The following is a 71,842-nucleotide window of genomic DNA, read 5'->3' as shown; positions in this document are numbered from 1 at the left end:
TTCCTCCAGCTTTCTCCCTTGTACAGTCAAATCAGCCAGGGAGCATTGTATTACTGAACCCATAATTAAGTCACTAGGTTTGATTACCTGTGATTATGAATACTGAAAATGTGATACCCAAATTAACTGAAAAGAGGTGAGCAGTAAAATTAACTACTTCCTACACTCACTGGCTGCACAGAAGATCCCACATGACTGAAAAATCAGCAGCAGGAAGAAAAGTCTGAAGGTCTGTTATAATTAAAGTTCTTTTCTCTCTTTCAAGTGCCTAATGTGAGATAAACCAGAGTCTTTCCCCCCCCGGAAATAGACTTACTGTGTAATCCTCCCAGCAGTGAAACATGTACTAGGGCAGCTACCCAATTCTCCAGTCTGAGCCAGCCTCAAAGGTCTATCCAGTTTAAAATAAAGCAAATTACAGGTCTCAAGCATGGCTTGACAGAATGCCAGCAAGCCCATTTCTGCTCAACAGAGGTCATCTCTGCAAGTACAATATTGCTACAGTAAACACTGGGATGATTTGAGGTGGAGGAGGCAACCCCAAACAAACCATTCAGATGGGCAGGAAAGAGCAAGGGAGGGAACTCGCTAAGAAACATTGGAAAAGACAGTCTGAAAATGCAAATGCCACTGGGTCTTAGCAGAGCACAGCAAGCCATTCAAGAAGCTACTGAAACTCAGTCACCAAGCTTAATTCCATGCTATTTGAACAACAGGGTGTGCTCAACTTGCCTCCATGAAGAGATGAGAGATTCCCTACTGTACAGTCATTTCTGCGCTACAATGGGAAACCACTGCTTTTCTCACCATGATCCTGGATTTCAATTCTGGTCTCTAAACCAGAAGTAAGAAAACCTGGCTTTTTATCCTGTTTCTCCTATGACTTATATTTGGACAGTTGGCATATCATCACCTTTCTCTGCCTCAATTTCTAACACTGACTGGACCAAAAGTGACATATGACCAACTACAAAATATTTGGAAACTTAATATCTATATTGCTACAAGCATTTAAAGCCACTGAAATGGGCTAGGAATTAAGTTCCCTCTGGCCAAATTTGTGTTTGCAGCACTATCTAGTTTGTTCCCAGTTTTTGGGGGAGCTTTTCATATAGCAACAAGGATGGGTCTCCCCCCATGAGAAGTTATCTTTGCAAGAAAGCACTCTCTGAAAGCAGAATACACAGAAGCATGTGAAACTTGGGAAATTTTACATCATTGTCCAGACTCTTCTGAGAATTGTCCAAAGCTTCCTATGCAGAAAAAAAGGGAGGAAAAGGGCACTCACACTACCAGGCTTTAGGACCACACATTGAGGTACTTGTGGAGATCAGAGTCAGCAGAGAGGGACATTTTCCAGGGGTGCCAAGGTGACCTCTTCAATAACGTAGAGACTTTGCTGACTGCAGAAAGATCAGCCTCCATGTTTAGAGGTTAAAGCTCAGTCCATACAAATACCCTTTTGGTCCCCTCACTCAGACCTGGAATTTTCTTCAAATTAATAGATCAACATCAGGGCTAGGGTTTCCAGATCAGGAGTTTGGCACTGGTGACACTAAGCGCCTAAATACTTGTTTCAGCAGAATTAGAGGACACTCAGACTCAAATGTCTAGTTTCTTTAGAGGAGAGGAAAACCAAAAAGGCACCTCAAATCAAGCCCAACAAAACAACTAACCAGAAACAACTAACCTGTGATAAGAATGATCTTACACAGTAGCTGGAGGAGTAATCCTAGAAATACACATCCTGCCATACTTCACCAAGATTTGTTTTCCTCTGTATACTTCCACTTTTCAAAGCCCCTAAAATAACCAAAGCAGTATGCTGCCATCACAGAACAACACAGGCACCATTACATCTTTAAAAAACAATGAACAACTCTACATAAAATTTGAGAGCTCCTTTGCTACACCATAGTTTATAATTTCACCATGAACTGACCAACCAACCCACAAGGGAAGTAGAATTATGAAACAGCAAGAAGATCTGTTTGTGAGGTACCCATGTCAGTACTCAGTGTGAGTAAATTATACTTCTGAGACAGGTGCACATCTGGGAGACCTCTTATCTTACCAGGATTTTCACCTGGATGGGAGAGAACTGCATTCCTTGCAGGATTTTCATCCAAGTGTCCACTACCTACTGGAAATTAAGCCCAAGTCTCACTGCTTGGCATTACTGATGAAGATAGAGAGTACAGAGACAAGAGGGACCACAAAGACGCATGCAGACTAGCTCTAGGCAATTTGGCAGGAACTGCATATGGGACTAGAACTACTCTACAGCGGTGGCTGTGATCTCCAGCAGACACAGGAGAACAGAGCATGTCCCAGCCTTGTCTTTCTTCTCAGCTTCAGCCAACTGCCCATTTGGCACCAAAACAGTGGGATATAGACACACTCTGCTCCACTGGTGACAAGGGCAGGGGAAAGGCATTCATCTCAGCAGAGGACAGAGGTGTCAATAACAAGCCAAGTTTGGTGCCTGCTAAAAGGCTAGGAGGAGCACCCTTGAGTCCTGCATTTTAGTGAGTATTAGGTAAGACCATCACCCTGGAATGCACATGCTTCATGGCTGGACCTGAAGAGCATTGGACCTATTCTCCCCACCTAGTCCCATGTGAAGTTTGAGGGAGTTTGAATGTAGAAGGTAGCAGGGGATTCGGGAAAAGCCTGAGCCTCTCCTACAGCAATCAAGATGACAACAGATGCTAGCTCAATGTGAGCTAACAACAAGTTATCTTGCTACATGGAAAGCTTCTAGCTTGCATTAGACAAGTCCAAGATGCACTCTTTAACCACAAAAAAAACCCCCACAACGTTTTATTTATTCCATTGGCTTATTAGAGGAGATGGCCAACCAGAACAGCTAAAATGGGAAAAGTTTCCACAACCTGAGACATAAAGAGGTGCTGGGTTTTAGGTAGTTTATGAAGAACCCATGAGCTACCGCAGCAGCATACTAAGGAACCTTGACTCATCTGGAAAATTGATAGATTTAGTTCATTTTGAAGAACAAGAACACTCATGTCCCTAGCCTCCATTTCCTCTCAGCACCTCTGCAGGCCCTCAATGTAATGTCATCCTGCAATAGCCACACTGCAGAACAGCCTATACAAACTCCTGTTGTGCAAGCCGATACCTGGGAGAAGCAGAAAAGGAAGAGTGGATCAATTTTTGCTCTTGGAACTGCTGAAAACTACAATTCAAATTCAAACACATTTTTGAGAACTCCTGCACTTTGGGTTTGATGGGCAATATCCCTGGGGAATCTGTCCCTGGGCTCCAATTAGTACAGCTTAAAATTACCGTATTCCTCTATGTATAAACAGTGTCATTAGACTTGTACTTTTAAAAAATAAGATTAACCCAGGCTAGGGCCAGGCACTACAGATAAATTAGTAGTTTATCTCTTATAAATATTTTTAATATTTTTTAATTACAAGTACTCCTCACTCCAGGTAATGGAACTGACACAAAATACCTGCAGACACACAGTCCCTAGACTTTCACAGAAAGCCCAGGAGCAACCACTCTATAAGAAAGGAATCCTACCTCACAGCAAAGAAGAGGAGGGGACACATGGCCAAGAGAGCCTAAATGTGGGGGAAGAGTCATTTGGAGTAAATACAATAAAAAAAGGATTTAAAAACCCCTTCATATAAAATGTCAAAGAGGTTAAAGCAAAAATAATGGTTCAAAAAGATGTACAAGACTGTTAGAGACCAACAGAAAACTCTGCCAAAAAGTAACTTGCATTTAAACCAGAAATCAATGGCATCACACAATTTGGTTGTTAAAACAGGAAAGAAAAGTGGAAATCTGTGTAAAGATCAGCATTTATGAAGAGTTATCATTAGCTCCAGAGACCAGCGTAATTCCCATGAAGTCCTGATGGAAGGGGGCCTCCTGCCACAAAGAGTTTTGTTCCAGATGAGTCGTAACAGTGGGTGTAAACAGCATTTGGGAAGAAATGTATGTCAGAAAAATAATTCCTCCAGGTTTCATCATGATTCTGCAAAAGGAAAGTTTAGATTAGTACTGTTGTCAAACAAACACAAAACCTTGTTTCACAAAAGCAGAAGGTAGCTTCCAGAGCCTTAAAAGGGATCTTCTCTGTTAATACTCCTAAAGTTTCAGGTAGATCAATGAGAAGATAACAAAGTTCTCCTGAATCTTTTTCTGAGGACATTTGGGCCAAACATTGTAGAGAGGAGGTGAGGGGTAGGGAAGATATCAGGTTTCATTAAAGTTACATCACAATGATACAAAAGATAATGGAGAGAAGTTAGACAAAGCCATTAACTGCTTTATGATAACATACGGGAAACTGAACGGGAAAGTGCCTGCCATGTCATTACCTCAGAAGGCTAGTTTCTAATATTGCACACAACTAAATTAAATCTCTCTTGCTTTGAGTACCACATTAGAGTGGCACATTTTTAAAGGAAGACAATGTAATTTGTGTTTGAGGTTCTGAAAACTAGAAGTTAGATTACATTAGAAAATATAAAGATATAAAATCTAGTTCGTTTATGAATCAGTGCATAAGAACAGTAGTCAGTATGCCTTACACTCAAGTAACCAACCATTCAATACCCTTTCATAAAGCTTTTGTAGAAAGCAATTCTGTAGCACTTCTTGTTTCTCAAGATTACAGTTATTGGTTACATGATCACTGTTTGACTGGGACACATTTCATACAATAACTTCCATTACTACAAAAAGAACCGGTGTAAACTCCTGTATAAAGGGTTTCATACAACTACAAGCTACTCACCAGCCAGCCTTTCCCAGTAGTCAACTTCAAAATTTCACTTCCTCCTAATTTCTGCTTCTGTCCATAGCAGGCACGTGGGGGCTTTTCATCCAGGAATCTCTGGGCTCGGATATCGTAAAACAATAAGGAACCTTGCCCCGTTCCCACTGTGATGATGTGCTCATAGAAGCTCACCGATCGAATACCTGTCAAATAGAGAAGGGACACACAATGCAGTAAGGAAAATGGATGCTTTGGCCCTGCAGTGCTGCTGCTTGATGTTTAATATTTTCTTTAAGAGGAACTACCTACTAGTATTCTCAACAACACACAAGTTTGAAGCACACACTGCCATGGAGCAATAAAGACAAATGCCATTGATGCTACTGAAACAGCAGCTTCAATTACATATACTACTTCCTTTCTCCTCTGATGTCATCAGCTACACTGATGGTGCATAGTAAGAAGCTTAATTCTCAGCAGGCCCCAGCTCTAACAGATAAACAAAGATCACAAGCCATTTAGGATCAAGAATAGCTTTGTTCTGTTTTTCACAAGCCTCTAGGTGAACACACCATGAGTACATGGCAGCAGACAGAGGAAAGAATGGCACATTGGTTTCCTCCACGAGTTCACACCCTCTCTAGCTACCTGCCAAGCTGTGATGTGACTATGTAAGAAAAATTACTGTCCCAGCTGCTACCAAGTGCATTTTGCTGGTCAACAGGTATAAGCATAATAATCACTAGTCACTTTTAAATAATTTTGAGGCTATCCCTGCTTAAATATTCTCACACCAGCACACCTTACTTGGTAGTTAGTACTTTTAGCACTTCACCCAGCATGAAAACAATACTACAAGCAAAGCACCACCATGTTACACCAGCATATGGGAAGCTACAAGTTTCCAGTCCAAACAAAACATTCTAACACAATTCACTTATGACATTAGATTGAGCAAAAGAGTACATTTTGTTTTCCCAAAATCTTAGTCTGAAGCCTCAGCTTCAGATTAAACTTCCTTCCCTTGGAAATAGTCTTGTGGAGATTCTATACATAGGAATTTGCAATTTGCAAAGTGTCCTGTCATCTCATCTCTATTTATTGTGCAAAAGGTTTGCTCTGTCTAAGTACTCTAACCCAAACAACACTTCTATGCAGATTAATCCCCACCACATCTATGCTTCCCCTTTCTGCACAACATGAAGGCAGGTTATAAACCCTAGAGTTTTTTAAGCTGTCTTTAAAGTACCACTGAATTACAGGAGGGGAAAAGAGTGAGTTATGCCAGTTACATTCACATGCCAAGCGCTGTCACTGTACCAAGTGAGGCTGAACATCACAAAACTTGTGACATACTGGAATACACCCAGCAGTACACATGACAGCAGACATCCAAGAAGTGTAGATGCAGAGACTTTCCCCTTCCCCTCTGTACAGAGTCCTAACTAGAAACGTATCCTCATTCTTCCACCTCCACAACCTGATGTTACGCCCACAGCCACCAGCATCTGTTACACACACTTAGAACAGGCAAGGCCACATTGTTGTGTTCCAGATATGAGGTGAAGTCTTGGTTGCAGGTTTAATAGGTGGGAAACCACTGTGCAAGTCTCACACCTGCTGAAGTAGATTTACCAGATTTGTATAAGAATCTCTAATTCAGAGAACTACAAGTGCATCTGAGCAATGGGAGACATCCCTCCCCCCTCATTGTTGTCCTGAACCGGGTTCTTTCACCCAGTGTGCAAGAGTCCGATCACCATAGAGTCGAGGTATTTGATTTATTTACAGTTCTGAGCAGAAAGGTGGGGTTGGGTGGCAAATCCACAAAGCCAGCACACCAAGGCAAAGGAAGGCCTACTTATATGGTTACAATCTTAGGCTATTAGTATATCTTACTTAAGTCACTACTTGGCTAAGTTGCTATTGGCTTATCATTTCTTTACTGCAATTTAAAGGCATAGTGTCCTAGTTAGAACAACTGGGCCCAGTTCATCACTGGATGGGTGTAACCCAAAACTGTGTATTCTATAGCCTTCCATGCCATTTCCCAGAAACTGTTGTCAATAGACTATTTGCACCCTCTGCCCAGAGTAGCCTGACTCATCAGGCTACAAACTAGGTGCTAAGAGGCCTGCAAGATAGAAGGGTGTTTTTGTCCTCACACCCATTGAGGAACCCCCTGCCCTGAGGGAAGTACTGAGCATTCCTGCCTGAACTGGAGAATATATAATCTTGGAGTCTTGGGACTTTTTTAACCACTCGTGGGATCCAGAGGAAGACTGCAGACCACCACTCCCAACCAGACTGCAGACCACCACTCTCGACTGGACTGCAACCACCACCCTCGACCGGACTGCAATCACCACTTTTGACCAGACTGCAACAGCACTCTCACCAACAGGTTTTCCCCCTCTCCCTTTACTTTGGACTCAGGGGGCCCAAAGAACACCACTCTGTTCATGCCCCAGGGTGCTGGGTTATACATTTGGGTTTTGTGGGTTAAAACCAATTGTTTGTCTGTATAATCATACTTATTGTATTATTTTATTAAATTGTTATTCTGATTTATAATCTCTCTTTTGAGTTGAGTTCATTTCCCCCTGCTGGTTTACCTTTAAACCAGTACACATAGTGTCCCAAGAAATCATGGCACATGCTCAATGAATAGTGGTCTTTTTGTGAGTAGAGGGTCCCTGAGCTAGGGGTGTGATTTTTACTATTATAATGAGCAAAGTTCATCCCTAGGGAAAGTTCTTATCACAGAACCAGTCAAAACTGGGGGTTTGTTGGCTCATCATTAGACATCCTGGATAAGAAAGGTGTTTTCTTTTTTGTTTTCCCCTCTGTTCAAGGACTTAGGCCATCAATTTTCTGTTTTCTACATTCCCATGGTTATTGCTTCCATTGCTTAACCACTGTTATTCATCTTGTTATTTGGAACTTTGCTCCTGTTATTCATCACCATTACAAGGGCCTGGCTCTGGCAAATACATGCAGAAAGCTTTAAGCCCTCTGTAGTCAGCAAGAGCAGTCACTTGGATAAGAGGAGAAAGGCACAAGAGCAGACCTCCTCTTATTTTTGCTTCAAAAGTGCTTATTGACAAGCAACCCAATAGAACACTTACTTAACAGAGACAGGTGATGGAGTATGAAAGCAGATGGCATATACTTTTCAATGCAATTTATTAATAAAAAGCTATAAAATAGAGAAGAACTGTGAATCTTTCTCTAACCAAAAATTTTAAGAAAACTGAAGGAATTCATGATGTACCTGCTACTAAGTAGATGTTTAGAACATGCTTTCAAGAACAGCATTTCAAGTTGGCTCCTAAGGGGTTGAAATACCTCAGATTAATCATTCCCATTAAACTAAAAGCACCGCTTGTGCCTAGAATTGATCACAGTAAGCTCTCCTACATTCCCATCACTCTACCACCTGTGGGCCTGGACTATTTGGGTGAGCAAATTGAGTCTTACTCCTGAGAAGCAGGGAGCTCTACAAATCCCGGAAGGAAATGAAGATGCAGTAGCATGTCCTATGCAAAGAATAGACACAAAGTCTGTGTTGCACAAGCTCTGTCCACTGTATTAACATTGCTGCCTTCAGGATTATAAAGTCAAGGGCACACAACATTGCTCTGCAGGTCAGTCAAGCAGAAAGCAGTTGCTCTAACAGATTGAGAACTACAGTCCAGGGCCTGCACTTTCCCATACAGCTGCTAAGAAAAGCAACAGTCACAAGATGCACTAAAAAGCATTAGCTACCTTCTCACGTAGAACAGACAGGGTTATACTAGGTAAAAACCAGCCCCAGTTTCAGTCTGACAACCTTTCTCTGACCTACTTTTGTATACAACACTAGTGAACTGAAATTAATGTGGACTTACCATGTTCATCAGGTGCATTTAGAAGCTGAAAGCACATTCAAGTAACACTTCGAATCACTTAAAAGCCAACCCAGATTTTAGTTTGCAAATCAATAAACAGCCTACTTTCTAGAGGTGCTGCAACACTCCAAGTCCCAGTGAGACCAACGGAAAGCTGAAACAGTCAGTATCTTGGGAATTAATATGGTGCCTCCACCATCACACACACACACACACACACAAAATTTGCCTACTATGCAGAATAGAAAACAGCATTGAACAAAGGCTTTCTCCAGATATGAACTAGCACCCCAGAGATACTCCTTACACATAGATCATCCCTCCCAGCAGGAGTTTTTAGCCACCAGTCACCACACTCCAGTGTCTTGGTATTTCTTCCCTATGATACTGAAGGGTGACACCTTCACAGAGCCCTCACTGACAGTGGGTCAAGACAAGGGGTGTTGCTGGCAAGATGTTCAAGTGACAAACAAGAGCTGATAAAGCACCTTTTATCATATTATAGAAACTTCTGTATCTGAAAGAAGAAGACCCTAACATTTATCTAGACAGCACTTTTCAAACCCCAGTAACCACATAAATAAAAATTTCCTAATCCTTGTCTACATGCAAATTTTTTTTATAACTTGCCCAATGAAGAGATAAATGCCTAGAGTCAAGTTAAATAAGGACTCCAACTTATTAGTCTGGGATTAATATGGTTTAAAATGGGCATCACAGCACAGTGCCTTCTCATGCTTGAAAATAAAGAATATGGGAAGAAGCTTATGGGACCATGTACTCTACAAACCCTCAGGCTCAGCCCAGGTGTAAAGTTCAACTGGACATACTGCATTCACATCAGAAAAGGAAAACAGCACTCAAATCTGCAAACTTTTTAAAGAGTAAGTTTTTGTATATTTAAAGTAAATAAATACATACTGATGATTAAGTGTCTCACTCATGGCTTTAAAATTACAAAGCAAGCATTCACTCACAGCACTGACACCCAATATGATAGCACAGAGCAGACAGCATGCTTTTTTCCTGTTCCCAGAGAAAAATGTAAAAATAGACAATAGTGGTATGAAGACTGGATTTACTTTGAGATGAAGTAAAACAGAATAAGACACTAAAAAATAAGCAGAAGTAAAATGCACAGTGAAAGTTCAGTAATAAGTAAAATGTATGCTTTCAAAAGTTAACTAATATTTCAATGGTGTGCAATTTAGTTGATCATAAAATCACTGATGTTGTCCTTCATTAGATTTGAGTTGCTTTTATGTTTGGTTTGTTGGTTGCTCAAGGAATAATGTCATAAAAGCAAAACCTATATATGCTTTTAATGATTTAGTCTATCACATGAAAAACCCTTCCTATTTATTAGAAGCTTACCTTACTGCAGTCTTAATAGCTACTTCTGCAAGCAAACAATTTGAAGCACCCTCTGACAAATTTCTTACCACTGCCGCGTTCTTTGGAACAGACGGATTTAACATTGTGAGAAGGCTGCCTCGGATCCAGAAAGGAGACATGTGCCTGTGATCCTACTGCATACACTGACCACTCCTGACCATAAGCCAAACACACATTCTCCCTGCAGTATGGCAACTTTGTGGAAAGTAACTGGAAACAGAGGAAAGACAAATCAATACATTATGAGAAAAGAGAAAAACATTAATAGAACAATTCTGTAAGCTATGTTCAAGGAAGTTGAAGTGAAAAAACCCAAAATGCAGCTAAAAAATAAGTTCATCCCAACAGTAGAACTTTAAGAGAAAAGCAACAACCTGACCCAGAGAGAAAAAAATCTGAAGGAGACTGGATGCCTTGTCTGAACCAAACTGAGATGATAAAGGCTGAAGTCAAGTATTATGCAAAGAAAAACAGACATTTTGGTATATTGTTTTACATTTTTCTAAGCTGTTGTTATTTCTTCAACAGGTATACACAGACATCATCACTCAGTTGAAAAAGCTTACTTCATACAGTAGTATAGATATTTCTGGGTTTGATCTGCAATTACATTTAAATAAGTACAACTTCCTTAATGAACGCTGCTAATTAAGTATCCGATATACTCTATGGAAAAGTTCACTTGAGTTCACCCAGAACTGGCAGAAAGTTAAGAGCATCTCTTACCCTCCAAAATAAGATGAGTGGGAAGTTTCTGTCTCCCAAGTTTTATTATTTAGGACATTGCATTTTACATAAAGATTTTAAGTGTTTGTCACGGATAAGGAATGGTATTCCCCAATTTAGTGTTCCCACTGAATCACCCCAGACCACGTGCCACTCACTCACTTCCTCCCTACCTCCCCGTGTAGCAGGATGGAGAGGAGAATTGGAGGCACAAAAAGGTAAAGATCACAGGCTGAGCTAAGAACAATGTGCTAGAAACATCAATGAAATAAGAAAACGAACAGTAACAACAATACTAAAGACAGGAATAGAGATGGATTCTGCCCCTATATATCTTAATGGCATCAGGGTACACTGTGCACTGGTGTCAACCAAAGCCTTATACTCTTGTGGTTCTTATGTGCCATTGAATCCACACAGTCCAATAGATCCGAATGTCCCTTTCCTCCACCTGGTTGGAGGCAGGGCCCCTCTAGTTCTGGTCATAGTACTCGTTGCTCACTTCTTGTAAACATGAACTGGAGGTCCCTTCAAGAGGATCAGAAGTAACATCATCCCTTCTATTCTGTCTGAGGACTTGCCCACTGGAAACTGGAGGGGCATTTATTTGAAAAATTTCCTGTGGTGGTTGTTCTTCCTTTCAACTCATATCTGTGCTGCTAGGGCAGAGGTGCATTTTCCATCCCACTTCCTCATGTCCTCTCCGTCATCACGCAGGTAAAACCTCGTGGTGTTGTCCCCTCTCTCTTGAGCAGGAGGGCACTTGCTCCAAATAGCAGAGACACTGGTCTGTACTGGAGGGGTATGGGACATTTTCTCTAAATTGCTGGAAGTCCTTGGACAGTCTTTCCACAGCCGAAATGCAGGCCCATAGGGAGAAAGAGAGACTTTCTTCATATTGCTGGAGTTGGACAAGTAAATTATCCAGGTTGTTCTCCTTCTTTCCATGACATCACTGCCAATGAGTTGGGATACAATGATGGCATGCTCCGTAGGAACGTCTGCCACGTGGTTTGTGTACAATGGACTTCATCTGAATCTACAGGGGACTGTTTGTTACTTGAATCCTTATAGGTTACCTCCAGCACAGTTAATTCTCTCAGGTACTGGATACCTTGCTCCATGGTGTTCCACTTGTCTCAGTGCACTAATAGATCACCCTTGAAAAGATACCTTTCTCTCATGTTTGACAGGAGTCACCTCCAGAGGTTGAGGATTTCTGTCCTCTTCCCAATCCCCTTGTCAATGCCTGCATCCCTGGACAGGGATTCCAGCTGCTTGGCTTCACTACCCTCTAATTTCCAACTGTGGGTCACAATTTTCCAGCATCAGAGCAGCAAGGTCACAATGTGCTCACCCAGATGGCAGCTGAAATCTTTTCTCATATCTCGAAGCTCACCCCAGGGACAGGGATTGGGTGATTATCTCTGGTCCTGCCTCTTCCTCCTGTTGTGAGGGCCCTGCTTCCTCTTCATCCCTCACTAAGGGAACTGATTTGGTCTTGCATTTCTTCAACTGTATAGGTACGACTGCTACCAGCACGGGTTGTTCCTCTGGTTCAGCTGCAGTTTGAGTGGCCACAGTGTCTGTTGGTCTGCTTTCCTCCTCCTCCCCCTGAGGGTGCTGTCTAGTACTGAGCAATGTCTGGTAAATAGTAGCCAGGGCCCAGCACATTGAATAACTTTGCGCCTCTCTGGAATTACCACAGTATTTTCCTTTCAAATATTCTGCCACTTTATCAGGGTCCTGTAGTTGTTCAGGGGTGAACTTCCAAACCATTGGAGAAGTCCCCAAAAACTTGCCCATGTCCTCCCCACCTTCCATGCCACTCATGACTATCTACCCTCAAGGTAGATCTCTGAATGACCTTCCTAAAATTCTCTTTTGTAACTCTAAACATGGTGTGGACCACACTGAGGAGACCTGGCAGACTTAGCAACAAGAACATGCTTTCCTTAACATCCAAGGGGAATTCAGAATTGCCAAAAGCTGTTGTACCAGGCCTGAAGGAGGAAAAGGGGGTGAAAAGCTGGAGAAAATCATCCTCTCCTTTTCCCCCCCGCAGACTGGGTACGATTATTAATGAATTCCCAGAGGTAGCACCTGAGGTAAGGGCAGGAGAGCAACACTGAATACACATCCCAAATGACCCTCATTGCCCTTGATGTTATCATGTCATAAACTGAACAACAAAGCAATCCTGATCCCTCTCCCTGCTCTGAAAAAGGGCATTGCCAGGAGCACATAGTGAATATATAAGAATATACACAGGGTAAGGTACCACAACCATGTGAACAGACCAAGCAACATTGTGACCAGTGGCTCCGTATCTAAAACAGCAAATGCTTAGATCAAATTTGTTTCCAACCCACGCTGGTCAGATCTGTTGTTATCTCAACGCTTCATGCCACACATTGGGTGCCAAATTGACTGTCACGGTGTAGGAATGGTACTCCCCAATTTAGTGTTCCCACCGAATCACCCCAGACCAAACACTGCTGCTCTTTCTTCAAGCATTTAAAGGAGATAAAGAATAGTGAACAGCCTTAAATGTTAAGCCATTTTTTAAGTTTTACAGTAACAGAGAAGCACCTTTGATAATGTGTACTCTGCTTTCCAAAGATGAAAATAACCATCCAGGGACACAGCTCCCAGCTCCTATTATTAAAAAAAAAAAAAGTAAGAGCATTATTTTCTGTATTAGAGATGTCCTTACAAACTCACATTCTAGGTTGATTCTCCAGTATATTTGATTAAGATTATTTTTTTCTTTTTCAAATACATATGGACAGTTTTAGGACTACTCAACTGTCTTGCGTATCTTACCTACCTTGTTCTTATTGTTGAAAGCCAATGCTCGGACTTTGCAGTTGTCAGGATTGGTGTTCTCCTTAGGGATATCCTTCAGAGCCCTGTGTGTTATGTGGGCATAGACAGGAACTTGAGAGACATTATGCCTGGCATTGCTTTTGGACAACACATCCTCTGTGACTTCCCATAGACCCATCGAACCATCCCGGGAACCTGAATAAATAGTCCATAACAGCATTTCACATATACATAATTCCCCTTTTTAAAAAACGAACTACAATAAACAGTAAGGTCTGAAAGAAAGAAAGGATACTTTAGATTAATTTAATCTAACCAAACACACTTGGTGTCTATATATTAATTATTGTTAACAAAATCATGATTTTACTGAGCTGTAAAGTTGATAACATTGCAAACTCATTGTCAACTGGTTTGTCTATGTGGTTTCCAAGAAGCTAGATCACCTCATCTGTTTTCAAATTTATTAGGATGCATCAAAAAACCACAATCCTGTACAAAAATCACCATTAGAGACTCACATGTAGAATAAACTCAGAGGCAACTGAATAGCCTATGCATTCAGCCTGAGCCTGGTTTACCAAGGCCAAGATTGACAGTCTGTTAAGTCAATACAAAAACCTCCAAGAAAACTCTGTTGGGTTTACAACAATTTTAGATCGCTTGATTTCTGACAGTATGTTTATGGATATGTACATGCACATTAGTGAGTTGAACAGAAACATCTATTTAAAACAACAATTTGTACCAAATCTATTTTTAATTTCTTTTTTAAACTCATGCAATCTCTTGTTTAAAGAATATAACACAGGAACTGAGTCTGAACAAGCAAGAACTCATTTTATTTTTCTACTGAATTTGAAGATATTAATATAAAATATGAATCAATAAGAGTACCAATACTGAATGAAGGAAGTTAAATGTCTATGGTTCATAAATCAACACAGGTTTAATCCAAGGTCCTATACCCATCCCTTCTGGTGTTTAGGCAACTCACTTCTAAGTCAGCTCTGACAGATTTGACATGTACCTCAATTTCTTCCCTACACAACGTGACAATGTTTTTTTTTAATGCAGATATTTGGATTGGAAAAATTGCAAGGATCAACTCAAGGATTAGCTTTTTTTTTTTTATATTACTGAATTCTCAATTCAAGTATTTCATTTTTATACAAGACTTACAATTTTCTGTCATCTTCAGTTTGACACCTCCTTTTACAGAATACTACAACCCTCTCAGCACAGAAAGACAGTAAACTACTACATTAATTCAACTGCATATTGCTGCCTTTACCTAAGTTAAGTAATATTTTATGAAGTTACACTGATTATCCAACTACACTGACTAAAAAGTCAGTAATTGACCTTTTCTATTACAACCTTCTGTATTAATTACCATAGTATTTGTGCATATATATACACACACACACCACTTTACTGATAGCTTGATAAAACAGAGTTTTTATTAATCAGTCTTTCATAAAATTTCAGGAAACCAATACTGTTCTGCTGTATTCAAAGTTGTTAACTGACAACCAACACCCCTCTTGAAATTATTCTTGTGTAGGATCCTTCCCCCCTGAACTTACTGTGTTTAGGCACCTGCTCATGGCAACACCTACTGTAAAGATAGCAGTATTCCCTCTAATACTAGAAAAAAAAAATTCAATCTAGACCAGGGCCCTACAACAACAACAACAAATAACCAAAACAAACAAACAAAAAAAAAGACAAAGCACTGTACTAAGACCAAGAATGGTTTAAATAGGCAAAGTAGTTCCAAGTGATTTCAAATGCCTTATAAAAGTGCTTCCCTAAGACCTATCAAGTGCTGTAAATCAGTATAAAATTCTGGGAAAAATAATAAAAATTAACTTTACCAGAAACAGCCATAGTATCGCTTATCCATGCAATTGAAAATATCCAGTCCTTATGTCCATCCTAAAAGTAAAGAAAAAGACAGATTTTCTGTGCCATTATATTCTGCAGTAGTCTCAAGGCAGACCAAAAAAAAAATCAAAGTGAAGAATACTTAAGTGCAAACTCAGAAGGAGAGACCTATGTTAAAAACATATAAATAAGTTTTCAGTATCAAGCTGGAGCAGTTGTACCTAACAGTAATTTTAACTTGTATAATTAATAGAGAGCAATTAGGTGATAGAAAAAGATCTCTGATAAAGGACAAATTAATCTCAATTCTGAAGACTTGGATTTTTTCCATTTTGAAAGCAGTGTTCTTTACTTCTATAAAGTAGTTGCATACTTTTATTTCCTCAAATGCACATCCCTACTATAAAAAGAAACCAAAACATTATGATTACAATATACGACCTACAGATTAATTTTTCAGGAATCTTTTATTCAGCAGGTGAGAAGCCTATGGAGAAAAAAAAGACCATAAGGCTCTAGTTCTGTTTGAAAAGCTGCAGAGTCACAGTGGCACACAAATGAATAGCAAGTCATGCAAATCTTCAGAGTCAAGCCTTTCTGCAGCTGGTTATCTCCTGCTGCAGAAACTCTGACCGAACCTCTGCTGTTGTAGTTAATGTCTATGCAAAGTCCTGAATCCAAAAGGAAAAATAAGAGAGAAGTGCTTACAGGACAACACCATACTCATTTCAGCCTTTTTTCTTTTTAAGAGTGGCTGTTTTAAAAAGGTCTCACAATGTTTCAGAAATAAAAACAATACCAGAGTCTATCAAACTGCCAACGAGCCACTGGGTTAGAACTAATCCTCAAAGCCAAGTTCTGTCTCTGAAATAATACATATATAAGCTACACTGGAGAAGGGAAAACCTTGAATCATCTTTACAGTTTCTCAAAAGACCTTTTTCACTAAATCTAGTTTCAGAGATCATCATCGCCACAATTAGACTTTAACAGTTAAGATCTTGTTACATTTTCAATGCTTAAAAGTAATCTGAAGTAGACCTGAATGAGGGTAAGGAAGAAGAAATCTGACTCAGAATCCTGAGAATCGACTCGCATGTTTATGTACTCACTCATATTTAAGATATCTTGTCAAAAAATACAACTTGATCAGGAATATTTTCAAGCTTTCAGAAATTCACTCTCCACTACAAAACTCCCAAATCTTAACCTTGTTCTGACCTTATGCACTTCAAAGTAGTAACTCTTGGGACAGAATAAACTTTTCCCAAATACTCCCACTTACATCTCCCACACACACAGGATCAAGTGTAGGCAGATGATAAATTGCAAGACTGTTGGGGTTGTCTCCACCTGTGGCCAGAAGGGTCCTTGAGGGGTTGAGCTCAATGGCATGAATACCACATCCCTGCTGGTTCACCATGCCAGGTTCACGATCTTTCAGAATAGGAATCTTGGTAATTTGACCGGTCTGGACATCTATTACAAATAACTGGGGGGAAAAAAGCAGATACAAGTTATTATTGAACAGATAAGAAAACCAAAATGGTCAAATATCCTCCCTATTTTGAACTAACATTCTTTTAAATGTAGAATCCACAAATGCTGCAAGTATGGTTGAAAAATGCATATATTCCTTCCTAAAACAACTAAACCAACTTAATTACAGTGGGTTTTACTTTAACCACCCATCCTGGTTTTGGCTAGGATAGCATTAACTTCCTTCTTAGTAGATGTTACAGTGCTGCATTTTGGATTTAGTAGGAGAATAATGTTGATAACACAGTGATGTTTTAGTTCTTGCTTGGTAGTGCTTACTCTAAATCAAGGACTTCTCAGTTTTCTATTCTTTGTCAGCAAGCAGGTGCACAAGATGCTGTGAGGGAGCATAGCCAGGACAGCTGACCTGAACTGGCCAAAGGGATATTCCATACAATATAACATCATGCTCAGTATATACAGTGGGGGGAGTTGGCTGGGAGCTGCCAATCACTGCCAGGGGACAGGCTGGGCATTGGTCAGTGGGTGGCGAGCAATTGTATTGTGCATAACTTGTTTATCTTGGATTTCTCTTTTTCTTCTTATTATTATAACAATATTTTATGTTATTTCAATTACTAAACTGTTATCTCAACCCACGGGTTTTACGTTTTTTCCAATTCTCCTCCCCATCTGTGAGGGACTGAAAAAGGTTATTAAAGTTATTATTGTCTTGAAACAACTCAGTGCGTGAGGGGAGGGGACAGATTGGGTTCTGCCAAGGTGGAATGGTGCTCTACCCCCCCATAACCCCACCTCCTTGAGAGCCTCTAGTGCAGCTGTCAGTCACCGGCACATTGGGAGCACTGCTCCACACCACGCCCCCTGAAGCCCCTAACCCAGCCTCAGAATGGCTAGCACACCGGAAGCCCAACCTGGAGGGGGGGTGTGGTGTGCCCACAAGAGTTCAGAGCAAACAAAACCAACACCATGTGGCTACTGCACAGTCACAACCTTACTGTCTGGACACATGGAAGCTGGAATTGCACAGAAATTCTCTCTTTTTCTCTCTTCTTCTCCTAATCTCCTTTCTTGATATTTGGGTAACATAAAGCTGGAGGGGTTGGATTTTGCTAAGTTGTATGGGTTAGCATGTGCTAAGTCATTGCTTTGTGAAATGATTTATTTTGGTTGAATGTTGCCCTTTAAACTTTTGCCAAGTTCCCTTATTTTCTAAAGTTTGCCAGTAAAAGTATGTTATTTGACCTCCTGAGAAACATGTGTAGCTTCTTCTCTCACGCACTCTCTCAAGGTATAAAAAGAACTGAAGGCCCTTTAATAAACCCATCAGGCGGATTTTTGGAGCCTTGTATATTTTTGAGGTAAAACCCCTTCAATAAGCTTGTTGATTTATTTGCTCTCACAGTTGTTGCACTTGTTCTCAGAGTTGCGTTGTGCGGGAACAAGCTTAGTCACTCTGCACCTGCATTTAGTTAATTGGAATCAAAAGGGAGGACTGACCTTGGCTGAGTGTTTTGGCAGAGAGAATGTTGTGTTTCTCAAAGTGGAAAACCACTTAATGGTCTGCATGATAGCATGTGTTTCTGCTCATGGCTGAACACAGCCACCACATGATGCAAGTGTGAATGTGTGGGATCAAAACACTGGTTTAGGATGATCCTGGGAATTCTGGTTAACTAAAAGACAACACCAGGTGCTGTTTATGAGAGAATATGAATAAAAGGGGAACACCGAAAAAGATCAGTGGAGAAATCCCAAAATCAACTTCTGTATGTGTATGCAGCCTCATCCTTTCAGCACCCATAGTGTTGTGTAACACTTTACTTGCAGCATGTGTTCCCTAGAGTGGTGTTTATCTATCATCCTTGAGGCCTGGGCCAAGGTTATAATTTTGTTGTACTTTGTAATGCTGGCCTATGATATGATAGAACTGCTAGTTGTGAAACCAACCTGGTATGTGTACTCAGCATTGCCATCCCATCTGTACTTTGGGAGCCATCTATTGGGAACTATTAAGTTACATCTTTTGCCTTTTCTCCTCAGATAGCCAACCTATGGGGGACACATCTTCCAATATACATCCATCCAACATCTTCCTTCTCCTCCAGGATGATTACAGTAGTGTTTGAGAATTTTAAAGATTTTGAATATCCTTTGAATGCCCTTGAAACCAACCTGGTCTTTTTGCTAGGAGCCAGCATGTCGTTGCATATAGTTCAGATCTTGTTTAAGGTTAAACAACTATTTAAGAACATCACCCAGAGATCTGCCTCGAGGCTGAATAGTTCTGAGTGTCAGGGTGTGTGGGAATAGTATGGGCAAGTACCTAGGGCAGTGGGCACCGCCAGTGTTTTGGAACCTCATCCCTAAACAAGTGCAGAATTCAGAAAAAACAGTAAAATATTTGCAAAAAGTGTATTGTCACCCTGGCAATTCCAGAGAGATACAAATCACTGCAATGTGCTGGGGCCTGACCCAGGCCTATCAAGTCCTCTTCAACATGACTCAGTATCCTCAAGAGGAAAGAAGGTCTCTGAACCTGATGACAAAATGACAGGCCCTGCAGCTACTCTACTCCAACCCCGGCAACAGACACTGCAGCAGAACTAGAGAACCAACCTGTGCCAGTACTAGTTGCCCCTGTACACAAGAAGAAACAGACACAAAAAACACCTCAGTAAAGGAGGATAAAGCAGGGCCATCACAGGAACAGGAGAAAGAGACAGAACAAGACCAAGAGGTAACCAAGTATCTATCTACCAGAGCCTGAACTGCAAAATCTATCCTTCCCTTATATACAATACTGTGAGCAGAACAGTTTGCCAGGCTCTTTCATCAAGTATACTTCCATTTTTTGACCTGCATTTCAGAGACAACAGTTTGGGGGGAAGGGGGAGGAGGGGGAACAGGGACCCAACAAAGTTACCAATTAATTAAATTGCCCTTCCCATGCATCTTAAACTGAAAGCATTGACTTTATACAGCAAGATTAAAACCCAGGCCTATTAAATGCCATTTCAAGGTAGCATGTAGACTCATGTCCTCTGCTGCTGCCCCTGCACACAGAACAGCAAATGAACAGGCAGCCCTATCTTTTAGTTGATGATACAAATCAATCAAAGGGTGCCACCTTGAGCTACAGTATGTTTTTATTATGCAAGCAGGACGGATGTAGATTTACAAGGCACAAACAACACACATGAAAGAGACTGCTTATTCCTCACATAAGAAGTGCTTGATATGCTCTATGCTCCAGCTCTTCACATACTGCTCTCAGAAATCACAGGCATGTTCTTGTCATTCGTAATAACATTTGAAAGAAACCCAAGATAAACACATTGACCTGTTAAAAATAGAATCACTACGAGAAAATCAATTGTGATGAAGTTTCACAATTGGCTTAAGCCAATCTTTGAGAATCCACTTGCCTCTTCCTCATCCACTCAGTCTCACCACTCCTGTGACAGCAACTAGTCCTCAGATAGCTGTAAGGTCAGCTGGATTCTATTTCAGGCTTAATTACTGTTAAAAGACTTTTCTTTATATAGCTAGGCCTTGCTTCTTAAGAGCTACTACATGAAAGCCTCCTGCTGTGTAACTATGAATAATAACAGAACATCTGAATTAAAAAAAAATACACACACACCCCCCTCAAAAAAAACCAAAACAAAACACTGTCCCACACAGGTCAGATCACTGAGCATGGCTTTTGCAAAAAAAAAAAAAATCTTGAGGTAAAGAAACAATCACACCAACTGATATACTTTGAGGTTTAAGAGCTGCTTGATCTATACATTCTTTACAACACTGAATTCATTTCTGTGGCACTAACCAACTTGCAAAGAAGAAATTTGGGATTTTGCACTAATTCAATCAGAATTTCATACATGAAATTGCAACCTCAGCCAATGAAGTTGGGCCACTAACTCCAGCAGAGAGAGCATTACTTAAGAAGTGTGATCTTCTCCATTTATTAATCACATAGAACATTATTTTAATATTTCCCTATAAAGTGATGCTTTGGAAATGTGAAATCTGAAACATGATAGAGTCTGAAGTGGTTTCAATTTTTGCTAAAGCATCTAAAGATACATAAGCAAGGGAAGTTATTTGAACACTGAAAACAGATTTAGAGTGGAAAAAAATTACAAAGTGAAAAGGCAAAGGATAATCGTGAAGATCTGAAATTAACTTTTTTCAGCTCTGAAGAACATCTAGAGTTTAACCATAGTTTTTAGTTTTGTAGTAACTTTTTGAAGTCATAGAATCACAGAATTGTTAGGGTTAGAAGGGATCTCTGGAGATCATCCAGTCCAACCCCCCTGCCAAGGCAGGGTCACCTAGAGCAGGTGACACAGGAACACATCCAGGTGGGTTTTGAATGTCTCCAGAGAAAGAGACTATATGACCTCCCTGGGCAGTCTGTTCCAGTGCTCCCACCCTCAATGGAAAGAAGTTCTTCCTTATGTTGAGGTAGAACTTCCTGTGTTTTAGTTTATGTCCATTGCTCTTCATCCTGTCACTGGGCACCACCAAAAAGAGTCTGGCACTGTCCTCTTGGCACCTGCCTTTGAGGTATTTATACACATTGACAAGATTGCTTCTCAGTCATCTCTTCTCCAGACTAAATAGACCCAGCTCCCACAGTCTCACCTCATAAGAGAGATGCTCCAGACCCAAGTCAGCAGCACAGAACCATACATAAAACCAAACGATAAAAAACTTAGAATAACGAAAATAGAGCCTTACTAGCAAGTTTTGCCAGGCACGTTAGCTACCATTTAGCAAAGTTAGCGTTGTTCTGATAGGAGAAATAGAAACTTTACTCACACTATCTCAGAATGCCCAAATAAGGAACAATATAATCTTAGAGAAGTCCTAGAGAATAAGATAAAGGATGTAACTCAAACAAGATGTAAACTAAGGTCTGTGTACCCAAATAAAGAACAAACACTACGTTTTTTGTGGTGAAACACAGTGACGCTGTGCCTGCTCAAGAACTGAGGTCAAGACAACAAAGACCCAGAAGGACCAAAGAAGGACTTCCAAAAGGGGTGTGACTATGTAAAGCAAACTAATGAATATGTATTAAGTAAGCAAGAATATCTAATGAATACGTAAACAGTATGTGTAATAAAAAGCCCTGTCTGTCATTTGGTACTTTCGATTAGAGGAGCTATCCTCCAGCATGCTGAATAAAGAATGCCCTTTTTAACACCTACAAATTGGTGTTAAGGAGTTTGTTTCTGCTGCTTTTCAGTATCAGTTCATTAACTTTACATTTGCAGGACAAGAAGAAAGATCCAATCCCACTGTTGCTTGCCATCCTACAAATAGATGTAAATCGCTCTATGTGGATTAGACAGATGCTGCATAAGGTACAGGCCTCACATTCAGGTTTCCAGCCATCTGCATAGTGCCATATTTTCAGAGGAGAATGGGTGATTGTTAAGCATTACCTTCATTCAAAATTAACTGTGCACAATTTGGACTCTGCACCTAATTACTTCCTAATATTTTCCTTGGCAGTCTACATACTTCAATTATGATGATAAGCATCATTTGGGAGTGGAAAAATTAACAGAGAGAAGAGAAAGATAGGTGGCACTTACTGTGTTGCATTTTGTCCCACACACCACTTGTCGGTGGTTCAGCCACTGGGAGGCAAATACTTTATTAAGGATTCCAAGGTGAAATTCTCTCTCCTTCAGGAGGCTGGGAAGCTGCTGAGCTGCATACCCATGCAACAAACGGTGGTAGCTGGACTCATTCTGCATCCTGACCTCTCTACCTTTCAGGTAGTACACCACAGACCTTTTCACTGGGGGGAGTCTTTTCCTTTTCTGAACTGAATGATCCCACCCATACTGTGGAAAAGAAGCATGGAACTTAGATAAAGCAACTAGAACAAACTTAAGGCACAAAGCCTTCTAAATTCAAAGATATTCTCAGCAAAATACTGAAGCCTTCCAAACTACCCATGGCATACTGTACACGAAGATTAACTCAGAAATACTGATAAAGCCTTCAGCAACGTAAAATTAAACATAAATATTTCCTAAAGAAGTAACACTGCCATGATATTGAAAACAGTACATCCTGGTTTGGCACCGTTGGGACACCAGAAGCTTATAGAAACAAGAGGAAGCCAAGAAGCACTTTAAATGGAAAAGCAGCCCCAACAGCCTCCCGCCGTGAGCTCGGCAGGTTTGAAGGTGACACTGCGGGGGCCATCTGATACTGATCGCGCCGTTCATCGGCCTCTTACGGCCCGGCCTGGGGTCGCCCCGCAGTAAGGCTCAGCTCTGGGGCGGCGGGGACTCGGCGGTTACGGGCCGAACAGAGAGCAGGGACAGGGGGAGCTGCCTGCCGTATCGCACCGAGACACCCCTCGCTACCGGGGCCAAGACTACTCCTCCCCACCATCCCCCACCATCTCCCGTCCTCCCCAGGACACCTTCCCCAAGCACCGAACCCACCCCCCTTTCCCCACCTCAACCGGGCACCGGGACACGGCAACCCCCGATCAGGGTCACCCCAGGCACGGGCACGTAGGCTTCTACCCCCATACACCCGTTTCCGCCCCCCAGTCTACCTGCTCCCCCTGGAGCCCCCCGGCGGCAGCCGTCGCCGCTTTCCGCTTCCTGCTAACTGCTTTCCGGGCCATAGTAGAAGAAGGAGAAGAAGCCGGAGAAGACGAGAGCCAAACCCGGGCCCCACATGGAGCAGGAGGGGAAGGGAGCCACCAGGATACGGGGCATGTAAGTGCGGGGAGCCGGGCCCAGTCACTCCCTCCGCCACAGACCCTACCGACTGCGCTTCACGACATTTTCCCCGAAATGTTTTTACGACAGTCGCACCGCTCCTTTACGACGGCTGCCCTACCCCGCCCCGCCCGAAAGCCTCGTTTCCTAGCAACTGGAGGAGGCAGGGCAGCGAGCTGGCCCACACTCTTTGTGGTTGCCAGGCAGCGTGGCCGGGGCGGCGCCCCCTGGCGGCGGCAGCGGGAGCTCGGAGTGAAGCTTCCCGGCTTCACCCTATGTCCGTTACCCGGTGCCCTGCATGGATCGGCGGGGCTGGCTGGCAGCCTTCCCGGACTCCGTCAGTTTAAGCATAAGAGAAGCCCTATATTATTAACACCGTTTCCAGCACAAATCCAAACCCGAGCCCCATACTAGCTACTGTGAAGCAGATTAACTCTACCCCAGCCAAACCAACACAGTGAGCGTTTACTGAGAGCCAGCCTGTGAGCATATTCCTGTTGATTGTTGTCGCAGGTAGAGTGGGAGCTTCAGGCTAAGTTTATTAGAGAAGCCCTCCCGTTGATTCACAAGGTGCAGAAAGGAACCCCTTGCTTTCTAAATTCCTTCTCAGAGAGGAGCCTGGCTGCAGCTGGATCCAATCTTAGTCCCAGACTTTGTTTAAGTCTAAGGAATTATAGAGGTGTGACTGAACCTTTGTACAAATTTGTCCCACAGGATTAAGGATGGCAAAACAGATATATTTATATAAAAATGAATGATTTATTACGATAAATGATTAGACAAAAATATCTTAATCAGAATTATTTACTTTGCAGTCATCATCACCATGGCTAGGCTTCGCGAATGAAGATTTGGGAAGGACTCTACCCACATTTGCTGCAAGCGCACTGATGGCTAAAAAGGCCAATGCAAGATAGACAAGTCCGGTTGCAAAAGGCAGAGCAGAAAGACTCCTTAGGTGGTAACTATGCAGTATAGAAGCTAAAACTACTAGTATAGTATAGTGCACTATATCAAAGCAATTATATGAAAGCAATTATATGAAAGCAATTATATTAAAGCTAGAAAAAACCCCAAACAATTATTAAGTAGAGATTGATGTTACTCACCCACACCAACAACCAGCTGTATCAGCTTTAGCATTTTTAGATAAGGATGCTTTACCATATCTGCCACATCTTCACCTCAATATCAGGATGTTTAACTTTGGGGTTGATGAGTCAGACTGTTTTTAGCATAATTCAACACCAAAAGCAGCATGATATACCCTCTCAGTCCACCACTGATAGCTTTGCAAAATAGGGCATTGTTCAAGTTGGTTTACCCCCTTTCAGGCAGAGCATCCTGCTACAATTGTAACATGCACAATCTATACTGAAATTCTCCATCTCTCCTGTGGGAAAATCTGACCACAAGCATAAAACACCTCTTCCTCCCCTTCCACTGCTAGCCCAGAGGGACTAAAGCCTGGCACTGGCTTCCCTTAGATAGACCCTTTTAACTAGCTTGGCTTTATCACCTGGCTTCTCAGAGTGAATATAAAAGCCCAGTGCACTTTGCTTGGTGTACAAGGGGCTTGGTCAATCTTTGAGGTACTCTACTCCACCAAGAAACTCCCTTATTATAGGGGAATTAAAGGGCATACAAAATATTTGTACTTGATTATGCTGCTTTAAAACTGATGTGGATGGATGTGTGCTTTTCCTTATGTTCACGTGGCTCATATGTACTTTTTCCTATACTTATAGAGGCAAAAATTAAGAGTAATCCAAACCCAATAATCACCAATGAGTGATGTAGAGAAAAGAAAAAAGAATACAGGAAAAGAAATGTGATGTACAGACAGACTGCAAAGAAAGCCACCTCCTGACCACTTGAAACCCTCTGATGTCTCAAGTCACATGAAATCAGTAAACATACTATTTTCCTAATAAAGATGGCATTTCTTTTATGCCTTTTTTTGTGTATGTTTTCACCTAACAAACCTCAAAGACAAGTGTAAGTGTAGAAGACCCTTCCGTAAGATTTACGGCAAGGAGATCAGAGCTTGTTTTGCTTAAGAAGACTTTCCTTCCTAAAAGAGGCATCTTTCCCAGAGACAGTTTTAGATGTTTTCTCCTCCTGCATTCCAGAGAAATCCTCCCTGGTATGAGCAAAAGATAAGTCCTTGCAGACTTGTTGAAGGCCTCCATGGGGGGGGGCAGGGATGATAAAAGCCCTGAGAAGAACAGGGGGTGTCTTTCCCCAGGGCCCAGTGTTTGAAAAGCCATTAAGATTAATGTTCTGTAAGTCTAGTGTTCTCAACTTTGGAAAAAAATTTTCCTACAATTCTTCTACTGCCTGGCATTTTGGGGGTACCTGCATGTTATCTTACTTCACTACAAGGGTGCTGTTGTTGCAAATGGTTTGATAAAATAATCAAGATTTGATAATATAAAAGTAGTTGTGATTAAAGGTAGAGAAGCACGATGTATTAGAATTGTTAGGGGTATTGTGTTTGAAAGAATGCAACCACAGGAACTTTACCAAGAAGTTGCTGGACCATACAAAGTTGCTTTGAAGTCCCCCACACCCTCCCCATCTTGGTCCAGGAACTCTGGATCCCAATTAGTATAGCTAAATAGTATAGACCAATGATTGTTGTAGGATAATGAAACAGACAAAATAAAGCTTAACCATGTTAGCGTAACTTTTTGAAACTTAGCATGAGTGTGGCTTTGCAAAATGTAACTGTGGGCAGTTAAGATAAAGGGGATGTAAAGGCTTGCATGAATGGGAAAGATAAGGGAATGTAATGGCTTGCAAAAGAGACCTAGAGGAGGCCAGAAAAGAAGCTCTTCAGCACAGTAGTAATCAATAACTTTGCAAGGGAAACAGGAGATGGGTGGTGGTATGGTTGCTTGAAATGATAAGGCTTTATGTAACAACTGTATAGTAATAAGTATAGGGAATAGGTAATCGAATGTATAATAAGACAGCTACAAACCGGACTTTGTACCGATTCTCAAAGAATGCATATGATAGATAATATTTGAAACTTGCTTTCTCCAGTGTATAGAAAGCTCTCATTTTTTTTTACTTGTTGGACACACACATGGTGGTTCAACCCCTGCGTGGCCCCGGCCGCAATAAAAGTGTGCTATTCTATACAGTACATACTGTGTAGAGATTCCTTTGAATCAATAAGACTATATACCTAAAAGAACCAATCCTTTCAAAGCTTAGATTCAAGAGTGGGGCAACTGGACCATAACTAATATATAACTAAATAGAAGAATAGAACTCAGCTAGGCATAACTAGTATAAAACTGAATAGAAGAATGAAACTTATGTAATGATAAGATCTATAAACTGTATGGATTTTGTAGTTGGATGAACATGATTTGGAGGAGATATCCCCCTGTGTTTCCAGCGCTGAATAAAGGAATGTCAACTTATTCACATCAAATTGGTGTTGGATAAGTTTCTTTCGTCACATTTGGTGACACTGTGAAAAGCCAAATTGAAAAAAAAAACTAGAAAAGAGCCTCACAGTCTTTCCAGCTTCCCCTGAGGATAAAAAGCCCAAGGGATAATTGTCATTTGGCTTTTTTCAGTCGTGATTTACCATGATTAATGCTCCTCTCTACATCCTCCCTCACAAATACAACTGCCATATGCATTTTGGACAAACCACCTCAATTTTGGGCCAAGTCCCTCACAAAAGGCTGAAAACTCACTGTAAAAGCTGCTCTTTGGGGAAAGTGCCATGGTCCAGTGCATCCTGGCAGAGGTGCCTCCTCAGTTGTGCCAGGTGGGTACACAGCCCCTCGTGAGAGGACAAGGGCAGGTGTCGAGGCAGCCATGTCTGCTGAGGGAAGGGTCTGAGACGTATGGAGCAAAATGCCCCCTTTGGGCCTGGCTCGCCACCTTCATCCAGCCCCCGTGGAAGCCTGGGAGAGGGGCAGAAGGGGCTAGAGGAGCCCCCAGGCAAGGCCGGAGCCTGGAACAGACCCGCGGCCAGGACAAGAACAGGAACAGACCCAAACACTACCACCCGCCACCTCCGCCCCGCCCCTCACAGAAAAAGACAGGATTCCCCTTGCCCCGCCCCTCTTCCCGCTGACGTGTGTCCCTGTGAGCGCCTCCTGATTGGGTCGGCGGGAGTAGGTGACCTCGCGGTGTGACGCCAGTGCGTCGTTGGGGAGGCGAGGCGGAGGGCAGGTAGGCAACATGGCGTATCCCGGTTGAGGGGCTGAGGGTGGTGGTACGGTGCGCGTTTCGTAAGGGCGTGTGGTGGGCAGTGACCGCCGGGTAGTCGCAGCCGTCAGGTGCCGTGCAGGTAACGAGCGGGCCGGTAGGGAGTGGGAGTGCAGATGCTGGTCTCCCTTGTAGTGGGGTCTGGGTGAGGGGCGCAGCCGGCCGCTCCCCGGGCCCTCAGCCCCGCCGCCGAGTTGAACGTCGCTGCCGCTTCTCCTTGGCCGAGGCGAGGGACCATCCGCGCCCCTGTTGTGATTCAGCAGATATGACGTGCCGGCGGGGCGCCTGCGGAGCCGCTGGCCTCTCGGGGGCGGGGGATCGCACGTTGGGGGCTGCTCCCCCGGCCGTGGAGGAAAACGAGCCTGTGAGCGCTGCGTTCCTCCATGACCTTGTTCCACCGTCACGGCCTCTCGGTACTGCTTTTGAAGGTACAGTTTAATGGAGATGAGAACCTGCGCGGTCAGTTCAGAGGGACAGAGTCCTGACACTCTATCCTGGGCTGGACCCGGGGAGCAGAGGGAGGTCAGGCAAGTAAGGTGACGCTCTTTTCCCTGAAATCTGCTTTTCAGCAGTTTCGGGGACTGCCTGAGTCAAGGGAATACCTTTCTCCTTAATAACCCTTGATGAATTTGTCTCCTAAGAGCTGATTGCCGTTGAAATCTGAGTAAACGTTTAGTGTCTATGATATTTGGAAGTAAGTTCCTCCCCATGGTAATTAAATCTTTTGTGAAGAACCAAAACATCTGCTTTTGTTTGGAGGAGGCAGGGTGTGTGTGATTTTTGCCGAGTTTACCTTCAGGCAATTTGTTAACTTCTGGCTCTTGTGTTGTAAAAACCATAGTACTCATCTTCCCCATGACATTTGTGACTTTAGATTTCTACTGTATTTACTCTTTGGTTGCATCTTCTTTTAGGCTCAAGAGCCAAAATCTTGTTTACTTCATGGGTCATAGCCCCCCACATCTCTGTTTATGCTTATTACCTATTTTTTTATCTTTTTCACTTATCTGATCTACTTTTGAATGGGAAAGAGGCTCACGATTGAGATGCAGACATATCATGGATGTGTATGCTGGTGTAAGAATACTTCAGTTCTGTAGTTTCTAACTTTCTGATAATGCCTTATGTTTTGTTTAGCTCAGTGCTTACAAGAAGTAAAACATTCAACACTTTTATGAAACTATTTAGTATAATTCAAGAACTGTCTTTCTGAGTTTTGATAGCTCAGAATTTGTCTTTTTAAAGGGAAAGTTAAGATTGCTTTGGTTTTTTACTAGTAAAAGAAATCACAATAGATGGAAATGAATAATCACCTTATCAAGTGTTTTTATTCCCCACATGACTTAAAAATTCCAAACAAATCAAAAAAAAAAGAATAATCTTACAGAAGTCTTATCATGTTGATGCTGTATCATTAGAATAGAGATAAGCAGGTGGACTGGCACTTAGCTGTGCAACTAATATAGCTGCCATCCTTTACTCAGTGAAAATATATTCATATTGATTTTAAGCACTTTGAGGTGGATATTCCTAAATGACAAGTTATTGCCAAATTAAGGAACAACTGACTTGTGACTGGTGATGTAACTTCAGTGGCTGTGCTACTGATAGAAGGCATGCTGCATCTCACAGCCTCTTATGGGGTTAAGAGGCTTTTGTGGGATCTTGGTGGGGGCAATCTTACTCCAGCTGTGATCTAGGGTGTTAAGGAAAAAGAGGAAGAAGCGGTGCTGCAATTAGCTAGACCTCTTTCTTGCTTTCCTTCCTTTATCCTCAGAGCATGGGACTTTCTGCCCCTGTGAAGCACTCCTGCAACTGCTGGCTTCCTAGGGCTGACTGCATACCTGGCATCTCTGCTCTGTAACAGTATTTTTCAAGGAAGACAAAAAAACTGATTTGGCCTCTTTCTGTCCTTTTCTCCATACAGAACAGAGCTATGTATGTAGCAATGTACTAGCTATGGGGAAGGGAGTGAGACTGAGATTGTATGTGTGGTGGTAACGTATCAGAGTTGGACTGATTTATTCAAGGCCATGTGCAGGATGGTGTTAAGTTGTAGTACCACAACTGTACTGCTACTTAATGACTTCAGGTTTTTGCACATGCAGAGCTGTGATTCAAGTGTGTCAGTGGTGCTTTAGATCACCATTGCAATTGGGTGATTTAAGCTTTTTAGACTGTCCTGGTTTCAGCTGGGATAGAGTTAATTTTCTTCTTAGTAGCTGGTACAGTGCTGTGGTTTGGATTCAGTATGAGAATAATGCTGATAACACACTGATGTTTTTGGCTGTTGCTCAGTAGTGCTTACCCTGAGTCAAGCACTTTTCAGTGCTCTGCCAGTGAACAGGTGCACAAGAAACTGGAAGGGAACATGGCCAGGACAGCTGATCTGAACTGGCCAAAGGGATATTCCATACTATAGAATGTCATGCCCAGTATATAAACTGGGGGGAGTTGGCTGGGAGCCACCGATCGCTGCTTGGAGATGGGCTGGGCATTAGTTAGTGGGTGGTGAGCAATTGTATTGTGCATTGCTTGTTTCTCTTGGGTTTTATTCCCCTTTATCATCATTATTATCATTATCATTATTATAATACTCGAAACTTCAAAGGGAAAATGGAGGAAATCTCAGGTATAAGATATGTGAATGAATATAAGTTTCTCTTTAATAAATGAAACTTTAGTTTTCAGGTTATTTTAAGAGTACACTGATCAGGTGGGAGACTTATGTTGATGGATTAAAAAATTTTAATGATAAGAAGTCATCAAAACCACATGAAAGAGCTCCATCTCCATTGTTTACATGGTGTTTAGCAGTGCCTGGTACTTATCCTAGAGACAAAAATTTCTAACAGAATAGGAGTCAGGTTTCTGGACCAATCCAGCAGACAACATCTAATTCTATCACATTGGCAGCCAGAGCTGTTTTGTCTGGTGCTGGTGGCAAAAGTGCTATAATGCCACAGAAGTCATCACCTTACTCATTCTCCTCCTTTTTAATTGTATAAGCTTATGATTTTGTGTTACTTCCACAAACTTTAGAGATTGATAATTCAGGACATTCAATATTGTTGTCAATGTTCAGTCTATATCATAAGTTTTTGACATCAACCTGTTCCTGTTCTGTGTCCCTAATGACCTCTTGCAGTCTTGTGTAGTCTTGTATGAGGCCTCCTAAGAGAAACTGAGCATTGGGGTTTTTTCCTCTCTTAAATGATCAGATTTATTCCAAATCTTTGCTTGCATGGGGAAGGCATTTTTTTTAATGTTAAGAAATACTGTCTTTCTTGTGGTTGGGAAATTTTGAAAGAACAGCTTCTATGTCCAGACTTGGTTATGGTGGGGGGGGTTTGTGGTTTGATTTTTTTGTTTGTTTGTTTTCCCTTCTTTGAAAGGCTACAAGGTCTTTTTGGAATCCTTTAAGATTGCAATGTACTTGTTATAGGTTATAAATTTAAGAGTGGAATTTTTCTTCCCCCTGCCCCCCCACTGAAGGAAAGACAGAGTTTGAATGGAAAGGGGGAAGGGGTCAATTAGCCTTACAAAGGGTCTAGCTGGCCTGACCGCATTCCTAGCTAATGGCCCATCAGAGACTGGGGGGAGAGGGGAGGAGTTTTGGGAGGGGGTGCCTGGCTCTGCTCAGAGGAGAGAGGGGCAGACTGCTGAGTTCTCGAACGGAGACAAAGTCTGTGTGCGGGCATTTTTTGGAGAAAAAACCTGGAAACTGGGCTTTTCTGGCTTCTCGTCCTGGTGAAACCGGATCACTAGTCTCGGCTGGCTTTGCACACTGCCTTGTGACTCCAACTGGAGCCTACTGTGTTAAAACACAGAAGTGGGGGGAACAGAATATCATTGGTCTGACTTAGGTTTAAATCTTTTCTAGAAGGGAAAGCAGATTGGTTCAAAATGTCATGTTGCATTAGTAGTTATTACAGTTTTTAACTAACTGACTGAGTTCAAATGGAAATTCTGAGCTTATATTTTCTTGACTGCATTTTGTGTCAGAAACTTTTACACCAGAATAGCATTTTAAGTAGGCAAATCAGAAGAAAAGGTGTCCTATACAAGAAGTAGTCAGTTTTTCAGCTGAAAGATGGTCTGAATATGAAATATACTTAAGCTACTTAGCTATTGGTAGATGGTATTGAGGAAACTAGTAAAGAGTTGTGAACTCTTGGTTAGTCTGGTCTATGTTGCTGAAGATCAGCATTCATGATAACTATTTACTATATTAGGTGAAAGATTTGATTTAAGCCTTTTCCTAATGTATATGTTTGTGCTTGCACCATTTGGCATCTCTAGGATAGCAGCAGATGAAGCCATGACTAAAATGACTGGTGAAGTTTGTTCCCTAAGTTTGTGAGGTTGGATTTCTAAGAGTACACATATGACCAGTTGTGCTATGTTAAGTGTTAGCTGTGTGCTTAATTCCTAGTTTATAAACGCTCAGCAAATTGTTAAAGCACTGTTAAATATTTGACTAGTTCATAATAGTATGAAGTCTTATGCTAATTAAGCTGAAGTAGCTAAATTTGTTCAGAATTACTAGATGCTTTCCATCTGATTATTTTAAGCTCTCAGAACTGGTAGGTGTTTGTTATCCAAGACTTTAAATATAGGAAAATAGTAGTTAAAAACAGTTGCTCTACTCATCAAATTTAGGACTTGTTTCATTACTGCATTGTGAGATTATTATAGCCCTCACTAGTGGTATGAGTGTTGGATCATATTTTCTTGCTTTTTTCTTTCTAGAATGTAGGAGTTACACAGCATATTTATATTTTCTGCTATGGTTTATCATGCAAATGTCTGTCTTGCAACTATTGTATCTCGGGAGGGGGAAATGGTCTAGTTTACCACCTTGTCCTGGTTTTGGTTGGGATAGAGTTAATTTTTTCTCAGTAGCTGTTACAGTGCTGTGCTTTGGATTAAGTATGAAAATAATGCTGATAACACAGTGATGTTTTGGCTGTTGCTCAGCAGTGCTTACCCTGAGTCAAAGGCTTTTCAGCGTCTCATGCTCTGTCAGTGAGGAAGTACACAAAAAACTGGGAGGGAGCATGGCCAGGACAGCTGATCTGAACTGGCCAAAGGAGTATCCCATACCATAGAATGTCATGCCCAGTATATAAACTAGGGGAATTACCCAAGAGGGGGCCAACTGAGGTTCAGGGACGGGCTGCGTATCAGTCAACGGGTGGTGAGCAATTGTGCATCACTTGTTTTTCTTGGGGTTTATATCTCACTTTCTTTCCCTGTTTTATTAATGTTATTATAATGTTAAATTTTACTTTGTTTCAATTAATTAACTGTTCTTAACTCACAAGTTTTACTTTTTTTCTAATTCTCCCCATCCCACTGGGGTGGGGTGGAAGTGAGGGAGCGACTGTGGGGTACTCTAGTTGCCAGTTGGGGTTAAACCATGACATACCCTTTTCTTGGTGGTGATGTAGCTTCTAGAGTAGTGAAACTGATCTCAAGAGATCTTTAAATAACTTCGGTAGCAGTCAATAGTAGGAACTACACTAAACCCCTATCTGCTCTTGGAGTTGGCAGAACCTGTGTCATCCCCTTATTTGCTGCGTTTGGAAGTCAGGCCAACCTTAGATGTTAGTTGCAGATGCTTTTCTCTTGTGACAGGACTCTCTTTTTGGAAAGGGTCCATTTTAAAAAGGTCACCCATTTGCTGCAACAGTTAAAAGTGAATTTAGAATAGGTGCATCTTCTAGACTCTTGTTTGGCACATCAGTCTCTGGCTAAAGGAAAAGCTTGCACTGATCTGCCTTGACCACAGGGGTGTCTATAAGTAATTTTCGATTTTCTTATACTCTTACCTGGAAAACTTGTAGTTCTAGAGGCTTGTGTGGTGCATAAACTTTAACTTCATTGGAAACTTGTATGGCTGGTAAGTCATTCAGTGATTGAAAAACTGATACATTAGTGTACTGTGTTTTCTCAGTCTTGTAGTGTTTTCCCTTCATCATCATCATGGCTAGGCTTCGCGAACGAAGATTTGGGAAGGGCTCTACCCACGTTTGTTGCAAGTGCGTTGGTGGCTAAAAAGGCCAATACGAGATAGGCATGTCCAGTTGCAAAAGGCACAGCAAAAAGACTCCTTAGGTGGTATATTCTGCAAGGCACGATTCTTTCTGCGTTGTCTTTTCTCCTCAAGGGTGATCCTGCGTGCTTTCTCAAAGGCATCAGCAGCGTTATAGATGGTGTGTCTCCAGACCTCCCGATTGGAGGCCAGAGTAGACCAGTTATGATGATCAATATGACCAAGGCTGAGATGTTGTTTCAGGGAGTCCTTGTATCTTCTCTTTGGGGCTCCTCTCTTGTGGCAACCGGTGGCAAGTTCACCATAAAGCAAGATCTTAGGGAGATGGTGGTCCTTCCTGCCCAATGGAGCTGTGTTCTCAGTAACATGACCTCAATACTTGTGACTGCTGCTTGTTCTAGAACAGATGTATTGGTCACATAATCTGACCAGTGGATGTTTAGGATTGCGCAGAGACAGCGTTGATGGAAGCGTTGATAGAGGAGAGAAAGAGGCGGAGCCTTGCCAATGGGTGCGCAACCCCTGTGGAAGAGGAATGGGGAGCTTCGGGGCACACAGAGGTTTGCCGTTCCAGGTTTGGGGGAGGGGAAGGGTGTCGAGTGGGCCATGGGGGTCCTCAGACTGGCGGGAATGAGAGTGTTTTCCCTTATTTCTGTGTGAAATGTATGGCAAATTAACTTATGTCCCCAATATGCAGTCAGGATCTTGAAGGAGGAATAGAACTGTCCATTATCAGTTAAGAACCTTAAATCTGTAACCAGCCCAAATAGTATGTGCTTTTAGCAAGTGCAGTGTCTTTAATGAACAAAGTGGGACATGACATGAGGATAACTGCGTAACTACAGGTGTCTAACATTAACGTAATGAATCCATATGGAACAACAGAGTGAGAGATGCCATGCTTCTCTGAGTGTGGAAGGGCTGTTTTCCACTCTTTAACTTCCCACTGACTGATATGTACTGAAGTAGAAGGTCTAGTTGCCCATTATGTCATGTTAAGCAATGGCACAATTTGAAGAATCAATTTCTCCTAATGTTTCTCACTGCTAGGATGAAACTATCCAACATCTGCATGCCCTATACAGATGTTATTGCCATCACTAGAGTGTTGTCTCGTAATCCAGTAATGTGATATGTATGCAGACCTACTCTTCAGGGGCCCTTTTCTCCCTGTCTTTCCTACTCACGTATTCTGGAAATGTTTTTAAAAGTGCTGTTTTATTGATTCCTGTCCTTCTGCCCCTCAATCATTGCACTGGAAATTACAAACTGAATCAGTTCTCCCAAAAATCCATAAGCCAAATGCTGAACTCTGTTATTGGTACTTTGGCTGAACGCCCGGTGTCCACTGAGACTCTGCCCAACCCCCCCCAGAGGGAGAAGGAGGAGGGAAGGGGAGAAAGGAGAAAAAAAACTTGCAAAACCGAGGCTGCTGAGAAAGGTGGTTTTATATTTACACAAAGAAAAAAAACTATAAGCACTATACACACAGGGGAAACTAACAATAAAGACTACTTCCCCACAAAAGGTCGAAAGGTGTTTTCCTCCTGTGAAAACAACCATCTATTCCACGCAACTGTCCCAGAAGAGAAGGAGGAAGTTGTTTCCTTCTCGTCTCTTTATATCTGAGCTGATGTAGCATGGTATGGAATAACTTATTGGTAAAATATACATCAGGTGACCTATCCTAGTTCCATTTCCCTCCCAGGGAGGGTTACAAACCCACTACAAGTTATTAATACCATTTTTAGCAGTGCCTTCCAGTCATGGGGTGTAAACACATATGTGCTACTTAGGGTCTCCAGGAACGAAAACATGTGGGGCGAGGAAACACCACTCTCTTTAACTATCTGCCTCAGTTCCTTAACAACATCATACGGTACACTTTGGAAATGAAGGGCTTGCCGGGACCAATAAATGACAGGGCATGCATTCACTACTTTCCAATAGCCCACGTGTAACGCTTCTTCCTGACATTTCTCCCACATGCCTATGGAAGCACCACCACACGACTGCATAACCAATTCCCCTTCTGCATCCTCCATAAATTTGCTGTCTATTTGCTCATCATACTCATCTCCCTCCTCATACGGAGGCATACTAGAACATGGCGGCGGCGGAAGGGAGAGCTCCACTTCCGTCCCACGGCGGGAGCAACATGGCGGTGCCCTTGTTACCACACGGCTCCCACATGTTGGTTGTGCAATTGGCGGGGGCGGAAGGGGACGCTCCGCTTCTGCCCCGTGGCAGGAACAAGATGGCTGCGCCCATCTTGCCACGTGGCTGCTGTGTGCCGGTTGCACAATTGGCAGAAGGGAGAGCTCTACTTCCACCCCATGGCGGGAGCAAGATGACTGCACCCATCTCGCAGCCACATGGCTGTCCTACAGCAGCTCTGCAGCGACCATGTAGCCGAAACGGACCTGCGGTTCCTCTCCTATCTCATGGCAGGAGCTCATCGGTTTCTCCTCCGTAATGACCACGCAATACAGGCAAGGTAGCAGCTCCTCATTAGCCACGCACCGGTAACCAAGCAGCGTGACGTCCGTCGCTGCACTGAGCGGAGCCGCACTGGCTCCAACAAGCGTGGCGAGTGGCACTGTGGGGGCCCCAGGAAGTGGCACTGCAGAGGCCTCGGTGAATGAAGCCATGCCAACCCTGGTGACTGTGGCGAGTAACGCCGCAGGGGCCTCAGCTAACATGGCAAGTGGACCCCCTGCCGCAGGCCCTGCTCCATGCGCCCCCACACCATGTGGTACCACCACGCCATTTTCCTCCCTTTGTTGGCAGCAGGAGACTGGTGCCACGCCGATCCTTCTGCAATCTCCCTCCCATCCCCTTTCCTCTCCCTGTTGTGAGGAACCTCCCACACCTCCATTTCCGCACAATGTCTCTGAGGAAACCCAAGGGGGGAGGCAGGGGCTGCAGGAGGGAGAGGGGAAGTGGGGTTCATTGCTGCGGCTGGATTTGCTTGTCTGCTGTGAACCTTTAAGGCGTTCATTATTTCTTTCCAGGCAGCTAGGTTTGTAAACACCTCCATGTCTCCAGAACTCACTCTATTGAATAGTCTGTTTCCAATTCTTTGCCAAGATTGCATTTGATGGGTTTCAGTTAGCGGAAGTCCCGGTTCATATATGGCAATCCAATTTAAAAGTGCCAGCAGTTTATTTTCTCTTACATCTTTTTTCTGCATTTTAAAAAACTGGCGAATGGCTTCAGCATTTTCTTTCATTTCTTGGGAATACCTCCCTCTTGTTCTGGTAGCTCACCTCTGGCTACTGAATGCTGATTTTTTTTCTTTTTTCTTCAATTCCTTTTCAGTCCTTGTTCCTTTTGTCCTATCCTTCCAGAGGTGACTGGTGTGCGCGATATGTTTTGAAGAGCTCTCCACTTTTCCTTTGATTTCTGCCAGGAGGATGCTACGGCAGACGTCCCAAAGCCTAGTGCTTCTGGTTACCGATGCCTGTTGATAGTCCCTGATTCAGAGTCGCCATTTGTAGCATTTGGGTTCACGGACCAAACAGATGCATGTGCAGCTGTAAAATCATTTATTCGCACGCTAACAAGCCCTTATATACCTCCTGTGACATCATGTGGTATTTCCCACACTCCTTAGTGAGTTCTTATAGTGGGCATGCTCCATAGAGTCTTTCTCCAGAGGCGTGACAAAAAGACTACACTTCCCATGCTTCCGTGGGACATGTTCCTGTATAATGTTAACCCTTTCCCCACATAGTACCATGCAACTAACTTGTTTCCCTAGCCCAAAAAAAATGTTTTGTGTTCTTTGTCAATTTAAAACATGCAGTAAAGCATCAGACCAAAATTTGTTCCCCTATGTACCGTTCCCACCGATGCTCTTCAGTATCCTGTTCTGGAGTCTGGATAACAAAGGCAACAGTGATAGTGCTGCAGCTGTCCATTAGCTGGTTTGGAGCAAGGCTTTGGGACCAAGTCCTTTAAATTTCTAAAAGAACAGTAACAAAGGTAAACAAACCTTTACTGCACAGTGTTACCGCTTTGATTAAAGCAAATATAGTTCAGGCCCAGAAGCATAGTAGCAACATCAGTAACTTTCTAACTGACTGCAAATTATTTTCTTTTCAAACCAGCAAGACAGAGCAACAGCAAGATGCTTGTAACAGTGGTCCCTGAATAGCCTATCAAATCTGATTAGTTGCAAGCTACTATTTTAATTAAAAGTTTTTTGGAAAGGGGGTGATGAAATGTAGCTGGCAGCCTGTTCTAGTATTACTGTGTGCAGTGCTTAACAATTCTGACAGTGCCTTCTGCAGTAATGGTATCTTAATAAGTGCACACTCATAGTGAATCAGGAAGAGCAAGTGTGATATAAAATCAAATGCTACCTGAATCTACAGTGTGACTGTCTCTCTGGAAATGGTGCATTTCATGATTAGTTTGCTATTGATGTGCCTTAGCTAGTTGTGTAGTTAAAATAAGGTGTTGCAAATGGCAATCATTTTTCCCCCTCTGCCTTGAACTTAATGCAGGTGCCTGGTCTGCATGAGGATTTTACTACAAGATTGCCAACAAAAACAAGATACTTATTACTTATGTGAGATGTTTTGACACTAAGGATGCATCCAAGGCTTTATGCAACTCTAGATTGATATACTACTGAAAACCTCCATGGATGCTAGATGTGCACATCTTTAGTTTTGCAGGATTTTTATGCATTGCTACTAGTGTCCTGGAACAAATTGATAGTGTCACAGTAACCTAATGTTCAATTACCCAATATTGTGAGATGGTAAACTTAGTATGTCCTTGCAATGACCTGCTGGAGATGGGGTATTGTAATGGGTTTGTTACCCTCTCTGAGAGGGAAATGGAACTAGGATAGATCACCTGATGTATATTTTACCAATAAGATATTCCATACTCTGTTACATCAGCTCAGATATAAAAGACGGGAAGGAAGTAAGGTCCTTCTTCTCTTCCGGGTAGCTGTGCAGTGGCGGACGGGCTGCTTCTTCGGGGGAGAAGAGCGTTCATTGTGGGGAGCAGTCTTTGTTGTTAGTTTTTCTCTGTGTGTGTAGTGTTTATAATTTTTTTTCCTCTCTGTGTACATATAAAACTGCTTTTCTTGGCAGTTTCGTTTTAGTAGGTTTTTTTCCCTTCTTCTCCCCCTTTCCTCCTCCCCTTTCCCTCTGGAGGGAGGTTGGGCGCAGGCCCAGTGAATACCTGGCGTTCAGCCAAGGTAAACAATAACACGTATAAATTATTATTCTAAAAATGATCTCTGAATTTTCAATGTCCTTTATGTAGGTACAGTCTGGAGTAAACTGCTTCTGGTAAATGAGGTAGACAGCATAAACTCTATTGCCTGTAGATAACTGGTACTGCATTGAAAAAACTTCCTTGTCAGTTGAGTTGCCAAAGTGAGGAGTTTACTTTCTCTCATCAAAAGTTTTAAAATCCTTTAGAAAATGAGTACTTGCTTTTCAGTCTGAGGTAGTAACTAGAAGAAAGACAGACTTGGAGAAATTAAAGAAAGGAGAAATTAAAGAAAGTGTGTAGAGGCCTTCTCCCAAGTTCAACTCTGCTATAATAGTAGTGAATGATGGGCAACCATAGTACATGCTTGCAGGCAGTGTCTCAGTCTCCAGTGCAGTTGGAAACAGTGAGGCTAAGAGTAAGATTGGGGAATGATGGGTGTGAATGTTAGATCTGCTTCATGGTTTGCTTTGAGTGCTGTCTGCTGCTGGTGGGGGTGTGCCAGATAATTTCATGTTTTTGAAGAATGGCTGTTGGGCATTTTAGTATATGAGCTGGAGGTCTTCAGAAACAAAGGGCAACTCTGATTCTTTGTCGTGTATAATGCCGCAAGGAGGACTTAAAAAATCAGTTATTTGAAGAATTATGTTGTAGTGTCTTAAGAAAGATCTTGTGATGTACTTCTAATCTAGCAAAAGAACCAGTTATGTTATTGAACACACCATGAGCATCCTGGAGGAGGATTTTAGCTAACAGCTAATTAGGCAGCTAATTCTATCTTAAAAGCAGCTCTTTCTCAGGACAGACTGGCTCTGTGTTAAAAGCTGGCTAGGTACTTCTGTGTTTAACATCTTGGCCATGTAGGATGTGCATCCAAATTTTAAGTTGTTAGTAAAATTCTGTGGGCAGTGAATGAGGCCTCTTGTTAGCATTGTTTTCTTGTGTGTATCGAAAAATATCTTCCTAATGGTATCATTTATTGTACACCTGTATTGTGCATTACCCGGTGTGTCTAGACAAGTGCCACACTGGCTAACTGACTGCATACCCAGTATGATAGGATCCCTTTTTAGAGCAGCAGGGATTAAAGTGGAGAGGATCAGTGTGGTATTTCCAGTAGGAAGGGCTAGTCTTAATGCCAGGGGAGGCAGGGTGTGCTCCATGGTGCTGGGACAGAGATGCCTCTGAGCACTGTGATCTGGAAGTCTCTGCCTTCCTGATCTGCTTCTTGACTCTGTTTTTCCTTTCTTCTTCATTTTACCATTTAGATTGTCAGACCCCGGGCTAAGTTATTTGTCTGCTTAGTCAGTTCTCAGAGCTATAAAATAAGTTTGCTTATCTCTCTTGGGAACAGGATAAACAGCAAGTGTCTGCAACATGCCCCATAATCTAGAGATAAGACGGTGTAGAACTACATAGACTTATGCTGTGCTACATATATAAAGTTGTTAAAGCTGTTTTAAAATGTTTTTCAGGTTCTAAATGGCTTCTAAGAAGTTGGGATCTGAGTCTCATGGTAAGTGAAATTTGGCATCCCTGTCTCTTCAATAGAATGAATCCTACTATTGCTGCTGACTAATGTCCTAGCCTAGACAGTCCATAGAAACTAATCTGTTTAACCTCTGAGTAGTTTTTTGTTAGAAATTAAGTGCCTTGGCTTCCTTCTTGCATAGGTGCTTGCTGATGCTGTGCTTGTTCTCTGGTTAAGCTGAAATTCAACCTGTGACTGTTTCCTACTCCTTCATGGCAGAATAATACCTTCCCCTTCCTCCATGTACTCCTTCAAAATCAAAGCTGAACTGCAGTTGTGGTACTGATTTGATGTTTACTGAAGTGGACACTAGATCTAGCTCCTTTCTATGGAAGTCATTTGAACAGCTGGATTGAAAGTGAAGCTTTTAATATATCATAGAACTATGCTTGTTTTTTGCTTAGCAGTGAATTTTTTTCCTAAATTGGACTAATCTGGTTCATCAGGCAAGTGAAGAAGAGAATATCATCTTCTGCGTTTGAGATGCATAGTGTCATGCAGATGTTTGGTATGATAAAAATTATTTGCCTGTGTATGTGCTTATCTCTTAAGAAATAATGTTTCTGTGGAACATTAAAGTTCAGTTAGTTGTATGTAATGTATCTTCTTCAAATCAGTAATCATTCAATGCAGTACTGAGAGGTTCATGTGAAATTGCTAACATAATTTTTCATGCTATAGAAACTTCTGCTTTTAGAAATTCAGCCTTGATCTTCCTGGATAATCTTTCAGATAACAGGGTCTTGGGGAATTCCAGTTTTCTTTGAGCTTTTTATTCAGTCTGGCAAGTGTAAAGTTGAACTACGGAATAAGAAATGCCTCACTAAAATACATGGTTAAGAATTAATATGGCCTATCAAAACTTAATTTTTAGATGGTCTCCTTTGTGGCCCAGTGATCCTGCTGCAAGACAATTAATTTATTTATTGGATTGCTGCCAGCTCTTCAGCAGTTGTTATCTTGTATCTATGAACACTCTGAACTGCTTGTCTATTGAGTCTATTTTTACTTCTCTCTTCTGCTTCCTAAACCAGACTAGTAAAGACACTGCTCGGAGCTAGAATTCAACCTGTCTTAAATATTTCGCCAAACAGTATGGTGTGGTGGAACATGCTTCTGGCTTCAAAATAACAAAATCAAAACAAATGGTGCTGTAAACTGGCTGCTTAACTTGTCTGCTCTTTTGTGTACCCTCTATTCCTAATGATAGCAGTGACACTGTCACTGTATTGTTTCTGAGGAGTAGTGGAACAGCTTCCTTGGCTTATTATGTCTTAAGAAATCAGCAGGGCAATTTTTTTCAGTTTTCTCCAGGGTTGTTAAGAAATAATTCCACCAAGTGAATTTTGGCTTGCTGTAAAGCATCTAGTCCAACAGCTACTTTCAGCTCAGTGTCTCTGGCAGGCTGATGAAATCAGTCAACATTGTTGATGCATTTTTTGTACTTATTGTTGAGCTGCTTATTGGAGGTTAGAGGACTGTCGTTGAATCACAGAATGGTTGAGGTTGTAAGGGACCTCTGGAGATGGTCATGTCCAAACCCCCTGCTCGAGCAGAGCCACCTAGAGCAGATTGCTCAGGACTGTGGTCAGATGGAAATGAAGATGGGAACATAAAGTATGGATGGAGTGGAAGGAACACTTTTCCTGTTTTGGAAGGTATTCTTAGCATACACCTATAACTATGCCTAAGCATGTAACTTCAAATGCTCTCATCATTAGAATAATTGGAAGTTCGAGCTTAAGTTCCAGTAATTAGTACCATCTAGAAATGCAGCTCTCATCTGTTGCACAAAAAGTGTGGGTTATACCAAGTGCAACATGTTAATATTGCTGTTGTATTCTCACTTGAAAACTTTTAACTCCAGTTTCTAAGAATTATGTATGTTTTGTGGGACCATAAAACCTAAGTTCTACTTGGTTTCAAAACTGTTCCCCATTTATAACTAGTAACTTGTTTTATCTGAAACGTTTCCATTTTTCTACCAAACTGGAGGACACTTCTATGAGTTGGCCAGCATATTACACTGAAGTGGAGAGAAATCTTACTCCCATAGTAGAAACTTGGGCCAGGAATATCATACAGTACATGGTGTCAGAGATCAGACTGACAGGTACAGTTTTGCCAGGGCTCTTCTCAGAACTTCCTCAATATGCTTTTAACTGCTAGAAGGATGAAGTGACTAACAGCCATATTAACTAACAGTTTAAGAAACCCTTTAATTGCTTCACTTGAACATGTGACTCTTTAACAGTGGCTTGCATAATACTTTCTATGTGTAGGTTTTACTCATTGCTTTAGAATTTCTCATTTAAAACAATTTGCACCCTTACCCATCAGTGTGTTCAAGCAGAAGGGTCTTCTGTTTACAAAAATAAAAGGATTCTTAGCTTTCTGGATCAGATTTTAACTTCACTAGACTAGTACTGTTCTGATTGGGCTGGAACAAAGTGAATACTATGTGCATCAATGTTTTGCTTCAGAAAGACTTTTTACTATCAAATGTCCTAAAACACTTGGTGTGTTTCTTAATGTGTACTTGTGGGTTTTGTAGCAAAGTTGTATTCAAGATGAGGTTATAGCAGTGGTCATTGTTAAAGAAATAAGCATACTGGGAAGAAACTAGGTGGGGTTTGCTATTTGTTTTTTTTCTGTACCAAAACAAAGAGTGTTGCTATGTAAATACCACAGTGTGTGTTTGTACCCTCTGTGGCTAGTATCTATTTTAGGCAAACAAGAAGTCTGTGCAAGAGGAGGTGTCTACCACTTAGTGTGTCAGTAGGTCTAATAAGACATGCATTTGTAATGCAGTGCGTTAAGAGGCATGGACTCAGCAAAGGGGGTGAAGAACTGAGACATTTATTCAAAGGGTCGCAGCCCTTTTATAACCAAACACAAACAGAAAACATTCCTTATAAGGCAAAAGGTGTAACTGCAACATCCCATTGGCTGCTAGCTGTTGCCTGGGGAGACTGCAGTTTTTCGGAGCTACAAACTCATCCCTGTAATGAGTTGCTCTGTGCTCTGCAAGGTCTGGTTCTTTCCAGGCCTTCAACCTGCTTATATCCCACAGTTCCCCTCTTTTTATGTTTTAAGAACACTTGTTTAATTGTAAACATTTAAAAAAATATAGTATATAAAAAATATAAAAATATACATGTAAACCAGTCCTAACTGCAACATATATTTAATTGACTGTTTTACCTTCATCCCTTAAAGTGATCCCCAAAAAGGTTAAAGCCTTGCATTAGGCAAATAAAGGACCCAACCATCCCAAATGTCCTTTATTCCACCGAAGGATCTTGTGTTGTGCCTTGGTGTTTCAGGGATCTATCCTCTGTCATTTGTCAGCTGGCTCTCCAACCAAGCAGGTCCAAAATGCCATAGCAGGAGAAAGGCTGCAATTTTACGTGGATAGCTGTGGCAATGCTGGTTTAACCCATCTATCTTGAACTAAAACCTATAGAAATGTAAGCATACTCTCTTCCTCATGTTGTGATGGAAAATGGTCTTTTCCACTGGCCTGTTTGCAAATTTTTGATTATAATTTGGGCTTTTCCTTGAGGTTTTACATTATTTGTATTCGATTTAAAAATTTAATATATAGCAGGCTTTGGCAACACGTTCCTGTGGGGTTAACCTGTACTCCACCCCTCTTTTGTTTTTTAAGGAGAGATCTTGAGGGTTAGTGTTGATAGAAGGTGCAGGCAAAATCTGCTGACAGACTGTTGTATAAGTGTGTTTTATTTGAGATATTGTTGCTTGGATTCACACACACACACACACACATTTTTTCATTCATGCTGGCGGCCACCATTCACACTCCGCACATACATGTTCTTCATTTTATTCTGTTTTTGTTGATTGGTCCCAGTGAAACTGTGTGTGACTTTATGTGGTGTATGTTCTAATACTGTAAGGGCAGAAGGGCACTTACTGAAACAATTAGAAACAAAAGCAAACATTATTTTAACAACAAAACAAAACCCAATACCATGCTGCCACACCGGAAGACTACACTGTAAACAAAAAGCAAGCATTCAGTGATTCCACTCCACAGACTCTGTCTCTGCCCTATCTGATTTCACTGTTCATCGTGGTTCCTCATTTTCGGAGTTAATTTCATTTCTAGGAATTCCTATCTGTAGACATCGCAGGAATCAGATGACAGTTCTTTCCATTTTCATTGAAAGCAGCTTGTCATTGCTTGCTCAGGCATGCGTCCAGTGCCCTGGCTCCGTGGAGACAAACATTTCCGATTAATAGCAATATAAATTTATACAATGATTGATCTCAGAGGGTGACAGTGTAAAGACAGTTTTAAGTGCTTTAGATCTACAGCTATCCTAAAGCAGAAAACATCCTTCCCCCACAGTGGTGCAAGCAAGCAGCTGATAAGGTTTCAGTTTGCTGTGTTTTGTTTCCCTTCCCCCATAGCCTGTAGGCAGGGAGATGAAAAGCAAGGGAGGAGAGGGGTTTGGATTTTTTGTGTGCCCTCCCCCACAGACTGCAAGGCAAAACCACTTTTTTCTCCAACCATGTGATAAACAAAGTCTTGAGTTTCTATAAGTTTTTGAATAATAGTTTATTTATATGGTAAAAGCAAGCAGCTGGCTGGGTGACAGAAATGGGACCATTTTCCCATATCTGCACACACCTACTACAGGGTACATTTAGTATTTATCTTAGCTACTTCATGCATATTAATTATATAATATACATATGCATTCTACAGATTTTTGCTAAGTATTTAATATATGGGTTTTCTTACAGCTAAAGCTAAAAGGGTTATCTCTACAACCGGTCATAATTCATGCATTCTTGGACGAACAGGCGCCTAAAAAAAACCATATTTTATTTTTGGGATAGTAGGGAGGTTTAGGGCCTCTTGACCTTGTAAGGGTCTGTTTTATTTCTTTATGGGGTGTAATTAAGTTTTACAATCCAGTTTTTTTATTTTGATGTAATCACCCATTTCTTTCACAAATCACAATTATTTATTTATCACAAACCAGAAAGTTGTAAAGTCCTGGTTTTTGAAAGTTTTACTCTTCCCCCACCCTGAGACAGCGGTAGAAGATAACAGAATCCACCTCCCCCCCAGCCCCGAGAAACTGGCAGTTTAACAAAAGACTCTCTTCTGACTGAGAGGCTGCTTGTAGTTGTTCCTCCACTAAGGGGTGTGTGAGAAAGAGAGTCTCGAAATAAAATAATTTTCCCAAATTAGAGTTTATTATATAGTAGAAGCAAGCAGTGCTGGGTGACAGACGGAATCTGGCTCCTAAATCTGCCACCCCATATGAGATACGAGGTCAGTACTTATTTCAGACATCTCATACATATTCATTACATACATGCATATACATTTTACATCGCTATTCCAGGTATTCAATACATGTTTTCTTTTACAGCCAAGACTAATTTGTTATCTCTACAACAAGTTATAAATCCATACATTTCTCAACAAAGAGGCGCCAGCATTCTGTTGATTCGACTTAGTTCGGATATACCTCATGTCCAGGGTAATAGGGAGGGTAATAATCTGTTTTATGTCTTTATGAGGGTGCAATTAAGTTTTACAATCTGTTTGTTTTTCTTCTTTCCTGAGGTTACACTAACCCATTTGTTTCCCATGTCTTTTTTATCGACAGGAATTATTGTCTGTGTTTATCACAGGTGTAAACATAGTAGCTTTGTTTTAGGGAGGGGCCATTGATCTACCCACACAGGGTCATTTGTTTCCCAGGTTACCTGTGGGATTTACTGCAACAGAGTGACTCTTAGGAAAAATCCGTTGTGGACTGATTCCCCTATTGACTCAAGCAGTCCCTCCCACACAGAGTCAGTGATCCCGGTAGGACTAATGGAAACAGGCTTATTGTCTGAGCTATGTATGACCACGATGTCCTTGCTTTGCTTCGGGGAGGTCAGCCCAGGAATACTTGCTAAACAGGCATGAGTGTTCCTTAAGGGCCATTGTTTGGGCCATTGTGAGGCAGATGTGACCGTTACGTCTGCTCCACTGTTAACAATGTTAGATATTTCTGTTTTTGCCTCCCGTGCCTGCTGTTTAATATGGGTAAAATGCGTGCTTGTCTCCGGAATGGATTTAGAGGCGTGCACGGCTATTTGTGTTATTTGCTGCAGCCTGGCGGGACATGTCTGGGCTTGCACCGTGTGAGAAGCATGTTTACCCTGCCCCATCAAAACATCTGCAGTAACCGTTTATAAAAGGTTACGTGCCCCCGCAGCCGAATTTGCAATCATTTTTTTCTCTGCTAGCTGCTTCAGTTTGGATTCCCACATTGTGTACTGCATATCGGTCATTATTAAGCGAAATAGTGTTTTGAAATCGTGAGGGGTAAACACTTGGTACGGCCCCCCCCCCCAAAATCTGCATCTATCACCCCCAGCAACACAGTAAGACCTTTTAAAGTAACGGATGACCTGCCGATTAGTAAAGCTGCTTTTTTGTGACTCAAGGGGCCACATGTAGCAACCGGTAGCTGCGCGACCTCCGTGTCCCTCAGCGTTAAGTCTGTATTGCTGGCTGTGCTGGCGAGCAGTTCACAACCCCCCAACCGGAACGCCCGCAGCATGAATCAGAGCGCAACCAGTGCCGATAACGCGCTTAGCGTACACACCACCCGCCTCAGCACCGACAGCCCTGACCCCGCCAGCAGTCTCGGCTCGGGCAGGCGCGCGTCCCCGGCGCTCTCTCGGACCATCCTCTCCTCCTCGGGCCGGAGCGGCAGCGGAATCTACAACCGCCCGTCCCTCTGTCAGCCGTCCCGTCCCACCGCTCCAGAGCCGCTGCAGCTCGACTGGGGCCCCCGGGGAGCTGAGTTCTCCTATTCCTCCTCCGCCATCAGGCTGTCCTCCGCACAGGAGCGACCCCGAGCCCGGCAACGGCCGCGTGCCCTCCCCGCACAGATCCCGGTCAGGCGAAAACAGACCCGGAGAAACTTTTAAAGCTGCTGTGTCCTCCGCGCGCCCCGCCCCCCCCGTACTCGTGCCCATGTGTTCTGAAAGTTAGGACAGTATAAGTTTAAATCCTTTTCCTTATCTGTAAATTCTGGATCCTCTTCAGAGTCGTCCGACAGAGAAACCGACGCTGCGGCGGCGACACTGTGTAAGCAAAGTTTGCGGGGATGGGGCAGTGGTGAGGTCTTTGTTCCTGGTCACGCCACAGGCGAATGACGGTGGCAGTGGCGGCGGCAGTGGCGACGCGGAAGGCATCAACCCCGGCAACACAGGAGATGGCGGCAGCGGCGGGGCATGGGGTGGCGGTAGCACACAAGGCTTCAGCTCGTGCTGCCCTGGCGGCTCGGAATCACCTGCCGTTTCTGCGCGGTCTTCTCCGGAGCTGGCATGAGCCTGCAAAACCTTGAAAACTGCTCTCCGTGATGTTAATAGAGAAGTAGCCATTTTATTGCCTAGCGTGGCACTGTCCCATAGTTTGTAACCGATATCGTCCCAAACTCTCGGGTCATATATTGAGGTAATATTTAATGTGGGAACAGCTTTGGATGCCCACAAAAGGACACGTTCTAAATTTTCTTCTTCTACCATCCTCCCCTATTTTTTAAGGAATGTAGCAAAGGCTTGCGAGACTGTCTTTTGCTGTTCAGTTAATGGAGTTCCCGATTCGTTCTCGGCTGCTTACCTTAACGTCCAGTGAAGGGTAATTAAGAGCTCTATTTTCGTCACTTCCTTTCAGCGAAAATTCCTGTAACGTTCAGCCGAGCTGCACTGCCAGAGAAACAGCTTTATTTCTGTCACTGTGGGCGCCATTTGCAGTGCATTAAGAGGCATGGACTCAGCAAAGGGGATGAGGAACTGAGACTTGTTTTCAAAGAGTCGCAGTCCTTTTATAGCCAATCACAAACAGAAAACATTCCTTATAAGGCAAAAGGTGTAACTGCAACTTTGCCCTTGTGACCACTTCCGTACAAATGTTACTTCCTACTTGTATGCCAAAACTTGGATTTTAATTTAGCTTAGCTGCTCTAAAGCTGGGATTTTTAAAGCCTGTTTTGAATATGACAAAAAAGAAGGATCTTTTTAGAGACATAACAAAATACAGTGTTCAGGAGAGCTTCATTTTCCAGTTGTATAGGGATAGTCTTGACACAAGGGAAGCTAAAACATTTGGTATATTGACTTGAAAATCTGTTAGTTGTTGGACTGTTGTGTGTTTGGGTTTTCTTTAGTAAGAGCTAGAACATTACAAACAAACCAAAACTGAGGCAATGAAGTCCAAATACATTCAACTTCCTTTGTATTGAGTCACCTGGTATAGTTTGGGCAGCTGTACTGGTTTAAAAGTTAACCAGCAGGGGAAATGAACTCAACTCAAAAGAGAGATTATAAGTCACAATAACAATTTAATAAAATAGTACAATAAGTACGATTATACAGACAAACAATTGGTCTTAACCCACAAAACCCAAATGTATAACCCAGCACCCTGGGGCATGAACAAAGTGGTGTTTTTTGGGCCCCCCCTGAATCCAAAGTAAAGGGAGAGGGGAAAAACCTGCTGGTGGGAGAGCTGTTGCAGTCTGGTCAAAAGTAGTAATTGCAGTCCAGTTGAGGGTGGTGGTCTCAGTCTGGTTGAGAGTGGTGAGCTGCAGTCTTCCTCTGGATCCCACGAGCGGTAAAAAGGTTCCGAAACTCCAAGTTTATATATTCTCCAGTTCAGGCAGGAATGCTCAGTCCTTCCCTCAGAGCAGGGAATTCCATAAAAGGATGCTCAGTCCTTCCCTCAGAGCGGGGAATTCCATAAAAGGGTATGAGGACAGGAACATCTTTCTATTTCGCAGGCCTCTACTGATAACAGTTTCTGGGAAATGGCATGGAAGGCTATAGAATACACAGTTTTGGGCTACACCCATCCAGTGATGAATTGGTCGCACCTGTTCTAACTAGGACAGCAACAGAGATAAATAGCTCCCAAATACAGAAATGTGAGTCTTAATCGAATGCATTAAACTTGTTTCTTTATACAATTTCTGCTTTTGATCTTAGGTCCTTTCAGTTATCTTGATGATGTCCCATTTAAGATAGGAGACAAATTTAAAACCCCAGCAGAGGTTGGATTACCCATTGATTTCAGCCTTCCTGATTCTTCTAAGCTTGTCAGAGAAGCCCAGGTAAGTGATGTGTTTTGCCTTTCTGCTCTCTTCCCCCTGGCCCCCAACATGCAGTGCTATAAACTGCAAGTAGTCACAGTTTGCACGCATATTCAATGTTATTTTTGACGGTCCCATAGTGTCGTTTTGTATGCCAGGCAGTAGTTGCAGAAGATCTGTTAGACTGTATTGAAAGATAAAAATATGATAGGCTGTACAAAAAGCTTCTACTTTTTAAAAAACTTAATAATATTTATTTTAGTGTATCTATTTCAAAAAAGCAGAGCGTTTTTGTTGTAGTAGTTATAGGTCTAAATATTACCCTGACTGAGTAGCATTTTTAAGAGGAAAAATGCTAAGAACTGATATACCCATGCTATGGCATGCTTGCAGAATCTTGTTTGAGGGTAACAAATGTTTCTATGACCATATTTTATGTGTTCTCACAATAGTGAGAGGAAGAAATAAATTTTCAGTTCTTGTTTTCTGTGCAGTTCTGAGTGGGAATTCTTTTCCAGCTGTAGGGCAAACAGGTTACAGCTTGGTACATGGATGGCTTCCGGGTCTTTGAGGAGCATGTCTCTTATAAAAAAACCTCATAGTAGTATAAAATCAATTGCTTTAGTGTATATGTTGAAAATCTAATCTCCAAATGCAGGTTGTGATGCAAGAAGTCTAATTGAACTATGTTTTCTTGTTTGGGTCCGTGATTTTCCTTGGTCAGTCCAAACTGATGATTATTTTAATTTCAGTTGTGACAGATGATTCTTTTTTTATCTTTTTTTTCCTGCCCTGCAACTCGTCCACTGGAGAGCTGACTATCTCAATTACCCTACATCATGGCTTTTTCATTATAACCATTAAATGATTACCTGATTGTCCTAATACACATATTTCCACCCAGTTAAGGTGGTGTGGAAGAGCTAAAGGAGACTAATGTCCTATTGCTGGCTTCATTGTGCTAAGTCTCTATTTTCCTGCCAAGCTGAGGCTCACGTATAGTATGCCCAATTGGACTGCAGCACCCTGCATAATAGGATGTGACTATGTAGAGTATGCATCTTGCAGTGCAATTTGACATTTTTTACAGCTGTAGTGAGAGCTGTTAAAAAAATAAAAGTGCAGGGAAGCAAAATTACCCAAAGCCATATATTTTTATATAAATACCCCCCTTTTTTAATATAAAAAAAGTATTTGGTCAGTTTTGGTCTATATATATAACCATATACACACACACACATACACAAAAACCCTGATAGCTCTGCTCAGACAGCAAAGAATGTGTAACGAGTAGTGCTCAGCACTTCTGCCAGTGATTTGGTTTTCAAAATTGCCTTGCTGATAAATTGAGTAACACACCTCTTGGAGTCTTAGAGCTAAGGGAATGGAAAACTTTTATGCAGTTGAGACAACAGGTCTCTATGATCCCACTGGAGCCTGCTATAGGATAGGATGTGACACAACACATAGTGAGTCCCAGAAAAGTTTAGTAGAGGCCTAGCAAGCCTTGCTGGTTTGTTGCTCTTTAGAGATAGGAATTTGTATGACCTAGCAGTCCCATGGTAAGAGCACTCCGGTTATGTGCCATTATCCTGGCAAGGGTATTTTATGACTTCTTGTGAATCACAGGTAGGTTATGCCTTGGACTTAGCTTGTAGCCTGTGTTCTCTGAACATTTTGTGGTTATTTAAAGAGCATTTGAGGCTGTTCATTCTTATTAAGATATTAAAGCTTTAAGTAGATTTTGTCTGTTCAGAATTTTGTCCTCTCAACCAGGCCACTACTGTGACCAGTAAACTGGTAGTGAGTAGCTTACAAATGGCTTCCTGTGCTAACCTGTCCCTGAAGGAGCTGATGTTAAACGAGAAAAGTTTGTGAGATCCTGTCATGCCAGTAACTGCAGCAAATTTTGCTACTGCAGGTAGTTGTCATCATCACTGTAGCCAGTATATCCCCTTTGACTGGTGAACCACTGGCACTGGAGTAAGAATACCTCTTAAACTAGTGGGTATAAAACTATAATATCAAGTCCCTTAGAAATATTTTAGGGGGAACTGAGTAATATTGTATTGTTCTTTGGATGTAAAAATACTCTGCTGTAGTCTTGAATGACTTGTGGAACTTGTGGACAGGAGGTAGTTCGGTGGTGCCAAATCTGGGTATGATTGTCTATCTAGTAGACTTGCCCTTGCTATATCTGTTGTCTTGGGGGGAGAAGGTGGGAGGGCTGTGAAACTGATCTTGGGATGATCAGTAGCTCTATAGCAAAACTAAATGTAGGAAGGAGGCAGAATATGATATTCTAATCCAGACTATAGACAGAGTTTGGTGCTAGAGACTAAAGGAACTACTTCTGAGGTCTTTTGGTTTTGCCAGTCTGTAAACCTACAGACAAGATATGCTGGGAAAAATTGATGCCTGTCCATGGTGTAGTGGGTTGAGCCTGGCCAGATGCCAGGTACCCACTAAAGCCACTCTCTCTCTGCAACTGGACAGAGGAGAGAAAAAAAAACAGCTAAGGATTCATGAGTTGAGATAAGAACTGGGAGAGGTCACTTACTGATTACCACTCAAAGTGGAGATAGTACTTAAATTTATTACTAACAGAATCAGAGCCGAAGAGTGAGAGAGAAAACTGTCTTAAAAACACCTTCCCCCCACCCCTCCTTCCTTCCATGTTCTCCCTCCTCCCCCCCAGCAGTGCAGGGGGATGGGGAATGGGGGTTATGGTCAGTTGTTGTTTCTGCCGCTGCTCAGAGAGAGGAGTTGGAGTCCTTCCCCTGCTCCTGTGGGGTCCCTCCCATGGGAGACAGTCCTTGATGGACCTCTCCGGTGTGAGTCCATCCCTCGGGCAGCAGTTCTTCCCAAACTGCTGTCCCGTGGGTCACTCCTCCATGGGGTGCAGTCCTTCACGAATGAGCTGTACCGATGTGGGTCCCCCACAGGGGCCACAAGTCCTACCCGGGAAAAACCTGCTCCAGTGTGGGCTTCCCTCTCCATGGGCTGCAGGTCTCCGGCAGGACCCTGCTCCATCTTGGGCCTCTCACAGGGTCACAGCCTCCTTCATGCATGCACCTGCTCCAGCATGGGCTCCTCCATGGGCTGCAGGTGGGTCTCTGCACCCCGATGGTCCTCCATGGGCTGCAGGGGGACAGCTGCTCCACCATGGTCTGCACCACGGGCCACAGGGGCCACAGCTCTAGTGCCTGGAGCACTCCTCCCCCTCCTTCTGCACTGACCTTGGTGTCTACTTTGTTGTTCCCATGTTCTCACTCCGCTCTTCCCTGGCTGGAATTCTTTCAGCACAATACCTTTCTGTTCTGAAATATGTTATCACAGAGGTGTTACTATCACTCTTGATTGGCTCAGCCTTGGCCAGCGGCAGGAAGTCCATCCTGGAGCCGACTGGCATTGGCTCCACCACACAGGGGAAGCTTCTAGCAGCTTCTAACAGAAGCCACCCCTGTAGCCCCCCCCTGCTCCCAAAACCCAGCCACAGAAACCCACTACACATGGTAGTTCATGTAGCTCTTATTCTATGTTACTTATGTTGCTCTTAGAAGTAGTGACTATGATCCTTATAATTTATCTTTTTTCTCCTTTCCTTTCCCCTTCACCCCCGGCCAGTATGACTTCTCACTGGAAAAGAAAACAATCGAGTGGGCTGAAGATATCAAAAAAATTGAAGCTGCCCAGAGAGAAGCTGAACACAAGGCAGAAGAAGTGCTAGCAAACTCAAAAGCGGCTCCAGAGGACATCACCAAATTGGCGTTCTCAGAGGGACCTTGCCCTAAAGTCATGCCTCTTCCTATTAACCCCATCCTTGCTAGCCTGCAGCACAATAATATTCTTACTCCCACACCAGCCAACAGCAGTGCTGTGAAAAAAAAGGTTCTCAGTCCACCTCATCCAAAAGCAGACTTCAACCCAGCTGATTTTGAATGTGAAGAAGACCCTTTTGACAAACTGGAATTAAAAACTATCAATGATAAGGAGGAATTAAAAAATATTCTTGAAATTCATGTTGGTACTACTGGGCCAATTGTTGCCCAGCTATTAGATAATACTTTGCCCAAAGGAGAGTCTGTGTTGCAAGATGAGAAAGTTCTGACATCCATAGAAAGGACTACGCTGGACTTCAAACCCCTTCACAAACCCAATGGCTTTATCACTTTACCACAGTTGGGAAACTGTGAAAAGATGTCCTTGTCTACCAAAGTGTCCCTGTCCCCTATCACTTCAGTGAGCAACATCAAATCCCTGTCCTTTCCTAAACTTGACTCTGATGAGAGTGATCAAAAATCATCAAAGCTCATGAGCACTTTCCACAACACTACCTGTCTCTGCAATGGTGCTTTGCTCAGTTCTTTGCAGACCTGCACTCAGAATGAAGCCAATGAATTGAATGGACACCATCTGGTTGGTCTTTCTGCTGTAAATGAGGACAGTGGCATGGAGACATCAACATTATCCTCTTCATCCAGGCTGCCTTCCCTGGCTGCATCAACAGTTTGTACAGAAGAAGAATCATCTCAAAGCACAGCAACTATGGTAAACATGCAGTGGATTAGAATTGGGGTTGCTGGGGAGATGTGGAGGTGTAGAGGCAGATGTTGCTTCTAAAATGTCCTGTGGTTTTAGGTTCATTTAATGGGAGAGATGTGTAGATCATGTGTGGTAGTTCCTCTTCATTTATGTTGCAAATTGATCAATTAAACAGGTCTTCATGTTGGCAGTTCTGAACCTCAGATTATTACTCTGCAAGTTCCCCCATATCCGATATTTTTAGACCAATTCTGGTGACTTTTCTTTCAGCTTTTTGGTACTTGTTCATAGTTGCACACTATTGAGCTAAGCATATGAAATGAAATCTTTGTACAGTCCAGCGTTTTGTCTTATCCAACTGAGATATATAAGATTCTGAACTGGTCTTAGGTTTTGAATTAAATATCTACTAGATTTGTTCCTTGGCTTGCTTATATGTTTGCTGGAAATAATGGGAAATGCAAGCTTTTCAAGGAATAGAAGCAATCACAGATTAAAGAAACACACATGCTGTGTCATTCAGGGGAGGAAAAGTGCTTACACTTGACCTGGAGTGAAAGAATTGTCTTTTGGTTTTTTTGTGGAGGGGGTGTTTTTTTGTTGTTGTTGTTTTTTTAACATTTAATTTATTTATTTTCTTCCTGAAGTACTTTCAAAATATAACCTTTTAAAAGGATGAAAATGATGGTGGTCTGAAACCTGGTATTTATCCTCTTCCTTGTAAAGGAGGGAGGAAGGATTGCTTTGTGGATACCAAAAGCAGTCTTGAGGATCATCTTGGATCACTAATGCTACAGTTGGTGGCTGTACAGCTCTGAGACAGGAGTCTGATATTTCATTTTCTCAGACTTGTAGCGAGTTCCAAAATTACTTTGGGGACACTTCATGCCAGTTATTGTCTTTGTGAATAAGAGCAGAAATTTGAGTAAGTGTTGTGATTTAATCCTAGCCAGTAGCCAAACTCCACACAGCTGCTCGCTCACTCCCCTATCAATGGGATCAGGGAGAGAATCAGAAGGGTACAAGTTAGAAAAGTCATGGGTTGAGATAAAGACAGTTAATTAGGAAAAGCAAAAGCCATGCACACAAGCAAAGCAAAACAAAGAATTCATTTGCTACTTCCCATGGGCAGGCAGGTGTTCAACCATCTCCAGGAGAGCAGGGCCCCATCATGTGCAATGGTGACTTGGGAAGACAAATGCCATAACTCCACGTCCCCCACTTTCCTCCTTCTTCCCCTGTTTTTATATACTGATGCCCTGGTTTTGGCTGGGGTAGAGTTAATTTTCTTCCCAGTGGCTGGTATGGGGCTGTGTTTTGGATTTGTGCTGAACACGGGGTTGATAATATAGAGATGTTTTTGTTATTGCTGAGCAGGGCTTGCACAGAGCCAAGGCCTTTTCTGCTTTCTGTACTGCCATGCTGAGGAGGGGGCTGGGGGTGCATGGGAGGCTGGGAGGAGACACAACTGGGACAGGTGACCCCAACTGACCAAAGGGATATTCCAGACCATATGGCATCATGCTCAGTATATAAAGACCTATCTGTGTCTCCTCCCAACCTCCCATGCACCCCCAGTCCCCTCCCCAGCATGGCAGTACAAGAAGCAGAAAAGGCCTTGATGTCATGCAACCTCTACTCAGCAATAACAAAAACATTTCTATGTTATTGACATTGTTTCCTGCACAAATCCAAAACATACTAGTACATACTAGCTCCTGTGAAGAAAATTAACTCTATCCCAGCCCAAACCAGCACATTCCACCCCTTATTCCATACCATTTACATCGTGTGCAGGTTTTACACTATCCAATACAACTTCATTAACCACCCCCCCCATTTCCATTCCTTGATATAATACACAGATATCATTCCCTTAGTCTATGGACCATCCTTGAAAAATGTCCACAAAATGTCCTTTGAGTTCATTTAGTCCATGACTTTGGGCTCCATGTGTTCTGGTGGTCACTCAGGACAGGAGAGGTGGTGTGTTGCTTGGAGTTAGTGGGCACCACATCCAGCTCAGGTTGGGTCACTGCTGTACTTGCAATGCTGCTTGTAAGGCTTCTCCTCCATTGGTTTGGGTGGTTCCTGTTATAGTAATTCCTGTAACATACAACTCAAATTGTGGCTGACAACAATTTAAAGGTATATCCATTACAATCTCCACCCCTGGTCTTTTTAGGATGGGTTATAGGGTTCAACATTACATTGAACTCCTCCCCTGGCTGCAACAAGGGGTTCCTGCTAGAATCCCCCATTAGTATAGTCACATCATAGTCCTCCATGGCTGCAGGGGCACGGCTGCCTCACCATGAGCTGCAAGGGAATCTCTGCTTCCCCTGCTCCAGCGTGGGGTCCCTCCCACAGGAGACAGTCCTCTTTGAACTTCTCCAATGTGGGTCCTTCCCATGGGCTGCAGTTCTTCACAAACTGCTCCAGTGTGGGTCCGTCATGGGTTCACAAATCTTGCCAGCAAACCTGCTCCAGTACGGGCTCTTCTCTCCACAGGTCCTGCCAGGAGCCTGCTCCAGTGCTGGCTTCTCATGGGAATCACAGCCTCCTTTGGGTATCCACATGCTCCAGTGTGAGGCTCCTCCACAGGTGGCAGGTGGATCTCTACTCCTGCGTGTACTCATCCTCAGGTCACAGTCCCTTCGACTCAAGTTCACACTGAAGTTCCAGCCTGTCCAGTACAGCAGCACAGGAACAGCAGCAATGCCCTGGCCATTTGCCAGCCCAGGCACATCGCCATGACTGTTATCAAAATGTTCCTAGGCACAATCATGGCTAGTCTTCGTGAACAAAGATTTGGGAAAGACTCTATCCACATTTGTTACAAGCACACTGGTGGCTAATAAGGCCAATACAAGATAGACATGTCCGATTGCAAAAGGCACAGCAGAAAGACTCCTTAGGTGGTATATTCTTCAAGACATGATTCTTTCTGCGTTGTCTTTTCTCCTTGAGAGTGATCCTGCATGTGTTCTCAAAGGCATCAGCAGCATTATAGATGGTGTGTCTCCAGGCCTCCCGATTTGAGGCCAGAGTAGACCAGTTATGTTGATCGATATGGCCAAGGTTCAGATGTTGTTTCAGGGAGTCCTTGTATCTTCTCTTCGGGGCTCCTCTCATGCGGCAGCCGGTGGCAAGTTCAGCATAAAGCATGATCTTAGGGAGGTGGTGGTCCTTCATCCTTGAGACGTACCCTGCCCAACGCAACTGTGTTCTCAGCAACATGACCTCAATACTTGTGATTGCTGCTTGTTCTAGAACAGATGTATTAGTCACATAATCTGACCAGTGGATGTTTAGGATTGTACAGAGGCAGCGTTGATGGAAGCCTTTTAGGAGTCGCACGTGGTGGTGGTAGATGACCCATGATTCGGATCCATATAAAAGAGTAGACAGCACTATGGCTCTGTAAACACTGATCTTTGTACTTTTCTTCAGATGTTTATTTCGCCAAACTCTTTTATGAAGCTTTCCGAAAGCACTATATGCCTTTGTTAACCTGTTGTCTATCTCTCCGTCAATCTTACTATCTGAGGAGATGAGGCTACCTAGGTAATTAAACTACTGGACTGATTTGAGCTCTGATTGGCCAATGGTGATATGGGGATTGTGACAGTTTGAGCCACATTAGAAATCTAAAATCCATTGTTTAGACTTCCCCCACCCCTTCCCACAATTTATCCTAACACCGGAGAGAAACTTTCAGACCAGAGGCTTCTGTAGGGGAAGGGGGAAGTATATACATTTATTTACACAAATAAATACTATACAAACTAAAGGCAACTGTATATATATATTACATTACTATCAGTCAGTCCTTTCAAGCCTCTCCTTTAACTTTAGTCCAGGAGCAGCCTTTAAGGCTGACATGTAACACAGTCTTTTGCTGTGGGAGTGTCCTGGGCTCCTGAACACTCCCCCTCTCACCAAGTTCCAGTTGTTTTGTTGCAGTCTCTCCTCACAAAGTCCAAGACGATAGCTTTGAGTCACTGCTCTTCTGTTGCTGGTGACTTCTCCCTCTCGGTGTCTCACCTCGGTTCGTAGGCTGCTGCAGTGTAGCTTATCAAGCGTCCACATCCTGGAATCTTCATTCCTCCACATCAGTTCTCAGCTGCCTCCGGTCAGCTTCGGCAGGCAACTCTCGAGCTCTTGGCTCGTCTCCAATTTCACCTGGGACTCTTCTCCCAAGCCCCGGGCCTACCTCCACGGCCCGTCCACTTGGCTCAACTTCCGTGCTGAGCCTCTCCTCCACTTACAGTGGAGGGAAAGGAAAAAACCCCCCTCTGCAACTTCACTGCAGAAAAGGAGGGGGAAGAGGGTTTGGCTGCAAAGCCTGCCTCTCTCCTCTTACCTCCGGTGCTGTGAATCTCTTCCTTCACAGCACACACTCCAAATGCTGACTCTAACTCTAGCTAAAGGCTGAGTTGGGGGGTCGCAGGGCTCCCCTCTCTCCCCCAGAGGGGAAGAGAGGGAGCCCAGCCACCCCCTGGCCTTGTCCACCTACACGCAGCAGACACCAACAGCAAAACAACCAAGACTACACTGCCAACCGTTTCCGGTGCTGTGATATATGATTTTGAGCAGAAGCGAACAACATGAATGGTGATTGGCTCTCCAGGGAACACCGCCCTGGCACCCAATCACCTCTGAGCCCCCCAACTTCTCAGGGGGGGCCAATCTCAACCTATGACAGGATGATGGAAGACTTCCTGAGGTGCAGATTGATAGAGGACTTCTGTCTTCTTTAAACTGACTTCCAGCCCAAAGAGCTCAGCAGCCTCAGCAAAGAAGGATGTTAAACGCTGCAGAGCTGCTTCTGTGTGGGCGACAAGGGCGACGTCATCAGCATAAAGCAGCTCCCAGACAAGATGGTTTAGGGTCTTAGTGTAGACCTTCATTTGCCTTAGGTTGAATAGGCTTCCATCAGTACGGTATCGAATGTAGATACCGTCCTGATCATCGAGGTCTGCCATGGCCCTTTGGAGCATCATGCTGAAAAAGATTGTGAATAGAGTTGGTGCAAGAACGCAGCCTTGTTTCACACCATTCGTTATTAGAAAGGGCTCAGAAAGTGCGTCGTCATATCTAATTTGGCCGTGCTGATCCTCATGGAGTGAGATGATCATTTTAAGGAACTTGGGGGGACATCCTAAACATTCCAAAATCTGCCATAGACCTTTTCTGCTCACAGTATTGAAAGCCTTGGTGAGGTCAACAAAGGTTACATAGAGACCTTTATTCTGTTCCCTACACTTCTCTTGCAGTTTTCTGAGAACAAATACCATGTCTGTGGTACTCCTGTTGGCTCTGAAACCACACTGGCTTTCAGCAATGGAGAGCAGAGTAATACCACGGTAATTTGAACAGTCTGATTTGACTCCTTTCTTCTTATACAAAGTGATGATGACTGCATCACGAAGGTCTGATGGTAGTTTACCTAGTTCCCAACAGCGCACCACAAACTCATGAAATTTACCATGGAGTGCTTGGCCCCCATGTTTCCAGACTTCAGGTGGAATTCCATCAACCCCAACTGCCTTGCCAATTTTCACCTGCTGTATGGCCTTAAGAGTTTCTCCCAAAGTGGGGGCAATATCCAGTTCATTCTTCACCGGTTGTTGTGAGATGGACTGAATTGCTGAGTCTTGAACTACTCGGCTAGTACTGAAGAGTCTGAAAGTGTTCAGACCAATGATTCAGAATGGAGGTTTTATCTGTCAGAAGCGTTTGACCAACTGCACTGAGTAGAGGGTTTTGGACCTGGTATGTAGGCCTGTATGCTGTTTTCAAGGCCTCATAGAATCCTCTGTGATCACCTGTATCTGCGCATAATTGAGTTTTTTCAGCTAGATTGATCCACCACTTGTTCTGGATGTCACGGAGTTTCTGTTGGAGCTTGCTGCATGCAAGACGAAAGGCTGCTTTTCTTACGTGACAGGATGGCAGCGCAAGGTGTGCTTGATGAGCAGTTCTCTTCTTCCTCAACAATTCCTGAATCTCTTGATTGTTTTCATCAAACCAGTCCTTGTTCTTCTTGAAGGAGAACCCTAAGGATTCTTCAGAGGACTGCTGGATGCTGTTTTTAATATGATGCCAGTGTTTCAGGAGAGGGATCTATAGAATCTATAGAAAGATTTTTGAGCCTAGTTTGAAGATTTGTCTGGAATCTAGGCACAATACAGTGAGGTGATAAGCAGTACAGCAGCAGTGAAAGCAAAAAGCAGCCACCGATGATTACTAGACTCTAATATACAGTCAAACAAGCAAGCCCATGGCAAGCACAGGAACCTGCCAATAATAAACAGCTACAACTTTTACCTAGCACATTCCAATCAAATCTGTCATTATCTTGAATCCTTTCATCCCCAAGTTGGGCACCAAAAAGGACTTGTTTAACCCCAACCAGCAACCATGTATCACATAGCTGCTCGCTCATTCCCCTACCAGCAGGATTGGGGAGAGAATCAGAAGGGTACAAGTTAGAAAACTCACAGGTTGAGATAAAGACAGTTTAATAGAGAAAGCAAAAGCTGTGTACACAAGCAAAGCAAAACAAGGAATTAATTTGCTACTTCCCAGGGGCAGGCAACTGTTCAGTCATTTCCAGTAAAGCAGGGCTCCATCCCGCGTAACAATTATTTGGCAATACAAATGCCATAACTCCATGTCCCCCTCCTTTCCTTCTTCTTCCCCTGTCTTTATACACTGAGCATGATGCCATATGGTATAGAATATCCCTTTGGTCAGTTGGGGTCAGATGTCAGAGCTGTCTCCTCCCAACTTCTTGTGCCCCCCCAACCTAATCACTGGCAGAGCAGTATAAGAAGTAGAAAAGGCCTTGATGCTGTGCGAGCACTGCTCAGCAATAAAAAAAAAAAATCTATGTTATCAACACTGTTTCCAGTATACAGCCCCATACTAGGTGAAGAAAGCTAACTGTACCCCAGCCAAAATCAGCACATCTGTAAACTTGTGGATATTTTTTTCCCAAAAGAACCTAAGATCTGGATACCAATACTCATGAAGCCTAGTAAAAGCTGTATAGTCAAATCCTCTAACTGGCTCTAATCTGGTTGCTTCTGTCCAATATAAATGCTACTTCACTGATTCTGTGGCCTTACTGACATACTGTAGATATGTGCTCTGAAACAAGTGACACAGCTGCTCTCCTGTTGTTCTCTCACCTCTTTTTAGACTTAGGTAAATGCATTATTAATTGTGAATTATAGTATTCTGACAACTCGTGTTTATTGATGACTAGAACAAATTTAATACAGTAAACTTTGGCAGAAGCAGCAGTGTGCTGAGCAACTGCTCACTGCTACTGCTACAGATCACAGGTTTGAGAGGTGATTGTATGATTGTATGTAGCTCAGAGGTGAAATCTTGAGGTATGACACATCTCTGGGGACTAACATGAAAAACCACTCACAACTAGATAGATGAGCATTCAGATGATCACATTTTCACTCTAACTATTCAAATCTCTATGCTGCATTAAAACTTCTTAAAGACCAAGAGGGAAGGTATATTCTCAAGAATACTGTAAGGAAAGATACAAACCAATAAACGAAAATAATAAAGATCTTCATTTGAAACTGTTTCTACTTTGAAAGTAGCAAACCAAGAAATAGGTATGCCAACAGAACTAGTTCTTGCTGTTTAAATTCCAAGACTTCAGAATGTACTTGTTTCATATTTCCACAATATGGTCCCAGTGGCTGGAAAAGGACAACTGAGTTGCAAGAAATTGAATCACAGAATCATTTAGGTTGGAAAAGACCTCTCAGCTCGAGTCTAACCTTTGACTGATCACCACCTTGATAACCAGACCAGAGCACTGAGTGCCACGTCCAGTCGTTTCTTGAACATGGTTTGAATGGAAGTAAATGTAACAAAATTTTGAAATTGAAATTGTTGGAAATTGAAGTAAATGTAACAAAACTCCTCAGAATGTGAAAATGATAGAAGGAAGTCACAGTCATCTCTGTGACTGGGAGCAAAAGGGTCATGTGTCCCTTCAAGGTTACACAACAATAAGCCTGTCCTTTTTAGAAAGCCTTGGGACAATTATATGTCCCAGTGTATTCCACAGTGATTTTTATATAGAATTTTTTTTCTCACAAGACTAGAAATTGTAACTTTGGATTTGGAGTTACCACTGGAGTTTATGTTTTACCAGTGAATTGGATCTAGGGTTCTTTGGATGGAAATAAACTTGTGATTACTCTGAGACTGCACTGATTCTGTTCTGGGTGGTCCCCTCTCCTCAGAGTGTTTTTGGTGGGGGTTTTTTTGTGTGTTTGGGGTTTTTTGGTTTTGGTTGGTTGGTTGGTTTTGTTTGGGTTTTTTGTTTTTTTGAAGCTCACTAGTTTGCTTTTTGCAGCTTTGGCAGAGTGGAGAAATGACTAGTGAAGTCAACAGGTTGGAATTAAACAAAGCTGATCAGATACCCAATTAGTATGATTCATTTAAAGAAATGTAGTTGCAGGAGAATGGGGTGCAAAATATCGCTGCAGTAGTATGATGCATGCAGGCACACCAGCTGCAGACAGGGCTCCCGGCCTCTGTATGAAGTCCCTAAAAGTAAGCACAGTGTGCAAGCACATACTGAAAGCAATGCACATTTTCTTCTTGAAGGGCACTGAAATGCAAGTTTGAGATGTAAGGGGGCATGGTTGCTGAATGACCAGTCCTGGCTTTGTCCCCTGCAATTCCTTTATGTGTTTTCCTCCTCTGCTGGAAGTCACTGACCACAGGCACAGGTTGTCAAACTCAAGTACATTGAGGAAGAGGAGTTGGTCCTGGACTCTTGAATCTCTGGTGTCAGAAGCAGTTTTGGTCTTCCTGGCTGCAGCATCGATAGCAAAGCATCATCCTTCAGTTTGATAACCAGTTGATTTCAGGGCTACTCCAGAACCCCATTTCAGTGTATCCCATATTCTAATGCTTTTTGTTTTGGCAAAAGTACCTGGAGGAAAGGAGGTGTGTGAAGAGCTTTGAACCCCTCTACCATCATGAAGAGAGGTTCTTGCATAAACCAGTCCATCAGACCAAACATAATTTCTTGGGCTTTGTGTCCTAGAAGATAAATTCTTACCCTGGAGATGAAAATGGGCAGAAATACAGAACAAGGCCTTCTTCTTTCCCCCTCCCCCTTTTCCTCTCTCCCCCAATAGATGGAATTTGTCAAAATCCTAACATATATTCTGAAAATTGTTTTTCTATTAATAGTTTTTTGTTGTTGTGGGGTTTTTTTTGTTTGCTTTTTTCAGTTTGGGCCCAAAGAAGGCTTTTCTGAAAGAAGTGGACAAGCTTTCAAGCTATCTATGTTGGCTTAAAAAGGTATTAAGAAAAGGCAATAAACAGAAGGTCTTGGTCCTAAGTAATTTCTTGCAGTCTAATTTGATTTAAAATGCAAGAAGACTTTTAAATGGATTAATTGAAAAGGGCAAAGTTCTGATTTTACGCTGCTGTTATCTTGGGCAAAGTAGTATAAAATGATGAGTTGGTTCTGCCCTCTGGCAACCTAGTTCTGCAGAAATGGAGCAGGTGTACAGCAAGGAACATTACCCAGCCTTCTTGGTGTACTGAGAATGGGACCAAGTGTTGAGCATTGGTAGAAAAATCACATGCTCTTTTTAGTCAGTGTGCCATGTTCGTATATGGTGGTGTTGTGGATAAGTGATTTAGGTCACTTAAAGAATCATGATCTAAGGTATTAGCAAAAGTGGTTTTAATATGAATTTTCTAAAAGTGCAACTTAAAGTTTGATGGCAAGGTTCACTCTATTACTTATTACATGGATGAAACATATGAAGAAAAATTGAGTTAGAATTGATCTAGAATGATTTACACAGAGACCAAAGATGCAAAAGGGTAAGGGAAACCCTTCCATTGAGTCATGAAGTTCAGAGTGGACCTCCTTGCTTTCTAAACTCCTGACAGAGCTTAGGTGCGACTAGGTCCAATTTTAGTATCAGACTTGGATGACCATTTATGTCTAATGGAATTAGCTACATGGATTTCATTAGTATTAATTCAGCATGCTTTCAGTCACTTAACAAGGATCTGTTGTGAATTAAAGGGTCTCTCCACCTCAGGTAAGGAATCTCAAAAATTGAGAGGCATCCCAGCTCAAGGGTAGAGTCACTGGTGTGCAGTACAGTTGCAACTTACAGAGAACTCAAATTGGACTCACCTGAAGGTCTGTTGTTGGTAGAAGGTCTCTTTGCCTCAAGGAGTAACCTTGAGAAGCATCCTAGCTCAAGGGGAGATGACCGCCCTGCCGCCACAGTGCCTAGCAGGGATAAAGTGGTTGGCTCATAGTCAAATTGCATATGATGGGAAAGGTATGCATGAGACTCCTTGTACCCATAACTTTCTTTGTCCTTTGTTTAATAAGTCTTGGAAAAGTCACACGCTATTCGTGTGTTGATCGCACAATCATGTTCCAAGCTCATATGCATCTATGTTCTCTGCTTCTTTGTGTGTTTCATAGAGCTACAGCTCAGACCTTTACCTCCTTTGGAACCTGTACCAAACTACTGCAGGTTTAGTTAAGGGGGTTGAGTGCATCCATCACAGGTGTATCAAATGCAGTGCTTTGAGAGTAGAAAAGAGGTATATGTTTCTCTTACTCCTTCTCATGGTCAAAAAAAATTAAGGGAAGTCTCTAGGCAATGATTTTAAAATTATTACTATCATTCAGGCAGTGTAGCACTGGGTCAAGCTGAACAGGAGCCAGCATGTTACACTGAGCTTTGTGAACATGTAGAAGTCACAGTGACAGAATAAACAAGCTTACAATTATTATGAGAGGGGACACATCCTTCTTGAAGTATAATCTGTTTTTGTAGAGTGCTGAAAGAAGAAATTATCTTTATGATGTCTATTCAATAACTACACACAACTGTGTAATGTCTACATCCCACGTGTGGAAGCCTGATCAGACCACAAGTCTCCCTAGTATAGTAAAGTTATTCCCAGATCTCTCCCATAAAACCCTTCTTCCCCAGCTGTAGCAAATTCTGTTCACTAATGCATAATATTTATAGTCATCTTATTTGTGTGTTGTCCAACAGGTACACCCAGACTACAAGGAAACAGAAATCCCTACGGTAAGTTCACAAATACCTGAGTGCTTGCATTGGATCATATTTCTGAAAATCTCCAGAAATAGTATTCCTTTGAGTACAGAAGGTGATGAGTAAACTTGGGGTAAAGGAAACAATCTGCATGCTTCCACTGAGATACAGGGTTTGACTATATCATAAGGTTGGGTATTGAAAGGTTTTCATCCACTGGTAGGAGAGGGTATGTTGGAAAGAATCTGGGTTGTTGGTTGTTTTGAGGGTTAAAAAAGTATGGTGGGAATCAGACTATGTGCACTGCTTGGTTTCATCTTAACAGTGAGTAACTTCCCAAGGGCAGTCTAGAAAGCCTCTTGGATTAATTACATGGGATATCCTGGTTCTGCACTATCACCTCAGCCTCTGGATTTTCCCCTTTAGGTAATACATCAAAATTTCCTCGTGTCTAAAGTGCCCAATAACACCAGCTGCACAAAGCAGTCAGGTGGCCCCACTCCTGAACTACAGCAGGCCCTCTCTGCTAGTGAGAGGCAGTGCATAGAGACGGTTGTCAACATGGGGTATGCACCTGAGGACGTCCTGAAAGCCATGAAGAAGAAGGGGCAGAACATAGACCAAGTAAGAGTTTGTGCAATGGGGAAGAAACCCTTGATTGGATGCTGATTCTGCTGAGAAACAAACTTGGTTTTGCAAAATGGATAGGGGGGAATATATTTATTCTAACAGGGGGTTGCAGCCTGTAACTGCTGGGACATTAACCACTAGAGAAGTTGTCATCTGGCAGTAAAGGCTCCCAAAACAAGAGTGTCCACACTTGTTTCTGATGAGAGACTGAGTTGGCCACACCTGTGGGTGCTGGGTCAGAGCTGCACTGAACTTGGGATGGACCCTTAGTTCCACGTGAAGTTGGGAGAGGTACTGGGCCTTCCCAGGGGCCACAAAACCATCTGAAGGAAGCTTAGCATGGCTCTATGCCATGCTTAGTGCCATGTGACAAAAAACCAGCCAACTTCCCTTGTTCTGAGAATGGGTTGCAATGCTGATGTCTCTCCCTGTAGAGAGGGATTTGCCCTTGCAGGCTTACAACACCCTTGAAAGGCTCTTGCAAAGCACTGCTGACAGACTTTCTTTTGTGTGCTGTGTTGCTTCCTGCCTCGTGCATTGCCTCAAATGCTTGCTAAAACCAGGTCACTGAGCATAAAGCGCTGCAGGGTGAAGCATGGCTCTGGGTCTTGAATCTGCTTCAAACAAACATTTTAAAGCAGGGAGAGTATGGCCAACTTTCTGTGTGAGAAACCCTAGGTGGGCTGTGTGCAGAGCATTGCCTGGCAGGACTGTGCCTGTTGCCTGGGGAGGAGGAGCATCCCAGTGACTCCCTCTTGTGGAGCTGATCTGCTTGCTGGCTACCTACACATAGAGAATTATTTAAGCTGTGTGCTGGAGTGAACTGTAGTATCAAATGGAAAAAATGTCCCTTAGGATGGCGGTTTTAAATCCTGCTGTATTTGCAAGCTGCATTCTTTTGTGTACCTAGCATTACCTATCTGACCTTTCCCCCTAACTCTCAAAACTGAGGACAGATAAGAAATTTGGCAGTGGTTTCTGTGTGTGTGAGCTGGGATTTGCAGCTCACTCACCAGTATGCTGAGTTGATCTTGAAAGGTTGACTGCTTTCAGATTGCATCAGCTCTTGTGCTTGTGGATGTCTGAGAGGAAGCTAAAAACTGACATATATTGACTGCTGAACCTACAGTTTCATCTTAAAAACTTGTAGTATAAAAAGCACAGTTAAACTTCTAAAGATTGGCTTGTGAGACTGTTTTGACTAGAGCAGAAGATGATGTTCAGAGCTGGTGGGAGAACACAGGAGGACAGAAGGGCTCGTCTACTTTCTCTGAACAAGTTCTTGCATAAAGACTGTCTCAGATCTACTAGGAAGGACTTAGATAAAGTCCCTGGTGAAGCCCAGAGTAAAGTTGTGCTGAGCCCCTCTGAGTGTATAAAGATGGTATTCAACCATGTGCTGCAAATGCTACTCTGCAAGCTTAATTTCTTTTCTTCATTCCCCACAGGTTCTGGATTACCTGTTTGTACATGGACAGCTTTGTGAGAAGGGCTTTGATCCACTTCTTGTTGAAGCAGCTTTGGAAATGCACCAGCGTTCAGAGGAGAAGGTGAGGATGCAATGTGTGCTAGAATAGAGAGAGTGTGCAGTTCCTCTGGCTTTTGTGTAATGCTGCCTTATTTCCAAAATTGACTGTTGAAGAACATCGCTGTGGTGATAAAGTGAATATATGTTAAAGCATTAGAATTATTCCGTGTTGCTTTATCATTCTCACTTGAATGCATTTTTATGGGGACAGGATTTTTTCAAGACCCTGATTATTCTGATTGTAATGTTTTGAACCCAGAGTTCTCTTGTGGGCAGGGTGCTTGGTATAGAGACAGTTAATTTCAGAACCAGCAAATTATCTTTCAAAATGTGTCAACCTGCCCTGGCCATGAATTTTCTCCCTTGTACAAATGCATCTGCCTGGCTGCTCAGCAAATTGGGTTAGTGGTCTCTCTTGAAGAAGATCCAAAATGTTTTTTGAGGTCTGGCTGCTTTACAAACACCAAAAATACAGAGGCAGGAACAGGTAACCAGCTCAGAAGACAGCAGTATCTTTTAAAGTTTGACTGTCTGTTGTGTGCCAAGTTATTATATGAAAGTTTTAGAGGTACAACTCAACCCCCCCAGACATAGAATCATAGAATGGTTTGGGTTGGAAGGGACCATAAAGATCATCTAGTTCCACCTCCCCCCACCATGGGCAGGGACACCTGGAAGCTGGCCTTGAACACTTCCAGGGATGGGGCAACCACAACTTCTCTGGGCAACCTGTTCCAGTACCTCACCACCCTCACAGTGAAGAATTTCTTCCCAATATCTAAGCTAAACCTACCCTCTTTTAGTCTAAAACCATTCCCCCTTGTCCTGTCACTCCATGCCCTTGTAAATAAGTCCTTCTTCAGCTCTCTTGTAGCCCCTTTAGGTACTGGAAGGCTGCTACAAGGTCTCCCCAGAGCCTTCTCTTCTCCAGGCTGAACAATCCCATCTTTCTCAGCCTGTCTTCATAGGAGAGGGGCTCCAGCCCTCTGATCATCTTCATGGCCCTCCTTCGGACTCACTCCAGTGAGTCCATGTCCTTCCTGTGCTGAGGACCCCAGAGCTGGATGCAGTACTCCAGGTGGGGTCTCACAAGAGCAGAGTAGATGGGCAGAATCACCTCCCCTAACCTACTGGCCACACTGCTTTTGATGCAGCCCAGGATATAATTGGGTTTCTGGGATGAAAGCACACATTGCTGGGTCGTGTCCAGCCTCTCATCCACCAGCACTCCCAAGTCCTTCTTGGCAGAGCTGCTCTCGATAGGTTCATCCCCCAGCCTGTATCGATACCATCATTTGCCCTGACCCAGGTGCAGGACCTTGCACTTGGCCTTGTTGAACTTTATGAGGTTTGCACAGGCCCACCTGTCAAGGTCCCTCTGGATGGCATAACTTCCCCCCAGTGTGTCAACTGCACCACATAGCTTGGTCTCATCAGGAAATCTGCTGAGGGTGCACTCAATCCCACTGTCCATGTCACCAACAAAGATGTTAAACAGAACCAGTCCCAATACTGACCCCTGAGGAACGCCACCCGTCACTGGTCTCCACTTGGACATTGAGCCCTTGACTGCAACTCCTTGAGTGTGACCATCCAGCCAATTCCTTATCCACTGAGTGGTGCACCCATCAAATCCTTGTCTCTCCAGTTTAGGATGTCATGCAGGACTGTCAAATGCTTTGCACGAGTCCAGGTAGATAACATTAGTTGTTACTAATGTCATATATATGCCTTCCTGGCTTTCTTGGACTTGGTGATGAGCTTGCAAACAGAGGAACAGTGTGAAGATGGGAGAAGTGACCTAGTTCAGTAAATGAATTTGCTACAGGCTTAACTCCAAATCTGGAAATGGCTAGTCTCCTGATCATGCATTTCAACCTGTTTTGGTTTGATTTTGTCATCATTCCCCCAAAGTGGGGTGGAGGTCCTGTAAATGGCAGGGGGTCCATAAAAGTCTGATCGATCATTCACTTCTTGTTACTTTATTTTTTACAAAATTCAGGGAGGATGTGTGTCCAATAGGATTTGTGCTAATCCCACAAGTTTGCCCTAGATCTGAAGAACCATTTGATAGCAAGGGCTACTGTGATGTTCCCAAAGTAACTAAAGAAGTTCAGATGCAACGGTAGTTGCTAGATGTGGGGGAGTAGGGTGACATTAATCAGAGTTCATTAGGGCAGGCTGATAAATTTCGTATTGGGAGAGACACCCCACAGAAGGAGCTTTGGTGCCCTTGCTGAAGAGGATTTTGGAAATGCAGGACTGCAAACACGGGACTGAAGGTGAGGCTCCATGGGCTACTGCACCCAGAGCTCTGCCAACTCTGGTGTGAGCAGATTTTCTCCAACCAGAGTTGAAACAGGCTGTACTTGGGGTGTAGAAATCCACCCTATGGGGTGCCCAGTCACTGAAGACTGACTCTGTGCTAAACCTCCACTGAACACTGATCCTCTTTTCTCTTGTGAATAATGGACTGTCTGTGTCTTTCAGATCACAGAGCTTCTCCAACTAATGAGTCAATTTAAAGAAATGGGCTTTGAACTAAAAGACATTAAGGAGGTCTTATTATTGCATAACAATGACCAACAGAACGCTTTGGAAGATCTAATGGCCCGTGCAGGAGCCAGCTGAAAACACATTCCTGGATTCTCATCATACAGCGGAGCAGGACCAGCCCTGCCACCTTCACATCCAGGGTGACTTAATCTCAACAGGAAGGAGTCTGGCTTTTTGCATATAAGGGAGAGCGTCTGCACGAGTCTGCCCATGTGCATCCCTCTAGGATTTCTTTTTCCCCTGAGAGCCAACTTTCTTTCTGAAATTAAATTTTTAAAGTGTCCTTTCCTAAGTTTCCTTTTTCCAGCTTGGCCACAGAGAGTTTAGACTGCCCAGCCTCTACTGGAATTGTACATAGGTAGAGATGGAGTGGTTTCTCCCACTCATTGTTGCACCGGAGTTGAACAGAAGAACATTAAGTTGGTTCTGAAACTAGAATGCTTTGGTTCTTTGAAGCTGCTTTCATGGTATCTGCTTGTACTGAATTACTTGACTGTGTCATAGTCCAGATTAACTGGTTAAATTTGACCTTTAGTGCAATGGAGTTTTATTTTTTGGGGGGAAAGTCTGCAACTTAGTAAAACACTGGTTTGTAAACTGTCACTATGCACAGAGAACCTGTTCCTCTTGGGTTTTTTTTACCCATGCATCCAACACTTCTTCCAGCCATGAGTGTTCAATGTTGAGTGGTGTTTAAGTTCCCTTGAAACAGGTAAACTGTGAACTCTATCTAGACCTTCAACTTATGTTGGTTCTTGAACCTGAAGGCAGAGAGCTGGAGCTCAGTATTCTTAATCCCCCAGGTTTGTAGGATATTTAAGGCAATGCTCTACTAGGAAATCAGTTATGTTTTTGTTTTAAATAATACTTGGTGTGATGCAGGAGGTTTCTTTCAAGCACTTTAAAAGAGATATATTCACTGCACTAGTTCCATTTCTCACACTGCTATAGAATTACATAATAGCATCTAGTACTAGAAATCAGGTTTTGGGTTGGTTTTGATAGTTAAAGTTCTAAATACTTAAAATATCAACACTCTTGAGGAATCTTTAAAGTAATTTGCTAAATATTTTGATTTTGAAGAAGAACGACTAATAAAACCCTCAATATAAGTCCCAGTGTCATGGTTCCCATCTCTCATGCTCTTTGGCTTCAACAAATTAACAACTTGCTGGATCCTGCCTGCCCAAGTGCTGTCTGCTCCCGTAGACACATGTGAACACTGTGTTGGGCAGAACAACCAGAGGTCTCCAGGCAGATGGCTGCAGTGGTGCAAAAACCAAGCCTAGGGAATTTGTGTTACAACACGGAGCTGGAAGCATTGAGAACTTAGGGAGAACTTCGCTCATTGCCTCAGTTTAGGTTTTCCAGTAGGAGGTTTTAGCTCATCAGGACCCCGAAGGAGATGACATTTGTCTCTATTATGTAGTTAACTTTATATGACAAAAACATGTAATTTGGGTCCAGTGTTAACTCCTGGAATTGTCTGTGAGGTTCTCAACTACATTAATTACCTTTACTTAAA

The 71,842-nt window shown here is 42.7% G+C and overlaps 2 protein-coding genes across 2 annotated transcripts; one reads left to right on the top strand and one right to left on the bottom strand.

The window, feature by feature from the left end:
- Positions 1-3,821: 3,821 nt before the first annotated feature.
- LOC113959003 (DDB1- and CUL4-associated factor 12-like) lies at positions 3,822-23,659 on the bottom strand. The gene is made up of 9 exons (XM_027667688.1): positions 23,588-23,659; positions 22,605-22,859; positions 16,778-16,984; positions 15,483-15,543; positions 13,604-13,797; positions 13,366-13,431; positions 10,095-10,257; positions 4,781-4,965; positions 3,822-4,015 (listed from the first exon to the last, which is right to left on the bottom strand). The coding sequence occupies exons 1-9, from the start codon at positions 23,657-23,659 to the stop codon at positions 3,857-3,859; spliced, it is 1,362 nt and encodes a 453-aa protein (XP_027523489.1). The 3' UTR covers positions 3,822-3,856.
- A 17,114-nt stretch (positions 23,660-40,773) lies between these two features.
- Positions 40,774-70,392, top strand: LOC113959002 (ubiquitin-associated protein 1-like). Its single transcript, XM_027667687.1, has 6 exons — positions 40,774-40,807; positions 49,853-49,977; positions 53,584-54,507; positions 66,030-66,227; positions 67,682-67,783; positions 70,252-70,392. Exons 1-6 carry the CDS (start codon positions 40,774-40,776, stop codon positions 70,390-70,392), a joined length of 1,524 nt encoding a protein of 507 aa, XP_027523488.1.
- The last annotated feature ends 1,450 nt before the right edge of the window (positions 70,393-71,842 follow it).

The sequence above is a fragment of the Corapipo altera genome, unplaced genomic scaffold (assembly GCF_003945725.1).
Source record: "Corapipo altera isolate COAL_440 unplaced genomic scaffold, ASM394572v1 61044, whole genome shotgun sequence".
In the NCBI taxonomy this organism is placed as follows: domain Eukaryota; kingdom Metazoa; phylum Chordata; class Aves; order Passeriformes; family Pipridae; genus Corapipo; species Corapipo altera.
This window is presented reverse-complemented; position numbering and strand designations above follow the sequence as displayed.

Excerpts from the sequence above, each read along its gene's own strand:
- LOC113959003 (XM_027667688.1), bottom strand. The coding sequence starts at position 23,659 with ATGGCCCGGAAAGCAGTTAGCAGGAAGCGGAAAGCGGCGACGGCTGCC. Across the intron at positions 22,860-23,587 it reads GGGGGCTCCAGGGGGAGCAG|TATGGGTGGGATCATTCAGT; the intron begins GTAGACTGGGGG and ends TCTTTTCCACAG. Across the intron at positions 13,432-13,603 it reads CTTTCAACAATAAGAACAAG|GAGCTGGGAGCTGTGTCCCT; the intron begins GTAGGTAAGATA and ends TTTTAATAATAG.
- LOC113959002 (XM_027667687.1), top strand. The coding sequence starts at position 40,774 with ATGGCTTCTAAGAAGTTGGGATCTGAGTCTCATG. Across the intron at positions 49,978-53,583 it reads AGCTTGTCAGAGAAGCCCAG|TATGACTTCTCACTGGAAAA; the intron begins GTAAGTGATGTG and ends ACCCCCGGCCAG. Across the intron at positions 66,228-67,681 it reads AGGGGCAGAACATAGACCAA|GTTCTGGATTACCTGTTTGT; the intron begins GTAAGAGTTTGT and ends CATTCCCCACAG.